At 38.6% G+C, this 71,882-nt stretch overlaps 3 protein-coding genes across 16 annotated transcripts; all 3 read left to right on the top strand.

The window, feature by feature from the left end:
* Positions 1–16,645: 16,645 nt before the first annotated feature.
* LOC137948075 (serine/arginine-rich splicing factor RS31-like) lies at positions 16,646–21,590 on the top strand. 8 transcript variants are annotated; one of them, XM_068794008.1, is made up of 6 exons: positions 16,646–16,755; positions 18,346–18,473; positions 19,712–19,824; positions 19,908–20,140; positions 20,296–21,183; positions 21,304–21,590. In XM_068794008.1, exons 2-6 carry the CDS (start codon positions 18,365–18,367, stop codon positions 21,329–21,331), a joined length of 1,371 nt encoding a protein of 456 aa, XP_068650109.1. In that variant the 5' UTR covers positions 16,646–16,755; positions 18,346–18,364; the 3' UTR covers positions 21,332–21,590. The 8 variants fall into 8 exon arrangements, with proteins under 8 accessions (XP_068650109.1, XP_068650110.1, XP_068650108.1 ...); XM_068794009.1 differs by having other exon boundaries at positions 18,322–18,473; positions 20,296–21,174; XM_068794007.1 differs by having other exon boundaries at positions 18,322–18,473.
* Positions 21,591–36,123: 14,533 nt separating this feature from the next.
* Positions 36,124–39,991, top strand: LOC137948189 (U-box domain-containing protein 2-like). Of its 5 annotated transcripts, XR_011111593.1 has the most exons (4): positions 36,124–36,255; positions 36,343–36,571; positions 38,005–39,756; positions 39,921–39,991. XR_011111593.1 is itself a non-coding variant. In XM_068794181.1 (3 exons), exon 3 carries the CDS (start codon positions 38,014–38,016, stop codon positions 39,688–39,690), a length of 1,677 nt encoding a protein of 558 aa, XP_068650282.1. In that variant the 5' UTR covers positions 36,124–36,255; positions 36,343–36,571; positions 38,005–38,013; the 3' UTR covers positions 39,691–39,798. The 5 variants fall into 5 exon arrangements, 4 of the variants coding, with proteins under 4 accessions (XP_068650282.1, XP_068650283.1, XP_068650285.1 ...); XM_068794181.1 differs by lacking the exon at positions 39,921–39,991 and having other exon boundaries at positions 38,005–39,798; XM_068794182.1 differs by lacking the exon at positions 39,921–39,991 and having other exon boundaries at positions 36,134–36,208; positions 38,005–39,798.
* A 1,955-nt stretch (positions 39,992–41,946) lies between these two features.
* LOC137948343 (peroxisomal membrane protein 11C-like) lies at positions 41,947–50,661 on the top strand. Of its 3 annotated transcripts, none has more exons than XM_068794405.1 (8): positions 41,947–42,215; positions 47,717–47,916; positions 48,019–48,093; positions 48,165–48,239; positions 48,637–48,717; positions 49,900–49,974; positions 50,055–50,228; positions 50,307–50,660. In XM_068794405.1, the coding sequence occupies exons 2-8, from the start codon at positions 47,725–47,727 to the stop codon at positions 50,343–50,345; spliced, it is 711 nt and encodes a 236-aa protein (XP_068650506.1). In that variant the 5' UTR covers positions 41,947–42,215; positions 47,717–47,724; the 3' UTR covers positions 50,346–50,660. The 3 variants fall into 3 exon arrangements, with proteins under 3 accessions (XP_068650506.1, XP_068650507.1, XP_068650509.1); XM_068794406.1 differs by lacking the exon at positions 41,947–42,215 and adding an exon at positions 42,268–42,407 and having other exon boundaries at positions 50,307–50,661; XM_068794408.1 differs by lacking the exon at positions 41,947–42,215 and adding an exon at positions 42,483–42,594 and having other exon boundaries at positions 50,307–50,661.
* Positions 50,662–71,882: the final 21,221 nt, after the last annotated feature.

The following is a 71,882-nucleotide window of genomic DNA, read 5'->3' as shown; positions in this document are numbered from 1 at the left end:
AACAGTAACCAAAACAAACAAACGCGTGCATTCAAACGATACATGGAAGATGAGTGTTGAGTAGAACCATGCATTGATGCCATTATAAGGGATAAGCATAATCCCTTCGATTATTGGATAAGATCCTATTGGATTTATTCAATGTTGTATTTATCATGTAAAACTTATTTTCTCTATTCTACATTGTATAAATACCACCCTTACTCAATTGTAAATGGGTAGTTCAATTCAACATCTAACATGGTATCAGAGGAAATCGATCTTCTGCATCTGCCATCCTCTAAAAAAAATTCTGCTTCCACTACATCTTCACCCATAATTCACTCCCTGCCATACCCTCCCAAGTTGAACCACTCAAATGATGTGTTATCTTTGATTTTGTCTGCCCCAACCGCTACCAGTGTCGCTGCTCTTCCCAGCCGCTACCAGTGTCGTTGCTTTTCCCAGCCACTACCAATGTTGATGCTCTTCCCATCCGCTACCAATGTCGATGCACTCCCAAGCCGCTGCTCCTCCACATCTCTTCATCGAACGATGCGTTCTAACCAATTCCGTTCACCCCAACTGCAATGTCACTGCTCTTACACATAGGGGTGGCTTCAAACCAAGCCGGCTCACGAGCGGCTCGAGCTTGGCTCGGTGCCGGCTCAGTTCGATTCGGTATCCCTAGATCTCGAGCCTAGTTCGAGATCCGAGATCAGCTCGTTCAAATTAATGAGCCGAGCTCGACCGAATCCAGGTTCGGCTCGACGACTCGTTAATTTAACGAGCGACGGGATTCAAGGGATTTGGGATTTCGTGAGTCTCGAGACCGTGAAGAGAGTCGCGTCGCAGGACTCTCTTCCATTCCATCTCTGGCATGGCAACACGATTTTCTTGTGGAAATCGTGGATTAGAGATCAGAATTGTTGTCCGTTAGGCAACGATTCATCGGAAAAGGGAGATTTTTGTCTTCATGTCCCTCGTTCTCCCTCTCCCTCTTCAATTCCTCACTCTCTGTCTCAAACTCTTCGATTTCTTCGTCTATGATTTCTTCGTCTGCGATTTCTTTATCTTTTATCTTCTCCCTCTTCTATTTCTTCATCCAAAGTTCTTCCTCACCGATGAGACAAAAGCGACAGTCTGACAAAATGAGGTAAGATTTTTATTTAATCTTCTGTTTTTTTCCGTCTCCGACCTAACCCTACAAAAGCTCTAACTCTTGCTTGTTTTCAGCAATCCTCCTTCATTCTTAGAAAGGCTTTTGAAAATATCCCCGAACGGCGAACATTCTTTGAGATCTGTAAGTGAAATGTTGATTTTTTTTTCATTTTTATCTTTTGTATTATCCAGTGTGGAAATATCTTCGTAGAGTCAATGTTGTGGAAATATCCCAGTACAACCCAACACATAGTGTGTTATTTCAAATTTTGAGTATGCTGATACAATACCCAATACCAATATGCACCACTCTGCTTTCTACCGATGAGAGGTAGCTTCCTTTTATGATCTCTTTGGGTACTAATCCACTGTACGGGAATGAAACTTTTCTATCTATCCTAATCTAGTTAAGGTATTTTACACCAACCTTGAGGTAGAAGAGCTCGAGAATTGAAGCACACATCCTTAATTCAGAAGACCTCCATTTCTCTAACCACCATAAAACTCAATGAGCTCCTAGGTACCTCCAAAGATGGGTTGAAACGGTACATTAAGGAAAATTGGCCAATTGATTTGGAAGAAGAGCATCCTCAATCAATCACTGACATAATTAACTTGATTGTTGAGTAGACCATGGGCAACTCATACGAGATCAAGATAAAAGATCTTAGCATGGAGCATCGATTGTTCATGGAGATAGTGAACATATCCTCAATCCAATGAAGGGCACTTTAACACGGCACACCACCTATGGCATTTCTTGGCTCTAGGCCTTTACCCATTAGATCCCTCTGGATTTTCCCCTTTCCATGTTCCTACAGATGTCTGACATAGCAAATAACATTCAAGCAGATGGCCTCCCCTTTGGCCAAGTTATCACCACGATCTTGGAACACCATAGTATTAACCTCGAGCAAAAGGAGATCTTTTTAGTCACCAAGAAGATGCCTATTTGTGAGTTGAAGGTGAGGAAATTTGGGTTTGCCAAAAACAGAGGCAAATGGGAGATCTAACAAGGAAAATCAATCGATGAATATTTTGGAGATGAGACTAGTCTAGATAGAGAAGATGCATACCAATATCATTTTGTAAAGAGGAATGTCAACTCCACTAGCTTAGATCGTCTCGTGCAGATTGATGACAATATCTTAGGCATGAAGGAAACACTCATCCATATTCTATTTGCCCAAGTGAAACTCAAAGTAGGGCAATAAGAGTTTTAAAACCTCCTTCAGTCAATGATCAACTTCATTTCTCTATCCCATCAGCCTCCACCACCACCACCGACCAAGCACTACTCCCTCTTTCCTGTCAGCATTCGTGACTAGGATTGACTTTTCTTTTGTACTACTTATATATTTTTAAGGTAGTTTTTTGCTCATACTCATACACGTATATGGAATGAAATAGCCTTGAGCCACTCTTTAGTGTGCATCTCAAAATTGCAAAAAAAATTACTTTATGATAAAAAGGGGGAGAAAAATTAACTAAACTTAAACTCAAAATTTCATGCATAAATTCTGGGGGAGTAATCCTACACACTTTTGTGATATTGTACTTTAGTTTTATGAAATTAGGTTTTGTTATCATAAAAAAGGGGGAGATTGTTGACCTAGGTTGACCTGCATCTATATTTTGATGATAACAAAACTTAACTACATACTTATTGATATTTGTAATCAATCATTTCAGATGCAACTCCTTTAAGAGATACATTGATTAAGGTTTGTTATGAAAAAATCGGATGACAACAAAGTAACAAGTAATCACGCACGACACAAAATTTATGTGGTTCGGCAAATTGCCTACGTCCATGGGAGCTGCAGAGGATTTTATTTCAAATCTTTGAGGAATCACAATACAAAATAGGAACAAGCATCAACGAGTCACACAATGTTTCTGTGTTACAGTATCGAGAGCTTCTCTACCAACGTCGAGTCCCGAAGCTCACTACTTCCTCTTCCTGGCGAGACTGAAGCTCACTGCATCGTCTTCCTGCAGCACACACAAGCATAGATACAAAATCCCAAGAGAGAGTACCCCGTTTCTCTCACGGCGCTGAGTCCCAAGCTTACCTCTTACGGCAGTGGCATCACGTTTCGCGATGGTGAGAGGCCTCCTTTCTTCCGGCTCGGCTTTGATACCAGTTGTTAGGTAAAACGATGATGACAATAAGGTAATAGGTAACCACGCACGACACAAAGATTTACATGGTTCGACAAATTGCATACGTCCACGGGAGCTACAAAAGATTTTATTACTTGAGGAATATCGATAAGGTTTATACTTACAATAGTACACAATCTCACCGTTACAACAAGTCCAAAGAGTTCTCTGTAATAGCAGTGACGGGTGCCGAGAGTCTCTCTTCTAGAACGACGCAGAATCACCTCTCCCTATTGCCTCTACCAGCAGCACTGGAATGCCTCCCTGCTGCCTCTACCAACAGCATCATCGAAACGCCTCCTTGTTGCCTCTACCAGCAACATCACCGAAACGCCTCCTTGCTACTTCCACCAGTAGCATCACCGGAAAGCCTGCTGCCACTACCAGCAGCACTGGAACGCCTCCCTACTGCCTCTACCAGTAGCACCGGAACGCCTCCCTACTGCCTTTACTAGTAGCATCGAAACGACTCTTGCTGCCTCTACCAAAAGCACTAGAATGCCTCCTTTCTGCCTCTACCAGCAACACCGGGACGCCTTTCCTGTTCCGGTGATAGCATCGAGACCCGAGTCAGTCTCTTTCGGTGACATTGTTGAAACCTAAGCCAGTCTCTTCCGGCGACAGCGCCGAAACCCGAGCCAGTCTCTTTCAGCTATAGTGCCAAGACTCGAGTGAGTCTCTTTCGGCTAGAGTGCCAAAACCCGAGTCGGTCTCTTCCGGTGACAGCACCGAGATCCGAGCCAGTCTCTTTCGATGATGCTCGTCGAGCCCTTTTCTGTATCTCACTCCCAAGATGCTCTGTTTTTGGCACTCTATCTCGTTGTTTTTGTAAGTCCCAAGACTTACCTTATTTTTCGGCTACGTCTTTGTAAGTTCTAAAGAGGGGAAATATCTACGGGAGGGAAGCTTGATATTTCCCTTGAGTGTAGCACACACTAACACAAATAAAGAAAAATAAAAATCCCCTCCATGTCCTGCTAGTGGTGTGTGGGCCAACCTCCACAATACTCAACAATTCTCCTACTTGGAGACTGGTACACCCATTGCATCGCCCTCTTCCTCAAACATGATATCCTCCACCTCTACAACTCACTGTTCATGTCTTCATGCTAGAAGACCAACTGAAGTTGCGTACAACTTCAGTTTCTCAAGTTTAACACCATTTGTCAACATATCAGCAAGGTTTTTACTTCCACAATTTTTCTCAAGTACCAACTGTACGTCATCTAACAATGATCGTATAAAGTGATACATGATCTGAATGTGCTTAGTCCTGGAATGAAATGTTGGGTTCTTGGCAATGAATATGACACTCTAACTATCGCTGTAGAGAGTACCCGTCTGATTCCTTTTGCCCAATTCCTCTAAGAAGCTCTGTAGCCAGATCATTTCCTTTGCAGCTTCTGATACTGCAATGTACTCAGCTTTTGTAGTAACAAATAAACTATTTTCTGTAGATTTGAACCCCATGAAACTGCAGTACCACCCAAAGTGTAAACAAACCCTATGCTACGTTTTTTTGCTCTCAATATCTCTACCTAGATCAACATCAACATAACCCCTCACCTCTAAGCTCTCTCCTGAGAAACACAAGCCCATTTCTGAGGGTCCTTTTAGGTACCTTAGAAATCCACTTCACTACTTCCCAATGTTGTTTTCCTGGGTTACTCATATATCTACATCTACACACAACTCCCACTGCATGGGCAATATCTGGTCTAGTGCAAACCATAGCATACATAAGTGAACCAATGGCTGAGGCATAAGGAACCTTACTCATGTAATCTTGTTCCTTCTCTGACTTGGGTAACTGATCCTTGCTGAGTCTAAAGTGACTGCCCAAGGGTGTGCCAACTGATTTGGCCTTGTCCATATTGAACCTGTTGAGTACCTTTTTCACATACTTAGCCTGCGAGAGTCTCAACATGCCTTTGACTCTGTCTCTGACAATTCTCATACAAAGGATTTGCTTCGCAACTCCCAAATCCTTCATTGCAAAGTGCTCTGACATCTGCTTCTTCAGATTATTGATCTCATCAATACTAGCCCCTGCAATAAGCATGTCATCCACATACAGTAATAGAATAATGTAAGAATTGTCAAAATACCTGACATAGCAACAGTGATCTGCCTGACATCTGATGTACCCAACACTACACATAAAACTGTAAAATTTCTTGTACCACTGTCTAGGAGCTTGCTTCAGGCCATACAAACTCTTCTTCAATCTGCAAACTGAACCTTCCTGTCCCTGTACTGTAAACCCCTCAGGTCGGCGCATATAGATGTCTTCTTCAAGGTCTCCATGAAGAAAGGTTGTCTTCACATCTAACTGCTCAAGAAATAACTCTTCAGTAGCAACCATGGACAATACTAACCTGCTGGTTGTGATCTTCACTATAGGAGAAAAAATCTCAGAGTAATCAATACCCTGCTTTTGTTGAAAGCCCTTTACAACAAGTCTAGCCTTGTACCTCTGACTGCCATCACGCTAAATTTCACTCGATACACCCCTTGTTGTTCAATGCCTTCTTCCCTTATGGAAGTTCTGTCAACTCCCATGTCTGATTCCCTAACTGGGAATCCATCTCATCCTTCATGGCCAGCTCCCACTTACTAGAATTTTTATTTTGCAAGGTTTCTTTGTAACTCTACGGTTCTCCACCATCTGTCAACAGAATATAATTCAAAGTAGGTGTGAAACGTTGTGGAGACCGAATAGTTCTAACTAACCTACAAATTGCAGTTGCAGGAGTGGACGACTCTGGATCTGACTGTGGAATAATAGAAATGGGTGCATTGGACCCATTCTCCCCGTCACTCGCATCTTTGCACTGCACGGTGGCCTCTGGTAGGTCATCCAATCTCACGTACTCGGACTCCTGAGGAGCTGCTTCAGCAACTATACCAGACTTGTCCTTGTACACAATCTTCTCAATGAAAATCACATTCCTGCTTCTTATAATCTTCCGACCCTGATCATCCCAGAAACGATAGCCAAATTCCTCGTCTCCATAGCCATTGAAATAGCCTTTCTTTGACTTAGCCTCAAGCTTACTACGAGCATCAGAATCAACAAGAACATAAGAAAGACAACCAAAAAGTTTAATGTGAGAAATTTTGATCTCTTTCCCACTCCATGCCTCCTCAGGCAATCCACAATCCAACGGAACTGATGGCCCTCTGTTTGTCAAGTATACTACAATACTGACCACATCTGCCCAGAAAGTAGGTGGTAATCCAGCGTGCAGCTTCATGCTTCTAGCACACTCATTGATGGTTCTGTTCATACATTCAACAACTCCATTTTGTTGTGGTGTCCCAAGAATGGTCTTCTCCATTCAGATACCCCGAGCTGCACAGTACTCCTTGAACCCGCCATTAATATACTCACCACCATTATTCAGATTTTTTACATTTCAGTTTCAAGTCTGTCTCTATCTCAACCATGGCCTTCCAAATTTTGAGCACATTAAATACATCAGATTTATGCTTCAAAAAATAAACCCATACCTTCCTGCTGTGATCATCAATGAACGTGACATAGTAATGAGAACCTCCAAGGGATGCCACTGGGGAAGGTCCCCACACATCAGTGTGCACAAGGTCCAGTTTTTCTTTCTTCAGTGTTCTGCCACTTTTCAAGAAACTGACCTTCTTCTTTTTTCCCATAATGCAACTCTCACACATACTGAGATCAATTGATTTCGGTTCTGGTAGTTTGCCTCTGGACAGAAGTTCTTTCATACCCTTCTGACTCATATGCCAAACCTGCAATGCCACAAATCTGTTGTGCTCTCTACAACGATAGTAGCAATAGTGTTAGTCAAAATAGTACTCAAATAGAGTGTACCAATTTTCTTACCTCGAGCCAGTCCCAATGCCCCTTTGGTGACCTTCCAGGTAATATCTGAAAACACTACTGAATGGCCACAATCATCAAGCTGCCCAACAAAAATGAGGTTATTCTTCAACTCAGGAATGTGCCTGACCTACATGAGAACAAAAAATAGGAACGAACACGACAAATTTACGGTGGTTCGGCCTAGCCTACGTCCACTGGAGCGACAGGGATGATTCTTCACTACAAGTCCTTCACCTTGTGAAGTCTCATCACTGGCTTTCTTCTTCTAATGAAAGCCTAATAGAGCACTTGTGATTTCCTCCAACTCGAGAGTTTCTTTTTCCCACATCAAAGTCGTAACCAAATTTTCATGCATAGGAGAATTAGGTAGGGAATTCAGCAACATTAACGTCTTGTCTTCGTCTTCGAACTTCACATCAACCCGCCTCAAATCTCTAATGAGCTGATGGAAAATGTTGATATGTTGGCTCAGATCCGAGCCCTCTGTCATCTTAAGACCATACAATTTTTGCTTAAGATAGAGCTTGTTCGTTAACGACTTGGACATATACCGACTTTCCAGTTTCAATCAAATTGCCGCCAGTGATTCCTCATCCATGACATGATACATCACGTCATCAGCCAGAAAAAACCTAATTGTCGCCACAGCCTTCACCTCCATTTCTTTCTAATCCATGTTATCCATTCCTGCTGGTTGTTTTCCGTACAATGCCTTCAACATGCCCTGCTGTACTAATAGGTCTTTCACCCTCCTCTGCCATAATTTGAAATTCCCTATGCCAACGAATTTTGTCATATCAAAATTGGCAGAAAAAACCCTAGTCATCATCGCCTAACTTAGGTTATTGATGATACGAATCCAACGCCTCCAAAATCACTTTAATCGGACGTCAAACAAGCTGTCACGGGCCACAAACCAGACCTATCGACCCAAACTGGGTTGAACGAACCGGGCCGGGTTGAACGGGTCAGCGTTAAGTGAAAACCCCCGTCTTCTTCCCCGCGTCCCTGTTTTGAACAGAGCGGGATGAAACCAACTTTCTGCGGCGACGGCAACGGCAACGGCGGCTGGGGGCGGCGCGAACCGGCGCCGGAAAGGGCAGAAGGAGGCGGCGCGCGGTGGCTCTCAACCGGCGACGGCAACGGAATAGAGTCAGAGAACAGAGTCGTCGTCGTCAACCTTCTGTGGCTACGGCGACAGCAGCTCGGGGCGGCGTGCGGTGGCACGGAAACGGCGACGACTTCTTCTCCTCTTCTCCGAATTTTATTTTTTTTCGTTCGTCACGCGCGACTTTCTCCCTTCTCGGATGAAATCTCACGGCGTCCTCTTCGACGGCGCGTCACCGGCAGAGACCCTTCTTGGACGATTTCTCCCACGTCGTCACCAGAAAACACAGACCTCGATGTCGACGGCTTCGTCTTCGGCAACAGGAAAACTTCTCTGCGTCGCCGACCATCATCAAGCTTAAAACTAATTTTCTAAATTTGGCATAAATCATGATCAATCTCAACCTATATGGGCTTGATTGACCGTATAGAAAGCAGTTTAATAGAAGTTATGATCGATTAATTTAACTGATTGATTTGCATGATCAATCTACCTATATGGGCTTGATCGACCGTATAGAATGCAGTTCAATAGAAGCACATAAAGCATGATCGATTAATTTAACTAATTGATCATACCATATTGAGTTTTAAAGAATTATCGATCATACTTGTTCTACAATCAATCATCTAGAACACTGCATAGCCAGCCCATCAAGCATGATCGATCAACCTGTCTGAATTGATAGATTAACCAATCATTTATGAGAAGTTGAACTCATCGTTCAACAAGCCTAAGGAACATAAAAATATAGCCATTATACATGGTTAATTGATCATAATTTCCAATGATGGATCAACTTTTTTTGTAGTTATTTGAAAATGCGTAAAAAATGACTAGTTTGATGGAGAAACTTATAAATACCCTTCCAAATACACTATGAAAAGTAATGAGAACATTTATTGACAATTTACTACATTCAACTAATGGTTTTACTTAAAATTTATTCACAAACCCATTTTTGGGAGAGGAGCTACAAACTTGCAAATTTCCTATCTCTCTCAAATTTTTTGTGCATATTAGCAATTCAAGCTACATATGTTTATCCCTTGTGCATCAAAGGTTGGAGACTTAGAAATCTTAAGGAAAATGTTGTCTCTCCAAATTTCAATAGTGTAATTTTTTCTTTTATTTTTGTATTTTTTATTTTTTCTTCACATTGTTGATCTAGAGCCAAGAAGTCTAGATAATCTTTTGAATTTTTCCTAAGTAAAGATTTTTTGACAATGATTATCAATTGGGAAACATCGGTAACAAAAATTCATCGTCTTCTATTATAGTGTGCGCTTGTTAATTTTTTTAATTATTTTAAATTCTACATATAAACACTTAGCTTTAATTGTAAAAATCTCAATTCACCCCCCTCTTGATAAACTACCTGGGTCAACAACAAAATCATTTTTCTCTTACTAAGACATTGTATATGATTCAAAGGCATTTAAACCTAATCACCTTCTCTTATCGGGTTTGTCGATTTCTAGGGCCAGCATATAAACACAAGAGATCTAAGGGAAGGAGATAAAATAAGAGCTCTAGCACGCCGTGATAAAAACAAGACGAAAATAATCAGATTACCTCTAATCACCTGAACAGTTTTTATTTAAGGAAAAGTTTGAATGAAGTATTAGGGGGGGTTAGTGCACATGACTCAGGACATGAATTTCATGCGCATTACACAGTTCATGTCCTGATGTCATTAGGGGGCGCCAAAATTCATGTCATGTACATGAATCACGAGTTCAAGTCTCAAGAGTAACGGGCGGAAAGTGCTTTCCGCCGGATTTTGAGAATCATCTACATGACTCTTGCGCGGGCTATCTCTCGGCGAGCGGGGTTGTCTCTCGGGGGGCTCTCTGCCGCACACCCTCTCTGCGGTTTCATTTCCACAACCCTCTCTCGGTGTTGCCGCAACCCTCTCTCGGTGTTGCCGCAACCCTCTTTCGTTCCGCAACCGTCTCTCGTTCCCGCAGCCCTCTCTCGGTGTTGCCGCAGCCCTCTCTCGTTCCGTCGCCGTTGCCTACTAGCCCGTCCCCGTCGCCATCGTCGTTGCCCGCCGTCGTCGCTGGCCGTCGCCATCGTCGTTGCCCTTTGGCTCGCAGCTGAGGAAGACGACGATGGTTTAATTATTTTTATTTATAAATAATTATTTTTATTTATAAATATTTATTTTTATTTATAAATATTTATTTTTATTTATAAATATTTATTTTTATTTGTAATTAATTATTTTTATTTATAATTAATTATTTTTATTTATAATTAATTATTTTTATTTATTTAATATATTTATTTTACAGTTACTATATTAAAATAGTGATTTAATAGTCATAATTAAAATATTGTTAAAATAAATATTTGATAAATTATTTTTGGCATAATTATCCGATTGCTATAGTTAATTAAACCAATAGTTTTAAATTTTGTGATAATATATTAATAATTAATAATACATAAAATATGTTATGTACAAATATATAGTGTGTTAAAGTTATGATTAGATCATTTTTTTCTCTTAAATTATTCATTTTTAGGTTAAAGTATATCATATGTTATTAATAAATTAATAACTCAACGTATTACTTTCGTTTTTGTTATTTATAATGTTATTTATTTATTATTTGTAATTAATCATGTAGTTATTTCATTGGCTCATGTAATTACCATATTAATGTACAATAAAATATCTAATTCAATTAATAAATATATTAGTATATTTAATTATACATTAAATAATTTATTTGTGTAGTAATAATGGTTGTTTTACCTAATTTGGGGTTTAAGGATTATGTTGTAATTAAGTGCACTGTAAAGGTTTAGAAATTCTTTTGTTTTTTATGTTTTTCTCATGTTGGGGCACTAACACTGGAAACTGTTTTCCAGTGCACATGAAGTTGTTAACACTAAGGGGGGGTTAGTGCACATGACTCAGGACATGATATTCAAGCGCATTACGCAGTTCATGTCCTGATGTCGTTAGTGGACGCCAAAATTCATGTCATGTACATGAATATACATGAACCAAGAGTTCATGTGTAAAGAGTAACGGGCGGAAAGTGCTTTCCGCCCGATTTTGAGAATCATCCACTTGATTCTCTCGCGCGGGCTCTCTCTGGCTCGACCGTCTCTGTTTTTTTTTTCATTTCGATCGTTTCATTCCCGCACACAGCGACTCTCGTTCCCGCAGCCTCTGTCGTCTCCGTGAAGCCCGAGCTCTCTGCTCGTTCTCTCGTCTCCGCCGTCTCTCTCCGGTCTCCCTCTCTCCGGTCTCCCTCTCTACTACCTCCGTCTCTCGCTGCGAGCGTCCTTCCGACATCCTTCCCCCTCTCTCGCTCGTTCTCCCTCTGAACCTCTCGCTCGTTTCTCCCTCTCGCTCGTTTCTCCCTCTCTCTTATCCCTCTCGGCCTCCCGCTCTGTCTCTTCTCCCTCTTTTCCCCCTTGCGGCATCTCACGCCCTTCTCCCTCTCGCTCATATCTTTTCCCCCAAAATTCCCTCCGATTTCCTGCGATTTCCCCTAATTCAGTTTTGGTTTTCTTCGATTTCTAAATTTCCACTTCGATTCAGCATCGATTTTCCCGGTTCGGCTTTGATTTCAGTCGTCGGCTTCGATTTTCCCCAAATTTCAGAAGGTATGACTAAACCCTAATTATTTTTTCTGATTAAATGAGTGTTGTATTTGATTTAATTTTAGTTCCAGTGTCTAATTTGGGGTTATTTGTACATAATTGTGGGATTTAGTGTTACGGATTAGGGTCTAAAATTTTTATTAGGGTTAGGGTTTAGTGTTTTTAGGGTTTGGTGCTTTGTATTTAGGGGTTAAGTTTTTAGGGTTAAGGATTTATGGTATTGTTAGGGTTTAGGTTCTGGAATTAGGGTTTAGGTTTTTTTTTCAATTTTTTTCAGCTAAGGTTTAATGGGTGATAGGGTTTAGGGTTTAGGGTTTGGGGCTTTTAGGGTTGTTAAGATCTAGGGTTTTTTGTTTAACTTCTGGAATTAGGGTTTGGGGTATAGGGTTTAGGAGGTTTTGGAGTTATGGGGTCTAGGGTTAGGCTTTAGTAGGTTTGGGAGGTATGGGGTCTAGGGTTAGGGTTTAGGAGGTTTTGGAGGTATGGGGTTAGGGTTTAGGAGGTTTTGGAGCTATGGGTCTAGGGTTAGGGTTTAGGAGGTTTTGGAGCTATGGGGTCTAGGGTTAGGGTTTAGGAGGTTTTGGAGCTATGGGGTCTAGGGTTAGGGTTTAGGGTCTAGGGTTTTTAAGGTTCTCAATTACGGTTTACGGTGTTTAGTCCAATTCAAACAAGGTTGAGTCGCCTACACGGGCGTCCATTAGCCAACGAAACCCGACCCCCATCACTGACGAGGTACAGTTCGTAGTGACTGTGAAGTCATATGGGGCTCTACGAGGGGTGTTCGGTGAATTTGGACTTGATGTGTGTGTGTGTGTGTTTGCATTGTTTTGCATCTCAAGTGGAAATAGTTGATTAGTTTTGGAATGTTTTAGAATGTTGTTTACAAATTTTGAAGTGCTATGGAATGTTTTTGCCATGTGGTGAGGAGATTCGGGTGTTATAAATATCCACCACATGGTATTTTCTTATTTGTGGTTTTTGTTTCGTGACGGGTAATGGTAGTCTGATAAAGTTTTTTCCATGAGGACAATCTCGGATTTAGATTGAAAATGGCTGCAAGAAAACAACCAAGTGGTCGACCATATGACTTTTGGAGCTTTGAAGAAGACAACAAAATGCTCGATCTTTTAGTCGAGCAGGTATATATGGGGAACAAGTTGCCCAATGGTGTTTGGAAGCACGAGGTATATACAGAATGTGTCAGTAAGTTCAATGAAGACGCTGTCAATAAAAAAACTATTGAGCAACTTAAGAATCGAACAAGATCATGGAAGAAAACATACCAAACGGTAACGAGCTGTCTCAACACTAGTGGGTTCGGTTGGGATGCAACTACACAACGAGTTACTGCATGTCATTCTGTATGGCAAGACTACATTAAGGTCAGTAAATCATGATATATTGTAAAACAGTTTGTATTGTTTCGCATTACTAAGAATGATGTTTTATTCTTGTAGGAGCATAAAGAGGCTGAGAAGTATAGACAACAAGGTTGCCCCCTTTACGACAAATTGGCTATTGTAGTCGGAAACACAATAGCCGTAGGGAATGGTAGTACAACTCCTATAGATCTATGTGATGAAATTATCCATGATGAGTCGGCTCCTATCTCGATGGATGAGCTCGACAATGTTGACATAGTTATGGGAACTCCACCGCAATTCAATAGTGGAAATGATTCGACAGCGGATCAATCTTGTGGAACTAAAGGGCCATCTTCACGTCGTCGTAGAAAGAGAAGCGAATTGCCCATTGAAGACAATAGACAATTAATTGATGTAGTTGGCAAGATCGCTGATGCTATGAAATCTGTTATGGAGTATAAGGAACGCGATGTCGAAGAACCTTGGGTCAATGCCCTCATGGAAATTCCGGACCTGTCAGAGGCACTGAAGTATGGCGCTCCTGAATGGATAAATACGCCAGGTAAGAGGACCCTGTTTTTAAAAATGACAGTGGCGGAGCGGGTTAGGTGGCTTAATTATTGTGCAAACAAGTAATTGTAATGCGTTTTAAGTACAATATCTTTTTTGAGAAGATTGTTATGTATTAAAGACGATGTTTGAATTATAACGTTGTTAGACTTATCAGTACGGTTAAAGTTTCTATTTTATATGTTTGTTGTCTTAATATATTATGTGGATAATATGGTGGATGAGTATTGATGTGAATATGATTATTGAGTTTGGATAAATAGGTTATGATTAAAGATTAGCTATTATTTTTGTTTATGACTATTTAGAAGTTTAAATTTGCAGATTCTCATGGATATTATGACAGAAGAAGATATGGATGTAATTATGATTGGATTGGCATGTATGATTGTCATCATAGTAAAATACTATCTATGCCCTAGTAACAGAGGTGTACCACGTTCTTATGGGATGAATGGTCCGTTGTATTTGCAAAAGGCCTTAGATAAATCTCCTGTTAAATTTCGAAAAGTTTACAGGATGAATCAAACTGTATTTCACAAATTGGCAACAATACTTAATACCAGAGGGTTTTTATCAACGACAAAGACCATCTCAGTGGAAGAACAACTTGCCTATTTCCTCCTAACTGTTGGTCAACAACAAGCCTATAGTGTCACAGCAGAGATGTTTGATAGATCGAATTGGTCCATAAGTAAATATTTCAACAAGGTGTTGGATGCTATCCTCAAACTTCACTCTGATTATATCAAACAGCCTTCAGAACGCACACACTCGAGGATTTTAAACAATTCAATGTTTTATCCATACTTCAAGGTAACATCACTTGCCCTCTATTTAGATTACTATACAAATTTAGTCAATACTAATGGCCCCGCTTATATAATTAGGATTGTATTGGGGCTATTGATGGAACACATATCAAAGCAAACATCCCGCTTGAAGAACAACCAAGGTTCTGGAACAGAAAGGGTTATCTCTTACAAAATGTGATGGCAGCATGTACATTCGACATGCAATTCACTTATGTACTAGCTGGATGGGAGGGATCAGCAGCTGATTCTCGTGTACTGAAGGACGCATTGACTCGCCGAAATAGACTATTTGTACCTAAAGGTAAATAATATATTTTGTGCAGTAATATTTTATCTATTTTATCTTTAATCATTTAATGTAGAAAATATTTGGTATTGTAGGTAAATATTATCTAGTCGATGCTGGTTATGCAAATGTACGAGGATTTTTGGCTCCATATCGAGGAACTCGATATCATTTGCAAGAATTTGGAGATAATATTCCTAAGAATGAAAAAGAATTATTCAATCGAAGACACTCGTCTTTGCGGAATACTATTGAGAGAACTTTTGGTGCTTTAAAAGCTCGATTTCAAATATTGAAAGGTGCTCCTCCATTTTCTTTTAAGGTGCAGACAAAAATTGTCGTTGCTTGTTGCATATTGCACAATTATATACGTACAGAGGATTACAATGATATATTTAATTTGGAAGATGATGATTCGGATGATGAGTTTGGTGGAGGAGGTGATGGGGTTCAATTACGTGCAACGGACGATACAGACAGCGATGATAGCGATGGTCTTGTGGAAGAGGATACCCAAGTAACAAGCTTTCGGAGGCAGCGTGCATTAGAATCCACAAGAGCCGCACAATTTCGAGATGACATAGCGACTTGCATGTGGAATGATAACTGATGAGTGTATCTTTTATTGTATTTGAACATGTGTTGTTCTTATGTACTAAACTTGTAATTTGATGATTTTAATGCTAATCACGAACTGCTTAGTAATAAAGTTGTATATTTATTTATATATTATATTTATTAAATTTTATTACTATATTAAACTAGATATTTAATCCTGATAAATAAAATATAATTACAATATGTATTTGATCAATTGATTAATTTTAATTTTTTGGAAATATATTATCAATTAATACTACGCATATTTCGTTTTTAATATAATAATTCTTTATTTACTCATTATATTTATTTTTTATTTATTGTATTATATTAGTGATTTAATAGTGGTAATATTACGTACAAATATATAGTTTATTAAAATTATGATTAAATCAATTTTTCCTCTTAAAACATTTATTTTTAGACTATATTATAATTAATCATGTACGTATTTCATTGCTTCACATAATTACTGTATTAATGCACAATAACATATCTAATTCAATTAATAAATATATTAATATATTTTAATTATACATTAAATAAGTTACTCGTGTAGTAATAATGATGGTTTTACCCAATTTAGGGTTCAAGGATTATGTTGTAATTATAAGTGTACTGTACAGGGTTAGGGATTCTCTTATTTTTTATGTTTTTCTAATTGGGCACTATTCACTGGAAACTGTTTTCCTGTACATGAGGCGTCAACACTAACACAAATTCTTACCTGATCTTCATGTACATGACATGACATGATCTTCATGTTGGACATGACTTGATCTTCAAGAATCCAGTTTGGGGCACTAACCCCCCCTCATATAACTGCCATAATTATTAAACCCCTTTATAATGGTTTCTACCAGGTTTTATTTGAAATTTAATTGTGTTTCAACTTTGGGCATATTTATAATTATCCTAACCATTCAATTATTGTTATATGGCTAATGGCCGCTAGGAACTCTTAGGACAAACTGTCAAACTGTAAAAAAGGGTCAAACTGTAAAAAAGGGGGGCTAAGTATAAACGTGGCAAAATCCGATTGGTTCTCTTTATAGTATAAAATGATGTCGTGAGCTGAAGGTTATTTTCAGTCGATTTCCTCTTCTTCAGCTTGTCCGATAGGGTTTTAGCGTTCTAGGGTTTTCTCAAGGCCCTGTATCGCTTAGCTTAGCGTTAGCTTCCTCGTCTTCAGCGCGGAGATTTCGTAGAGATCCGAGGTATGAACGCTATCTTTGCTTTTAGTCCTTGACTGATGGAGTTGAATTTGAGGAGTAACGAGATCTGAGTGTTTTCGTTGCGTTTTGGGAAGATTTTGTTTGCGTTATTTTTATTTCTTGGCCGATATCGTCGATGTGAATTGTGCTGCTTAATTGTCTCGTCGCTTCTGAAAAAGTTTGTTACTTCTGTTTTTGATTTGTTAAATTTATTTTAAAATTTTCTCAAAAAAAATTTTATTTTTAAAATTTCTAAAAAAATGTATTTTTAATTTTTTTTGTTTTGGTTACATATACTTGCGATGATCATTATTTCTGCTACTTCGAAAAATGATTATTGCAGCGGCGGTTTCTTTTAGGGTTTGGGAATTGGTCCTCATAATCCTTTGTCGGGATTTAGTTCTTCTAGAAAGTCGTTTTATTTATATCATTTTTGAAATGGTGATCAATCATTATCTTCGCCTTATAGAGCTCTTCCTTTTTCAATCTCGATTTTGCAATACCTTAGTTTGTGATACGGCCGTTAAGCACAAGGTTCTTTCATAGTAGAAGTCGTAGAATTGGGTTCTGAATGAGCTAAGTCGGGTCTCCATGCCTGACAAATGAAACAGGTCTGCGGAAAGAGATGGTTATGTGCAAGGCTATTCTGGTTATCTCGTTTCAAAATGTTCTTTTCGTACTCTAAGGGAAAAAAAAAAACTTGGTTTTGCGTGGAAAATCTCATTTAATTTTTTGGTTATGAGCCTCAGTAAAATAAAAGAAATTCAGGTTACGATGTGATCTATTTCCCTACTTTATTTCTTGAACCTTGGCATTTACCTCTTGCGCTGAAAGTTGTGGATGATAACTTTAATGATATTTGAAGATCCATAATATTATGTACATACTTGATGATAACTTTGGCAGTTTGATTGCTTTGCTTGCTGTATAAATGTTCTGAAAGAAGTTAGATCAATAGCTACACTTGCTTTTGTCTAGCCAACTTATAGTAGGCCTTCGGCTTGCTACGTGGACTAAATGCCTACTTGGTAATTTTTTTTTCTAGTTTCTTTCATTTTTGGGGAGTCCTTGACCTGAGCTTACACTTGTGCTATTGAAAAATGATACCTTTTTACTTATTGCTGTTCGAAGCTGTACCCTGTGGTTTCATACTATTTTTCCTCTGTTGCCCTATTCAATAACAAATTCTCTGTTGCAGTTGTTGTGCATTTTCTGAAAATGAGAAAAATTAATTTATGCAAAGAAAAAGAAAATTCTGAATGGTTAATTTTATCTGAGAAAATTTTGTATTGTTATTTGAGAAAAAAAATTTGAAATGTTATTTGACATATTTACTGCCATTATGTTGTATTTTCCTAAATAAAAATTGATCTCTTTGTTCAATGAAAAAGTCTTCCTTCTGGTTGAGCTCTTTTCTGTACAATGACTTTGATAAGTCCTGAGAAGGATCCGTATTCTAAAGTTTAGATGTGTTTTATGTTCTGCTTTTGATGTCAATACAGAATTACTATTTTTTTATTTTATAAATAGCAGTTTGAGACTCATGTATCATTTCTTTAACTTTGTCAGCTGAAGTTCACTAAAACTTTTCAGAGGTCTGCTGTGGTTGAAAATGATGAGGCCCATCTTTTGTGGTAATTTTGAGTATGATGCTCGCCAATCAGATCTTGAGCGACTCTTCAGTAGATATGGAAGGGTCGACAGAGTAGATATGAAGTCAGGTAAGTGCATATAATTTTCAAATATTGCTAAAGATCTCCGTTACTCATTTCCTTATTTAGCAAGTGCAAGGATTTAGCAATCTGGAATTATGACCCTCTTGTTTTATGCATCTACTTGATTTTCTTTTATTACGTTGAATTATTCCCTGGAACTGTATCTAAAGTTGGAGAGCATCAGCGAATTGTTTTGGAAGCTTCTTAAGCACAATTCTTGAATGCTTCATGAGTGCAACAGTGCAACAGTTATAGCAAATTTTATTCATCACTTGCCCAAAATAGCTGCCATCAGACAAGGTGCAACAGAGATGCTTATTGGGTTGTCAGGTAGTATACTTTGAATGGGAAGTTACAAGTTAAACGGGATGCATAACTGTCTTACTGTGATCCTTGATAGATGAAAAATTAATACGTAAACTGTCCCCAACTCTCTGACACCACATGTTGGGACATGCATCTCCGACAATGCCATTTTCATATTGAGAACATACTTGCTCCAACAAGGTGAACGAATTTAATCTGCCATGGACCTTCAGTTGCATTCTTCAGTGGCGTGAGGAGTTCTATCTACCTGAGAAAAATACAGGGCAATCGGGATAAAGTTTAAGAAAACAGTATCTTTTATGCAGTGTAAGCCCCTGTACTCAGCAATTTCTTTGCCGCAGGACTATGTCTCGGAGCATCCATTGCTCTTCTTCTGGCTGAGGGGCTCTTGTGCACTATCTTTTCTGCTCGTGCCCTGAGCTTGTTCATCATCTTCTTGTGTTTTTCAGCAGAGCTGATCTCATCCACAATGGCATCCATCATCTTACATTTTCCACAAGAGATAACAATTGCCTTTCATTCCTCATGCCTTTCGCCCCACCTCCAATATCATCCCTATACCGAGGTTGCAGCCTGGCAGAGGAGCATACCTGGAGAACGTCAATCTGTTCGATGTCCTACCATGAGACACCCACCACTTTTGGATTATTGTTCCTTGACCTCATTTAGTTCAGCAAAGGTCTGTTCTGAAATTTCAAGTCAGTTGGTTTCTAGCTTTCACAGAGATGGCTAGATATTGTGCTTATTTCATTGACAGAACTTCTGTGTAATTTCTTAGGGCTATCAATGCTTTCCAGTCCTCAAGTATGTCCTTTCACAGGAAGGATTTTAACTCACTCTTTTTTTCTCATTTTTAATTAGGATCTGGTTTCTCTTTATTTCAAGCGGTTTTGAGTACTAATTTTTTGTTTATATAGGGTTTGCATTTGTATACATGGAGGATGAGAGGGATGCAGAGGATGCTATTCGAGCACTGGATAGAACGGAATTTGGCAGGCATGGGCGCCGGCTTCGTGTTGAATGGACAAAGGTACTTTAGTTCATTTGGTTGTGTAGTTTTTCAGTAGCATGACCATCGATTTTTATGAAGGCTTTGGATTGTATCCTTGACAGCAAGAACGTGGAATCCGAAGGCCAGGTGGTACCAGATCTTCAGCAAATTTGAGACCTACTAAAACGTTGTTTGTCATAAACTTTGACTCAATCAACACTCGGGCAAGGGACCTAGAGAGGCACTTTGAACCATATGGAAAGATATTGAATGTGAGAATCCGAAGAAATTTCGCATTCATTCAGTATGAGACTCAGGAAGATGCCACTAGAGCATTGGATGCTACCAACATGAGGTTTTTTCTTTTATTTTATTTGTTATAGCTGTCTGTTACATCTTAAGTTGATTTTGTTGTTAAGTTGAAGTTCAAGGCTTTAATTAGGATAGGTAAATGCATTATATCAGCATCTCTTGCATATTAACATTTTAAAATTTTTGTTGATTATTCAGCAAGTTGATGGATCGTGTGATATCTGTCGAGTATGCTGCTCGGGATGATGATGAGAGAAGAAATGGATATAGCCCTGGTCGGAGAGGAAGGGATAGGTCCAGGTCTCCTGAGCGAAGAAGCCGTGATCATGGCCGCTCTAGAAGTCCTTATGGAAGAGTCGAGCGGTCTAGTCCCGATTATGGCCGCGGTCCCAGCCCCTACAGAAGGCCTGATTCTAGGGGAAGTCCTGATTATGGCAGGGGTGGTGAGAGGCCTAGAGGCAGCCCTGATTATGGCAAAGGAGGAAGGGCGAGGGGTAGCCCTGATTATGGCAGAGATAGAAGGTCTAAGGGTAGTCCTGACTACAGCAGAGATGACAGGCATAAAGGCAGTCCTGATAATGGCAGAGATGAGAGGCGTAAAGCTAGCTCTGAATATGGCAGAGAAGAAAGGCATAAGCGTAGCCCTGATTTTGCTAAAGAGGAAGTTCGGAAGAGAACACCTGATTATGGAAGGGATGAGAGGCACAAGGGTAGTCCAGGTTATCCTAGGGATGAAAGGCAAAAGGGCAGTCCGAAATATGGAAGAGGAAACAGCCCTAAGGGGAGTCCTGATTTTGATAGAGATGGAAGGACAAAGGCCAGTCCCAACTATGGTAGGGAGAACAGGGCAAAGAGCAGTCCCGAGTATGACATTGAGGAGAAGCAAATAGTTGATCCTGGTTATGATGGAGAAGAAAGGTCCAAGGGAAGTCCTGATTATGACAAAGCTGACAGACCTGATGCCAGCCCTGACTATAATAAAGCAGAAAAACTCAAGGGTGGCCCTACATATGACAGAGATGTAAGGTCAAAGGGCAGTCCTGATTATGCCAGAACTGAGAGTCCAGGTTATGAGAGGTATAGCAGGTTGGTTTGGCTGGCTTGTTAATGTTTATCCGTTCAAACTTTCTTTTTCTTTTCATTTTTTCACTTTTTGTTGGTTTTTGTGTTTTATAACGGAAGCATTGTTTTTTGTATCTTGTGTAGGTCACCTCCTGGACGAGAAAGATCTTGAGTAAGAGAACAAGTGGATTCCGTAAGTCTTTTTTTTTTCTTTTTCTCTTTTTAGTATAATGAGTAACGAATTGGATACCTCTTCACAAGGTTTGTATGTTTGTCACGTCTACTATTTATGTCATAATCACTTGTTACTCTTGTTTGGTAATTGTAGAAGCATTTTCTGTATTTTATTACTTTCTCAACTGTCTTGAACATATAAAGATGTAAGAACAGTCACTGGAAATGTGTCCGTGAAACCAATCATTTGTTTTTTACTGTGACTCTTTGGTTTGCTGGTGATGGCTGACACTAGGATCTACTTCTGAAAAGTCTTTTTGTCTTCAAAATTAGCGTTGTTTAAAGTGCACCTATTCCAGCTTATAGTACTATCCTACTGTTGGTTTGTCTTATCTTAGGTTTATGAATGTTGGTTATTAACTACCAGAAAGTGGTTTCAATTGATATTTGCTATCCTTGACTATTATTTGGCCGCTTGTATAATGTGACTATGGATACCTGTAATCGGCCCCAGTTGTTCTCCACTGAGCTTACAGTCAATGTCTCTTGTATGCCCAAAATAAACACAGGTTACAAAAGACTTCCTAAACACCTATCTTCAGCTGCTTTTTTTTTGTTTTTTTTTTTGTTTTGACAGAACTATTAATGGGTGCCCGAAATCTTTGAAAGTTAGAATAAAATACAAGAAAAAGATTGGGGCAGAAGACACTAAAAATACGTGGGCAACACCCCCGCCCCCCCTTCCACTTCCTTGTTTGAGTGAGGTGGGGTGTTTTTGTCCTCCCATGTATTCTGTAGAACTCAGGGAAGTGGAGGGGACCTACCACTTATGAGCCAATGGAAAGATGGAAAGGAGGGTCTATACCCCTCTCTGCGTCTAAAGCTAAAATGGTGAGGTTGCCTCCCCATCCTTATAGTGAAAAGGGGGGCAGTCATTTCTCTCTCTCTTTATGTGTGCTGTGGAGGTCATCTACCTGGTCTCCCCTTCACTATTTCTCAGTCCTGGGGATGAACATCCTTGTGTTACCTGATACTGGACTTTTATCTTCCCAATTTGGCATAGTAGGCTTATATGGACTTAGGTGTAGGAAGTATTCTTGTAACACATAGTGGGAAACCATTCCAGACAAATCTGCTAGTGTATGCTGTAATTTCAGTAGTAGAGCTCGAATCATTATATCCTGTCTTTGCTCAACAGATCAGAGTCTTTAAGAAGCCAATATCATTAAGATTCTGAATCTGTGATGGTTACTCTCCCATGTCTAGAAGAAGCCAACGCAGCTAAATTAGTTATGTCTGTGCGATAAGTCTGCTTCTATGCGAAAACATGCACCAATGGTTTGTTTTTAACTTTTACATGAATTAAAGAATCAGAAGAAAAATAGAGAAACCAGCAAGTAGATGATCAATTAGTGACATTGCTAGCCCAATCAATATCTGTGTATGCGTGAAGAATAAGTGGAGACACAATGAGGAAACAATGAAGGCTTGAAATAAGGTATCCTTCATATAGGGTTAAATGAACATAATTGCTGCAAACTACACTGATCGAGGAGTATATATGAATTGCATAGCTAATGAATGGGTGAGAAATTATGATAGCAAACCAACCACGTGTGTAAAGTGTATTTACGATAATGGCACTAGGGTTGTGACAATAATTTGGTTGATGTTGAGTTTGAAATAAATTTTTTACAAACCCTAGATATAATTCTCTAGGATCGGAGTCTAGTGTATGGTTAAAACCTGGTTGCCAAGAAATGTAAAGACTTTATTATATAAATGGGATAATGAGGTAAGATTAAGTTTCTAAGTTAGCTTTATTCCATAAGAACCAATTTTAAGATTAGTTAATGGGGTAAGATTAATTCTAGCTTTTAATTCTCATAACCTACTTGCATTTATTAACCTCCATAAATAATAAATTTTGTTCAATCTTCTCAAACTGAAGGGTTTGAATTACTTGTTTTTAGTTCGTGGTTAGAGACAAATAACTTCCAAGGTCTCAATTATGACATTTAATAGTGATAAACTTGTTTTATTTCACATGTCTTAGCACACTCTAAATCATTTATTTTTATGTTAAAAGGTAAAAATAAAATAGTTATATTAAAATTGATAATATTTATATCAGGTTGATTTGCACCTAAGTAACAAATTAGTAATTCTTGGTTAATTGATTTAACTTATATTAATTGATTTTCATCTGATTGATGAAAATGGATTCTTGCAATTGAAGATCAAATCCAACCGGTAATACCATATATAGGATTGATGATTTGTTATGCTCTTTAGATTCTCCAAAAGATAATATGCATAATTATTTCTCAATTTTGAGCTTTCATTAGAAGCTATAAGAAGGTACAGATTCTAAGTTAAAATTTTAAAACGCATGGAGTGTTCAATTAAAGTTTGGCAAACAATAAAAAAAGGCACACACCATAAAAGACTATTTTTTCTTCTTGATGTTCCCATAAAGGTGGTCATTGCTTAAGAACTTTTGCTCAATTAGCTAAAAATACAAAGAGATTTCTGGCTCTTTTTAAGCCACATATAATCCCTAATTACACAAATTGATCTCTCCCCAAGAGATTCACTACAAACTATATTCGGCCTCTAGCAAACACTCCATTTCTAGATTCCAAACTCTAGAAAGCCAATTCTTCTAGTTTTAAGGTACTAAAGAACCTCTATAAAGAAAGTTAAAAAACCTTTCTTCAAGTGAGATCCAAACCTCTAAATCTTTAACCACAAAAGATGAAATGTATAGGAGTTTGATGGAACTTTGAATGATAGAGTAAGAAGAGGGATTGGAATTGGGCAATTTTGAGGTTTTTCTCTTCTGAAGGGTATATTAGAATAGAGAAGCTCAAAAACAATCTTTTAGAGGTTTAATATGCCAATATAAGCTTATCTCTTGATTCTCTATGAGTTTGGGGGCCTATTTATAAGTTTTTCAACCAAACTAGACGTTTTTTGTCCATTAGCAAAAATGTAAAAAGTGTTGATCGATTAATGAAAAGATATGATCGACCAAACATGTATAACAACTATGTTTTTTATGTGTTTCCTGAGCCTATTGATAAATCAAAGCATCAATCATTGAGTTTTCAACCTTTCAAAAAACTAATTGATCGATCAAATCCAATTCGATTGATCGATCATGCTTTTATAGAACTGACCATGCAAAATTTTATATGATCAAATCATGCAATAGGGGATGATCGATCATGTTTTATAGCATTTCCTAGTAGTATTCTGTTTGATCAGTCATTTTTCAACCAATGAACAATTATGCTTTATAAGTTGTCTCATACCACATTCTGGATAATTAATCAAGCTCATGTAGGTTAGTCAATTATGGCATATGCTAGTGTACTATTTTGACATTTAAGCATAATATAGGTTATTTTAAGGGATTTACCATTGTAAAATATTTATATGCATTCGGTTAAAACATGGTCTTGAAAAGTTTCATGCCCTAAAGCTCCATAACAAAAATGTGTTTAATAATCAAGTTTGTTTGGCTATCTACTTGCATTTTAGAGTTCTTGAAATTTTCTATTTAACATTGATTCTAGGTCTTCAAGTATTTAAGTTTTATTTTTTATTTTTTTATTTTTTATGTGGAAGCTCTTCTTCTCGAAAATAATCTTCGACGTGTTTTTTGCTTTGGATCTTAACTTGGGAACTTGGTCAATCATTTTTTTTCTTGAGCTTTTGCCATAGACCTCGTAATATTTGTGTTTGGAAGACATGTGTCTAAAATACACCGATAACAAGATAGTAACACACTTTCAAATTACCCATTTTGTTAGCATCAAAATAATGGAAACTAACCAGATTTTACCATTGATCTAACAAATGCTCACTCAAGTAAGAATGTAGTTGTATATGGTCTTTTGGGAGAGATTTGATTTGTGTAATTGGGTATTATATTTGGCTTAAATATAGCCAAATCTCTTTGCATGTAATTTTTTTCTAATAGTGTACATTAGTGAAAATTTCTAGACCAATGGTTCTTGCTAGGGGAACTTCACAAATAGAAAATCTTAATCTCGTTGTGGTGTGTGCATTTTCACTTAAAATCTTTTAAACAACTTTTCCCATCAAACACTCAATTTAACACACCCACCACCCCAGAAAAACTACCAGGGGCAATAATTGGTATCAAAACAAGTCTAAATCCTTTGAAATCTAAAGTCTACTTGATTTCTTGACATCTCAAGACAAGACACTTCTTCCAGAAAAACAATCCACCAACCATCACCCAATGTTCAATGGAGTGAGTTAATGCTTATTTGATGGTAAGAATGAAAATTTTCCTTTAGTCCATGGATTGGGACATTTGGCCTTTTACAAAGGATAAACCACTACTAAAAATAGTTGATAGAAATTTGGTCTCTAAAGAATATGAAGAACTCACTAGGAAGATAAGGAGCAAACTTAGGACAAAGACTCTAGGATCGACTTCTTGCCCATAAAAGAACTACAAGGTTCAAAGACTCTAGGATCGGCCTATTGCCCAATACGATGAATTCAAAATGAAAATAGTTGAATCCATAGATGATATGAACTTTAGGTTCACGCATATCATCAATGAGTTGAACATCCTTGCTGAAGGAATTTCTATTTATAGATGCCATACTCCGTCCAAGCAGAATGATAAATGTGAGGAAATGTCAAATTAGAGGGAACACTTCTAAACTTGACAACAAAGTAAGTACCTCCAACATTTCGAAGAGTATAGTGAAGCCAAGTTGGGTCGATTTGGAATTTTGTAGAAGGTAAATATAGGATTTTGAAGAGTTATTCTTCCCAAACAATCTACAAATTACCTCATATATGAAGAACACAAAGATATCCATTTAGTCCATTGAGCTAAATGATCTTCTAGGCAGCACCTTCATGGGGATGACCATATATATGAAGGAAAATTGGCCTATCAACCTCCATAATGACCTCCAACAGACTATGCAAGAAGCTATTCAGTTGGTATTGGGGAAGACAATGGAGAGTTCATACGAAGTGAAGATCAGGGACCTCACTATGGCACAAAGGAAAAAAAATCGTCACCCTCATCCTCAACCAAAGTAAGGGGAGATTTTCACGATTGACTACGACTGACATCTTTTGGATGTGGGCCATTACTGAGAGGTCAACCCCACAATGGCATAATTTGGCTATGATGAGTTGAGCAAAAAGATGTCCATCTACTCATGAACTTGTGGCCATATCCATTATCCTAGTCTCCATGGAGTAACTGATGTTAAGGTTTTTTTTAGTGCACAAGGATATTGATAGGCTTTAAGTACCGAACATGAAAGATTAAGGCTAATATTTGTCTTACAATGAGAAACCACAACCAGGCCCTAGTCCTAGGAATTCTTTTGCAAAAAATGATGGTTGGGTGGCAGTTATTTACACTTCTTCAACAATATCATGCTATTGTGGATATATATCATCTACAATGTGGATGACTTGTTCTAACCATCAAAATCACAAAAGCTACATTTTCCAACAACAGAAGCAGAACCAAGAGTTTTCATCAACAATGTTGATGCTTCGATTGCATTGTTGAATACCAATGTATGTGGGCCACCAACTTCTTCGTAAGGACTAACGCTTAGTGCGGATTTCTTGAGGAAGCCTTCCTTTGTCAATGTTGAGGAGGGGATGATGACTGGGCTCGTATGCATTACTATCATCATAGGAATGAATATGAATCCAATTTTTCCAATAGATCCCTATTGTTACAGATGGAGCCTTATGGGGAATGATAGAAAATGGATCGTTCCAAAAATGGACAAGGAAGGAACCATGAAATCATTGTCCTCAGTGATTTCATATTTATGATATGTGTGCTTCTACAACTCATCGATTTCCATTGTATCGCAGGTGGAAAATTTGGTAGCTTAAGAATTAAATATGCCCATGTCTTTACTGAGTATGTGATCGGAGCAAGGGTGGGCTTATCAACATTTGGAAATGTCTGATAAATGTCTACAAGATACTTATGCCTAGTTGTGACCTGGACTTGTCCAAGTTGATCAGACTCGGGTAACTTTGTTCTTAAATTGTTATCATAATTATACCATGCTTTAATGCCCTCAAGTAGCAAGCCTAATGTACTCGTCATCATCACAATATGGTTTAATTTCCTCAAGTAATACGCCAGAGTTTCCCTGGTTTAATGTTGAGTGTTGGTTCACAGAATATGTCATATTAGAAGCCATGCAAACAAAGACAAATGTGCCAGATCAAGGGACATCCAGGTTATGGGCAATGGAGGTCTTCTTATTGCATGTTTTATATTGGTTGTAGAGGTTAGTTTGGCTTGGGGAACTCATTGATAACCCACCAACCTCCCATTGAGAGGTTAATGAGCACTTATTGGTACACCCACAAGCTTTTATTTTCAATGATTTGAAAATCTTCCTGAAGTTCTTTTGTGAGAAATAGTGAGCTAAACTCTGGAAAAATCTTTCCTCTTTTCTCAAATCCTCCATATTATATAAGCATTAGGCAAGCTCCATCATTCACATTGTGCTACAAAGCAGGAAACTTGGATTTCTCGAGGAGAAGGTGTCTCTCCATTTATAAAAGCTGTAAGTCTTATCATTTTTTTTCTAGAAAGGTTCATTTAGAACCTATTTGAAACTAGATAGAAAGGGCCAAGCTAAAGCTAAAATGTAGCCAATCCCTTGGGGAGATTATTTGTAAAGGGTTTAGGGGTTCAGGATTCAAGGTTCATTGAGTATGTCATATTACAAGCCAAGCAAACTAAGACAAATGTGCCAAGACAAATGAGTACATGGCAAATATGACCTTCTTTTCTCAATTAGTCCACAAACTTTGGCAAAGCAAAAAAGACGACTTTCTGAGAATGGCAATACAAGAAGAGCTAAACCAACTTGAAAGAAATCAAGTTTTGACTCTAGTGTCTAGACCCTAAAATCAACAAGTAATTGGGACAAAATGGGTCTTTAGAAACAAAGGCAACGAGGCAAATAGAATTGTGAAAAAAAACTAGGTTAGTTACCAAAGGATTCGACTAAGAAGAAGGAATCGATTTTGAGGAAACTTATGCACCTGTAGCAAGACTACAAGTAATTAGAATACTATTAGCCGATAATTGTCACATAAACTTCAAATTGTACCAAATGGATGTTATAAGCGCATTTTTAAATTGGTACTTACAAGAGAAAGTTTATGTAGAATAACTCGAAGGATTTTAGGATATTAGTAAACTAAACCACATATATCAATTATATAAAGAAATTATATGGTTTGAAGCAAGCTGCTAGAACTTGGTATGAGAGACCTAGTGAATTCTTAGAGAAAAGGGGCTATAAGAGAGGTAGTGTGAACAAGATATTATTTACCAAGTCATGATAAAATTTTGAGTATTATCCAAATCTATGTGGATGATATCATTTTTGGCTAAAGCAACACTTCGCTATGTGAATAATTTGGTAAAATAATGAAAAACGAATTTGAGACGAGTTTGAAAGGTGAACTCACATTTTTTTCTTGGACTTCAAATAATGAAAATTGAAAATGGGACTTTCATAAATCAATCCAAATACACAAAAGGATTGCTTAAAAGATTCAACGTAAAAAAAATTTAAAATCAAGTTGCACACCCATGAGTCCATCCTTAAAATTGAACTTGAATAACTCAACTGGACTTATAGACCAAAAATTATATTGGTCTGTGATAGGGTCATTGCTATACTTATCAGCTAGTAGACCGGACATCTTGTTTTTGGTTTGCCTATGTGCTAGGTTCTAATCCGACACTATAGAATCACACTTAGTTGTCGTAAAAATAATTTTTTGATACTTACTTGGAACTACTAACTTGGGACTTTAGAATTCAAACTCTTCTACTATAGATTTATGTTGAAAGATATGATTTAATTAGTGTGTCATTGATATAATTAGTTTATGTTTTATGTCTCTTCTTCACTCTTACTAGGGTGAAGGGTATAATTGTAATATTATACTTTTACATTTATAAATAGACCTTAAGGGGGAGGGTTTGGACCAAGTCCAAAACCCTATTCTTCTCATCTTTTCTTACTTCAATTTTTTACCGAAGATGTGATCCATGGAGTACTGAAAACCAACATAGTATCATATCATTGATTTTCAGGACTCATAGCTATGGTTTTTTAGAATTCCAAACTTACTATTGCTCAATGGATGATCAACTTACTGATGGTAGCTACTTGGGACAGCTAATCTCTCTCTGGTATTTCTCTTGAAATCGTATTGCTCTGGTATTGTTCTCATTGGTCTCATCCACCCTGGCCGTCGAGCCCATTCTTAGTTGATCTTTTGTTCTTCCCCCTGGTGATCTTGGTGAAAGCTACATGATAAAACCGAGTCAAGTTCCAAGACTGGGTCTCTTAACTTAGCTCAACTCGGCTTCAAATCATAGTTGTCTCGTTGCTTCGTTGTTGTTTCTAGAAGATGAATTTCCCTTGGTGTCATTCGTCTTTGTTTATCACTCTTCTTGATTAGTTTGTAGAAGGGCTTGAGACTAGAAAAGAGGAGACAGAGAGAATGGTCTCCTTTCCTCGGTTTTTTTTCTTGGATATGACCACCACTACCAGAATCATGAATCCCCTACAACCCCCCTTGAATCGACCCAATGATATTTGGCTACTCCAATTGGCCTTATTGTATTCTCTGGTGATCAGTTCTCCCAGTTTTCCCAGAAGGCAATAATTGCCAGTACTGATCAATACAATAAGTTGATCACTAGTTCTCCCACGACACCAGTTCTATCTGGAAGTTTGCTCTGCATGTTGGCATATCGAGAGTCTTGGTGGTATCTCTTCTCTTTGTTGGCATTGGATCAAATTGGGTCAGATTGATCTTTCTGGAACATTGTTGTCAATCTCCCTTGATCAATGTAGCTTTATGTCCCTTGATCACTGGGTGTCGGCATCATTTACGCGGTTTGGAAATGCAACTTAGTTTATATACTCTATTGGAGCTTCTTGATTAACAGATCATGATTGGCTTTGCTAACTATCTCATGTATAAATAGTACCTCTATTGCATTGCTACTTGATTTATTTCTGGAAGTCGTATTTGGAAGTGAGCTTAATTTGGCAAAATTTGGCTCGTCTCTTCATTGGCGTTGAATCGGATTGGCTCTATTTGGATTTATTGGCATCTTTGTCGTCTCCTTGGTACCAAACTGTATCTTTATTTTTTACAGAGATTCCTAGCCAATTACCAACTCTTTCCAGCGAGTCTAGTTGGTTCCAATTGATTTATTTTTGGAAGTTTATCCAGCTGGTATCTCTGTTGCCACTGGTAACTCTGGACATTAAGCGTGGAAATTTCTTAAAATTTGCATCAATGGAGGCATATGTGTTTGCTTATTTCTGGCGGAATTGTTCGTTGGATGGCTTTTTATATCTCAAAAGTCTTTCCAGTAGCAGAGACAACTTCGTCTTTGCTACGTAGTTTATTTCTCGAAGTTGCTTTTCACAATCTCCGTTGTCTCTATGTTGGACATTCCCATTCTGTTGGCATCTTCTTTCGAAAACTTTCCCGAGTTGGCGTAGATCAACAACATCGGATTGCAATTATCACCAGATTTGCCACAATCATCATCGTAATTGATCAACAGACTATGCAGGATCAGCTGTGTTGCTTACTAGTTCTCTTTGGTTGTCTCCCACTCTGTTGTCTCTTCATTTGTTTTGTTGTCATTTTGCATGGCAGCCTGTTAGTTATATTAAGTTGTTGATGTTGATTTCATTGTCATCCAACTTGGATTAACCTACTCTTATCTTGGCCATCAATCACGCTTTGATTGTAGCAGACGTTGATTCATCAACCAGAGCTAAGGACCTAAGTTATACGAGTTACCTCATAAATATCTACACAACTTATTATTGTTGTTCATTCGAGTTAATGATGATTTTTTTGTTGGGAAGATCATCTCCCAAGTTGGTATCAGATTACTAATATATATCAACTTACTGATATTTGATATATGATTAATGGTATTTTATTGTGAGAGAAGCTTGAAACCAATCCTGATTCAGACTAACTTGGGTTGACTCTATACCAACAAGTCCAAATTGTGTTGCCCATTTCGAGTTCATTACTACTTCCGATCCGGGACTCATCTAGACTTGGTATAACTCGGTTCTTTAAAACGTGATCCTAAGTTGGTATGACTCATTCTTGACTCGGCTTGACAAGGTCTACTGACTCGGCCGCTTGACATGGTCTCTTGACTTTGGCTTGATTTTTACCTTGGTTAATCCTCAACTTATTACTTGGTGCACAACTTCTTCATTCTAGGTTGGACGCTGCAGATTATTTCATATGTGTTTATTACTCTTAAAGACTTTCATTATTTACCTGTTATTCGCTACTATACAACTGTAAATTTGGTACGTATTATTTGGGCATTGGACCATTTTCACAACTGCTATTGTGTCTTTTTGATTGAGATATTATTATTGAAAAATAAATCCTCAGTTGTTTGCCTTGGGTTCATTATTTGCTTATTGATATCGACATTGATTAGTTGGTTCATATGATATAGAATTTGAATTCCTTAGGAAAATAAAACACATGATGACCCCGACTTCTTCATCTTATCTTCCTTATCATTCTCCATTACCCTTTAGGGGGGGGGTTAGTGCACATGACTCCGGACATGATCTTCATGCGCATTACGCAGTTCATGACCTGATGTCGTTAGGGAGCGCCGAAATTCATGTCATGTACATGAAGATACATGACTCAAGAGTTCGTGTCTCAAGAGTAACGGGCGGAAAGTGCTTTCCACCTGATTTTGAGAATCATCTACATGACTCTCGCGCGGGCTCTCTCTCGGTCTCTCGGGGCTGTCTCTTGGGGCTCTCTCTGTCGCACACCCTCTCTGCTATTTCATTCCCACAACCCACTCTCGTTCCACAACCCTCTCTCATTTCGGAGCCCTCTCTCGGTGTTGCCGCAACCCTCTCTCGTTCCGTCGCCGTTGCCTACTAGCCCGTCCCCGTTGCCATCGTCGTTGCCCGCCGCCGTTGCTGGCCGTCGTCATTGCCCTCTGGCTCACAGCTGAGGAAAACGACGATGGTTTAATTTTTCCTAAGTTAGGAAAAATTAAACTATCTTCATAAAAATTATTATTTTATAATTTTTATTTATAAAATAATTATTTTTATTTATTTAATATATTTATTTTACAATTACTATATTAAAATAGTGATTTAATAGTCATAATTAAAATATTTTTAAAATAAATATTTGATAAATTATTTTTGGCATAATTATCCGATTGCTATAGTTAATTAAACCATTAGTTTTAAATTTTGTGATAATATATTAATAATTAATAATACATAAAATATATTAAATACAAATATATAGTGTGTTAAAGTTATGATTAGATCAATTTTTTCTCTTAAATTATTCATTTTTAGGTTAAAGTATATCATATGTTATTAATAAATTAATAACTCAACGTATTACTTTCGTTTTTGTTATTTATAATGTTATTTATTTATTATTTTTAATTAATCATGTAGTATTTCATTGGCTCATGTAATTACCATATTAATGTACAATAAAATATCTAATTCAATTAGTAAATATATTAGTATATTTAATTATACATTAAATAACTTATTCGTGTAGTAATAATAGTCGTTTTACCTAATTTGGGGTTTAAGGATTATGTTGTAATTAAGTGTACTATAAAAGTTTAGAAATTCTCTTGTTTTTTATGTTTTTCTCATGTTGGGGCACTAACACTGGAAACTATTTTCCAGTGCACATGAAGTCGTCAACACTAACACCAAGTGCGAAGATGATCTTCATGTACATAATTGACATGATCTTCATGTTGGACATGAACTTGATCTTCAAGAATCCATTTGGGGCACTAACCCCCCCCCCCCCCCCCCCCTTATTCTTTGGTTGTCTTTCTCCTATCGTCCTTTTTTTTTACTCTCACATACCCCTTTGGCCAACCCTTTTTTGGAGTGTTACTTTGGTTGGTCATTTTTATATATGGGTGTTTTTGGCTTTCTTGGGTTTTTTATCTCCTTGTGAATGACACGCATTACCCACTTTAGGGGGGGGGGGGGGGGGGGGGGGGGGGGGTGTGAATCCCCCAAATAGATTTTTCAAGTTCAAATTCATGTCCAACATGAAGATCATGTCAGTCATGTACATGAAGATCATCTTCGCACTTGGTGTTAGTGTTGACGATTTTATGTGCACTGGAAAACAGTTTCCAGTGTTAGTGCCCCAACATGAGAAAAAGATAAAAAACAAGAGAATCTCTAAACCTTTACAGTACACTTAATTACAACATAATCCTTAAACCCCAAATTAGGTAAAACAACTATTATTACTACACGAATAAGTTATTTAATGTATAATTAAATATATTAATATATTTATTAATTGAATTAGATATTTTATTATGCATTAATATGGTAATTACATGAGCCAATGAAATACGTGCATGATTAATTACAAATAATAAATAAATAATGTTATAAATAACAAAAACGAAAGTAATATGTTGAGTTATTAATTTATTAATAACATATGATATACTTTAACCTAAAAATGAATAATTTAAGAAAAAAAATTTATCTAATCATAAATTTAATACACTATATATTTGTACGTAATATATTTTATGTATTATTAATTAATAATATATTATCACAAAATTTAAAACCATATGTTTAATTAACTATAGCAATCGGATAATTATGCCAAAATAATTTATCAAATATTTATTTTAACAATATTTTAATTATGACTATTAAATCACTATTTTAATATAGTAATTTTAAAATAAATATATTAAATAAATAAAAATAATTATTTTATAAATAAAATTTATAAATTAATAATTTTTATGAAGATAGTTTAATTTTTCGTAACTTAGGAAAAATTAAACCATTGTCATCATCCTCAGCGGTGAGCCAACGGGCAATGATGACGACGACGACGACGACGACGGGCCAGTGGGTAACGGCAACGGCGGCATGCAACGCTGACAGAGGCGGCGCTCCGACGGTACACCGAGAGGGAGAAGAGAAGGCCGAGAAGCTCCGCAACAGATGCTCGACTTCCCATGCTCTACGACGAAGGTCGAGAGGGAGAGGAGTGGGAGGATGACTGTTAAACCGAAGCCAATGGCTGAAATCAAAGCCGAATGGGGAAATCAATGCCGAATCAAAGTAGAAATTAAAAAATCAAAGCCCAAATGTCAAAATCGAGCGGGAAGTTCAGAGGGAGAGGGAGTCCGAGATGGAGAGAAAGACGCCGAAAGGACGTTCGCAGCGAGATGGACGCCGTAGCAAGGGAGACCAAAGAGGGACGGTGGAGACGAGAGAGGGAGTAGAGAACGAGAGAGGGCTGCATGAATGAAATGGCAAAGAGGGTGTGCGGCAGAGAGAGCCCTGCGATAGTGTCATGTACTTGATTCTCAAAATCAGGCGGAAAACACTTTCCGCCGTTTACTCTTGGGACATAAACTCCTGAGTCATGGATGATCATGTACATGACATGATGTTTGGCACTCCCTAACGACTTCAGGACTTTAACTGAGTGATGCACATGAAGATCATGTCCTGAGTCATATTGACTAACCCCCCCTTAGTGATTATTATCACTATATTTGTTCGAAATCATTTGAGGTTAGTTTTGACTTATGTTGTATCATCGATTTCTACCCTGTGAGAGGACGTGCCCGATTTCATCCTTATCCTTGGGCACCATGATAGAGGAATTTATTACTACATTTATGTTATATGTTTCCAGCTAGGATCATTGTCATTATCTCCCAATTTGATGGGGAATGTTGGAAGATATGATATAATTAAGGTGTCATTGATATAATTAGTTTATGTTTTCTCTCTTCTTCACTCTTACTAGGGTGAAGAGTATAACTATAATATTACATTTTTATTATTTATAAAGAAAACTTAAAGGGGAGGGTTTGGACCAAGTCCATAACCCTATTCTTCTCTCGTTTTCTTCCTTCTCTTCTCTATCGAATATGTGATCCAATAGTGACCAAATATTGATATTCACGACTCATAGTTATGATTTTTTAGAATTTCTAACTTGCTATTGCTCGGTGGATGATCGACTTACTGTTGGTATCTACTCAAGACTGCTAATCTCTTTCTAGTATTTCTCTTGAAATCATATTATTTTGGTATTACAATAAATTCGAGATAATGATATTATTGTAATTAAATTAGAAGTAAATAGTGGAGCCTTGAAGTCATAGATTGAAATGAACGAATATATTGACATTTATTAAATATGATGAAACTTTAGGTTATACAATTAAATAGTGAATTTGAGTTTGAATTGTATTTTATTAAGTCTATATGATAGGTTAAAAATATTTGAAGTTGGTCTGATGTGTCTGAACACACCTGCCGCTTCTGAGGTGGCGAGCGCGTAGATATCGCTATCGAATACGACCCTGCCAATCAAAAAGAAACATTTTTAAAACTCAAAACCGACAATTCTCCTCATTGCACGTGGCAGTATATGCCACCTCCGCTCCTCGGTAACGCCAGCTTTCCTTACCGTAATCCATTTCAAACTTCTACCTTGTCATAACGGTTCGATTTCCTGATGCCACCATATTGTCAGCCGTCCGATCTCTTAATCTGCTCGACATTTAATGAAGCCTGAAACGGATACCCAGAAAAAATAAAATACAAAATACTGGGAGGTCCTCCCTTGTCATGGAATGAAAACTGGAGAGAGAGATTGTCGGAGAGGTCTGCTTTGAAGAAGAACGAAGGGCGAAGAGCATTCGATGCGATTGTCTCTTTCGATTTGAATCTGGGTCTTGCTCCTTTTTTATATTGGTTTCATCTATTTGATGTCTTGGAGGTTTTCTCTGTTCCTCTGTTTTTGTATTTTCAAAATGGATTTGAACATGTTAATGTTCTTACACTGTCTCGGTTTGTTCGGCTGCAGTTGGAACAGAAGCGGAAGCTGAAGGCTGCCATGCTTTTCTGCTCCATTCACTTCGACGCTTCACCGATTAGGGAGTACCGTCAATTCTTCCATCATTTTTGCTCTTAAAGGGAAGAGGAAAAGTTCTCAGCTTTTCTTTTTCAGTCCGTCTTGTGCCTTGTAGAGGAGAGAAGCGAGTTGCAGTTGGAGTGGGAGTGAAGTTTGATAAAGCAGTTGTTCCTGATTTCAGGTATATTCCTAGTTTTTTTCCTCTTTTCTTTTGCTTGCTACCTTTTCTTTTCAGAAAATTTCTTCGATTTGTTTTTTTTTTTTGTACGTTTGCGGTTGGAGAAATTTCAATTCACTCCATGAGAGTTATCGAATTTCTCACTTGAGAAAGACGTCTATCTTCTCTTCAAAGCCACGTCTTTCTCTGCTGTATATTCGTAATGCAACTATTTGTCCTAAAAATCTGATTTTTAAGGTAGCAGAAGCCAGAACCTGTTAAAAAAAAAAAAAAGAGTGTCGGTAAAGAGACAAAGCGCGCTTTGGTTTACACACTATACCGACCATTTCAAAGTCTGATAATTAAGTAAAGCTAAGCTGGAGCCCTGGAAGGTTTATTTTTTCATCTCAAAGCTAGTAATATCTACTGTTGTTTTTATTATTGGAAGCTGAATGTTGTATTTGTTCATTCTTCTCGTTCGAAATCGAGTCTTTTTGAAACTGTGCGAGCAAAAAAAAAAAAAAAAACTCCTTGGATTGTAACTCTGAAAGTTTGTAATTTTGAACTCAAATTTGCGCCGAGGACAGAGGGGAACTAGCCCTGATTTATAGCCGTTGGTTCTGATCAATGCAGTGCGTCGTTTAAATTGTTTTGTCCTTTCTAAACTTTTTTTATTTTGAATGTTCTGCAGACATGCCCCTGGTTAGTAGGTGAACCATGGGGCATCCGGACATGAGTTTTCAGATGATTATCCTATTTCTGTCGGTTAGTTTGGTTCACCTTTGAGAGAGAGAGAGAGAGAGAGAGAGAGAGAGAGAACTGTTAAGAGGAAAAAATCGATTACTTTATGGATTGGCTTAGCATAAAAAGGGTCCCAGTTTGATTTAATTTTCCTGTCATCGCCGGTCACTTCTCACCCACTAAATTTACAAGTTATTTCTTTCTTACTTTGACTTCATCGTTGGATCCATATCTATGGTCGATCAAATCTTGCGATAAATGCGTCCGAAAGAGGTACGTCTTTTCAAAGGAATTTAATTGCTTCTCATATCGCTCTTGGTCTTTTCTGCTGAAGCGTAAGCGTCAAACTGTAGAGGGGTCCATAATTTGCTTGCTGCTGCGAAAATTCGGCTTAGCACCTGGTTAATAAAGCATTCTAAGCCGTAACCAGAGAATCATTTGGAAGCTGGTGATAGCCGTCGAGGTGCCTTTGTTTTTTAGCTTCCTTAGTTAATTCTTGTAGGGGAGTCAGTGGCCTTGCTTTTTGTACTTTCGATTCGGCCGGTCGTGCGTTGCAAGATTCTGGAAACCCACCCCAGATCATGGGTTCCTTTTAGGTTTTTAATTTCTTCCTTGCTGATCATTGTAACTTCTCCTTCTCTTTGAAGGCCATCAATGTTCCTCTGTTTTTTTTTCTGAACTTGGCTTCTGGGTTTTCTTGTGTACCGAATTCTCAGATTACTGCAATGGTTGAAGAAGGTGAGAAGATAGTGGATGCCCAACAGCAATCTGCTGTAGAGTGTCTGTCTCAAGCCCGAGAACTCGTTCCCAAGGCACTTGAGAGCGCGAGGGCCATAAAGAATTTTCCTGGCCGATGGAAGACCATCATCTCTAAATTAGAAAATATGCCGTCGCGTTTGTCTGATTTATCCAGCCATCCGTGCTTCTCGAAGAATGCTCTCTGCAGGGAGCAATTACAAGCCGTGACCAACAGCTTAATTGAGACTATTGAATTGGCCGATTGCTGCATGAAGAACAGATTCACGGGTAAACTTCAGATGCAGAGTGATCTGGATGCCTTGGCAGCAAAGCTGGACCTGAATTTGCGAGACTGCGGGCTTCTGATTAAGACTGGGGTACTTGGGGAGGCTACTTTACCGTTATCTGTAGCTCGTGCTACTGAACCTGATGTGGCATCATGGAACATAAGGGAGCTGCTTGCAAGGCTTCAGATCGGCCATCTCGAGGCTAAGCACCGAGCTCTTGATATACTTGTAGATGTCATGAAGGAAGATGAGAAGAATGTATTATCTGTCATGGGTAGGAGTAATATATCTGCACTCATCCAATTGCTCACAGCCACCTCTCCCAGGATTAGAGAGAAGGCTGTGACAGTTATATGTTCCCTTGCAGAATCTGGGAGTTGTGAGAACTTGCTTGTCTCTGAAGGAGTTCTACCACCTATTATTAGACTGGTTGAATCAGGAAGCTCTGTGGGTAAAGAGAAGGCAACAATTTCTCTTCAGAGGTTATCCATGTCATCTGAGACAGCTCGTTCCATTGTTGGACATGGTGGGGTGCGTCCTCTGATTGACATTTGTAGGATGGGAGAATCAGTTTCTCAGGCGGCAGCAGCAGGCGCTTTGAAGAATATTTCAGCTGTACCCGAAGTAAGACAAAATCTTGCTGAAGAAGGGATTATCAAGGTCATGGTTAATCTCTTGGATTGTGGAATCTTGTTGGGCTCCAAGGAGTATGCCGCCGAATGCTTGCAGAATCTAACAACCAGTAATGAGAATCTTAGACGAGCTGTTGTTGCAGAAGGAGGGATTCGGAGTCTCTTGTCCTATCTTGATGGCCCATTACCACAAGAGTCTGCAGTGGCTGCTTTGAGAAATCTAGTTAGTGCTGTTTCCTTGGAGAGGTTGGTTGCTCTAGGTCTTCTACCTCGTTTGCTTCATGTGCTTAAAGCAGGTTCTTTAGGAGCTCAACAAGCTGCAGCATCTGCTATATGTAGAATATGCAGTTCAGTTGAGGTTAAGAAAATGGTTGGTGAAGTTGGGTGCATTCCCTTTCTTATAAAGATGCTTGAAGCAAAAACCAACAGTGCCAGAGAGATCGCAGCTCAAGCAATTTGTTACTTATTAAATGTCCCACAGAACAGTCGGGAAGTGAAGAAGGACGAGAAGAGTGTACCAAATCTTGTCCAGTTGCTTGATCCTAGCCCACAGAACACAGCAAAGAAGTATGCAGTTTCATGTCTTGGGTCTCTTTCTTCAAGTAAAAGATGCAAGAAGTTGATGATTTCTTATGGGGCGATTGGGTATCTAAAGAAGCTCAGTGAGATGGAGATACCTGGAGCTAAGAAGCTGCTTGAGAAACTGGAGAGAGGAAAGCTCCGAAGTTTGTTCAGCAGGAAATAGAAACATGATCTTCTATGTAATATTACTGTATCAGTTTCATAATCTTCATGAAACGAAGTATGTGGGGTAAGTGAAGTGATGTGATTATTTAACTTGTATTTTATTTAATCATGTCTCAACTTGTTCTCCCCTTTCTATTGAAACTGCTAATCTCAATGGAAGATCATGTGCCCAGTTAGTAATCTTCTTCTTCTGGTGTTGGTACTTTTGTTTCATTTGGGTTTTTGCAGCAACAGCAGGGGTAGGTGAGCGGCTTCAGCTGTGTGAGAACAACTGAGACTAAACTGGTTTGGTTCCATCTTGTTTCTGTTTCTTAGTAGCACCTTCTGGTGCAACTTCTAAATTTTATTAGCTTGTTGTATTGGTTATCGGTATTATCATCATCGCCACCTTTTGAAAAGCTTCCACTGCGATAATTTGATTTCATGATCCTTCGTCTCCATCTTTATCATTAACTTCTTCTTTCTCTTCCTTTTTTAATCCCTCCCACATCTGTTTCAGAGTTGGTCCTTGAATAAGATCCTTCTCTTTCGTCCTTTCGATTTCGTTGATGATGAGAAATTCCTCACCAGTGAATCTCATTGTTGATTACGATTTCATTAGTTAAATTCTTTATTTCTTTAAATGATCTGCTGTAAAAACTGTTATCTCATTGGGCAGCCAAAATGAACTGTAAAAACTTTTCTTTATCATTCCCAATAGTTGATTCTTGTTCACTCCATCCTAGAATGAGAGCACACTCATTCTAGTTAACAATCAGACGCTCTCATGCCCGTTTTCTAACAGCCGTTTGTTAAGGTTCTTAACGAATACTCTTTCTTCTCCTCAACCTTGACTTCGACTCTCTCACGCGGCAATCCATCTCTGCCACGAGAAGGCTAAGAGATGGACGAAAATCTTCTGGACATCCTCTTCACTCACTAAATCTTCTGGACATCCTGAGGCACAAAACACCTTCTGAATCCAGCTATACATCTGTATGTGTTCATTTATTCATTAGGATTTAGTTTTCTGCAATTCCAGGTTTAATGGAGAGTTCATTATTCATTTTGTGAGTCGATGGAACAAATTATTGCTTGTTATATAGCAAAGCTTAAATATCTCAATCTCTATATCTCTCTGAGTTTTTTCATTTATTCATTAGGATTTAGTTTCTTCAATTCCAGGTTTAATGGAGAGTTCATTATTCATTTTTGAGAGACTTACATAGATGAGGACTTTTTGAGTTAAATTTTTTTATTGGGTAGGCAGATTTGTTAGATTTCTTGCCTTTTTTCTACTGTAATTTTCTTAGTGGATCTTTAAGCTCAAAATCAAAAGAACCCTCGAAGTTTCTTTGGAAGGTTTGGTGGTTCGAATCCAACAAGATCGATTTCGTTAGTACGAATATAATTTGTTTTAGTATCGATTCTTATATATGCTTAAACAAGGGTGTATTTCTCTTGTATAAGATCAATTTGCATAATGAGTACTTAAGGTGAATGTTTTTTTATTTATGCCAACTTTTTATTTTAAGAAATTTATGTTAATTGTAGTTTTTAGTGAACAAATATTAACTTTAATATGCATACAAATGTTCAAAAGGAAACATAAAAAAATTAAATTATTTATATGCTATTTTTTGTGATAATTTGTGAAATATATTGTTAAAAGTATGTGTATAAACTCGAATCGGATCCGATTCCTTGTCTGGGTAATGACTCAGTCGGGGGGATTTATTGTCTTAAAGGTGATTAAACTTGACCTAATCACTTCACCGAGTCAGTGATTTGGTTGATTTTTTTAAATTGGTGAATTTTATTTTATTTTTTTATTGATGTTTTTAAATTTAATTTTATATTATAAAAATTGATAGTAACCACTGCATAAAACGAAATAAAAAATACATACTTTGTCTTAAATATAATTAATAATTTTTTTGTCTTTATAATAATTAATTTTACATTTATCATTTTTAGATAATTTTTTTACATAAAAATTATTTTTTAATAAAATTTATTCTATGATTAGTAAAAGCATCCTTTGGGAAGTCTCAAATATAGCTTTCCAACCTCACCTCTCATGTCTGCATATTGCAAATAAATAAATAAATAATAGAACTGAATAAATAAATATCAAATAATTTGAGGACTAATTTGTATAAAAAACTTTTTCATAAACATTTAAAAATAGTCCACCCATTTAACAAAACTCCTCGAGAAAATATCAAATATATAGGAGTTGAACGGTGCAGGGTCCGAATCGTTGAGCCAGAGACCGGAGAGTTAGCATTTTTTTCTCTGTTATTACTTTGCGTGAGAAAGACGGGCGGAGCCGACAGCGCTCGTTGGTGGGTGATGTAATCTCTTTTGTTTTGAAACTCTCTTCAAAACCTGTGACACATTCAATTCAAGGCTGGGTCCGGGAGAGAGCTGCGGAAAAAAAAATTGAGGGAAAATATCAAAACCACTGAAAATCTTGGAGCTGGGTAACCTTGAAGACCCGCCAACCTTATCTTAATCTTGGAGGTTCAGGCACAGCTCCCGGTAAATATCCACCTTTTGTCACCTTTTTGTTGTTATTCTAAATCGTTTTCGCTTTTTGGTTTGAAAGAAAAGGAAGTCTCGGCTCCTTTCCTTCCCTATCACCTTTTTTTGCCATATGTTCTTCTGTTATCTATCGTCTTCTCCCTTCTGAATTTGGAAGTTCTGCTTTTGACGAGGAGTTCTTCTTTTGAGGTATTGATTGATGGGTCTTATTTTGCGAGCTCTTTGCTTCTTCTTTTATTTATTTAGCTGGTTTAGGAATAAGATATGGGAAAAACTTATTACTTCCTTTTGTGATGTTTTTCGTCTGAGAGCCTTTTGTGATGTTTGATCCTTTGCTTTCTTGATAGTTGCTTTGACTTATTCATTTTGTTGAAAGGTTAGGGGGTCTGACTTCAAATTTCAAGTTCATACGTTTGATTTGTTTTTATGTACCTTTTACCTTATGTTAGGTAAATGTACTAAAGTTTGAATGATTGTCATTATTCTGGTGGGAAGATCTCTATCTGTTGTAATCTTTACGGCTTATTTCACTGAAATTTAAACTAGGTTACTGTTGCAATCATGGTGAAAGGATCTATAATTAGCTAGCAGGACGTACATAGTTGATGCCAGAACAATTAATTACCCTGACTTCGAAAGGGTTCAAAAAGAAATTTAGAGTCCCAAATTTGATTGGTCGTTTATGTGGTTCCACCACTTTGCCCAACTTCACCTGTCGTCTTAAGTTCTAGGCATGCAAAATTTTGGTAGGATTATGATGTGGTTTGGGGGCATTATTATGGCATTTCTGAACTTTGAGTGTTTATGGAGCCATCTGAGTTCCCCAACTGCTGGTGGTTTGATTGCACCCAGGTTAAACAGAATCTGGATTTTGGGGTGTAACCAATTTGGTTCAGGGGTAATTCAAGAATGAATGCTTCCTTGGCTACATTCCATGAAGCAGTTGGGTAGAACCATTTGTCCCTTCCACCCCCCAAAACCAAAACCTAGTCCTTGTGCCTTTTTATTGCAGGTGAAGTCCAATATAAGCAAGAATGACCTTCAGGATCTCCTAAAGTTACTATTTGTTTGGTGTGCTGTCTAGGGTTGAATCCTGCTAATGGACAATATGATTTGGGGATGTACTTTCATCCAAATCTCCTCAAGCTCATATTGCACATTACAGTTAAATGCATTTTCATTGTGATGTTGACATGAAACGAAACCACACCCTAAAGACTAAATTTTCACTTCAGATCTGTAGGGAAACAGAAATCCAGTAAGTTTTTCTTCAAATTGACTTTGACCTTGACAATATTTCTGTAATTTTGTCTTATGGTTTGCCTATCCAATCTAAACTGAAAAGCAGAGAAATTGGAGAGGAAAACACTGCAACTGTCACTGAAAAACGTAACCAAAGTGTGTGAGAAGATTTAGATTAGGGTATTAAACCTAACAACCTCTTATTCTCTTAAAAAATGTCACTTTTGGCCCTTGCTTAAATACCCCTGCTGAAATTACAAAGATGGACCTTTTAATTTAATAACTAATGTACCCATCAGCTAAGAACTCAAAACAGAAATAAAGACAGAAAATACCTTGCTAACTAAAAGACAAATAACAAATAACCAAAATACTCTTTTTTTTTTCCAGGAAATTAACTCCTAGCTCATATGAGCCTAATATAGATCTGAATACTCTATTCATTAGAAGCCGCCTTATCAGCAATATGACAAGATCTTTTAGGCATTACTTTTTGAAAGTTCATCGTCTCTGATTCTTCTTCAAGTTCTTCAAATTGTTCATGTTTTACCTTTTTTCCTTTTTACATTTCATACCCCATCTCTTGTTCCTTACCTACCTTTGGGACTTCTTCACATTTTCTCTTGCATTTGAACATCTAACGCCTCTTGCACCAGTTTGCGTAAGTTGGTACCCTCCTGAGGATCTTGATGGCTTAGTAGCTCCAGATCTCTTCCCTTTCTCCTTAATGCGTGTTCCCAGTGCACCAGCCACACGATGCTAACATTTGGTTAAGGAGCAGATAGTAATGATGTGCACTTTATTCTATTTGGTTAAGGAGCAGATAGTAATGATGTGCACTTTATTCTAAAGGTAGGATTGTCAACCAGCTTCAAAGGTGAGGGAACAAACCTCCCGCTAGGAATTCTGTCATTTAGAGGATGAAACCATCAACCACTTGCTACTAAACTGCTCTGTTGCAAAGGTTTTGTGGATTCCTTTATTAGAAGATTTAGGTTGAACTGCTGCATACGTACCTCATTCTCTGAGTACCTGATCAACAGCATGCACCTGTCTATCCCCAGTATGGGTCTCCCTCTTTGGAGAATTACCCTTGCTGGTATCTCCTGGAGTCTTTGTCTGGCGACAAATGATTTCACCTCTTTAGAAAATCTTTCTCAGATGGGGTAATTGAAAAAACATTTCATCTGGTCCTCACATGGATCACCTAGATTGGGTTTGATGAGTTCCCAAATTCTCTTGTGTGAGAAAATGCAACTCTCTTGCTGGTAGCAGCCACTGCAAGTTGGAGCAAGTGGTGTTCTGGACTTTCTTTCTACTGGGCTTGTTGAATAACTTTGATGGTAGTTCGTTCCATGTCATGTTAGATTTGGGGGGTTACTCGTGATCACGAGTGGTGAATTCTTTTACCTTACTCTGGCTCGTTAAGGGAGCTGCACAACTGCAAGGGTCTGTGTCCTGTTAAATGGTCTTATCGTCTATGCTCAGCACTTTCTGGTGCCGGTGGTTGTTGAGGCCGATTCTAAGGTTATCATTTTGAGGTCAAAGGTGATCTCCGCTATCCATGGAGATATGATCAGCAATTTATGCATATCCAAGATATGCAGCTTTGCTTATTATTTCTTTGTCTCACGTGTTTGTTGCCAAGCTCTCTGCAAAATCAACTTCCTAAGGGTGGAAGTTGTAATCAACATCTTGTTGTTAACCTCTGTGCCTAGCTTTTTGGGCTCCCTGCCTAGTTGGCCTTTGGGCCCCTTTAATTTTTAAATAAATTCCTCATCCTTTTCAAGAAAGAAAAAGAATTTTTTTTCTTACACTGGATTTGCATTGCGTATAAAAAGAAAGCTCCACATTACTCTATTCTTGTGCTCAAATAATTATAATCAAGTCAATGAATTATTTCTGTTCCAGAAATTCAACACTATGACAAAGGGAAAAGTACACATTTGGTATAGGAGCTTCTCTACCAAGACATTCTGGTTTTTTATTTGGAGAAGGTGAGCCAAAATATGGATGATGGTTTGTGGGCTCCATCATTTCTAGACAAAGGGAAATTAAGCTTTGATGCACCTCCTATTTGTTACAATGTGGGGGCCCACCATGGTTGCACAAGCTGGTGGGACCCACCATGAGAACATGAGATGGCATGATGGGTCATCACATGAGCTGGCATGAGTTGGAAGATTTGAAGATCAAGTGGGACCCACAATGATAACCACGAGCTGGTATCCTTATCACAAGAGTTGGAAGATCAAGTGGGACCGACTATGATAACCACAAGCTGACATCCTTATCATAGGATCACGTGCATCATAAAAGAGTTTGAGTTTGAGTTATGTTAGTCTTCTAATGATGCTGAGTTATTTAATTATGATAGACTTATCTTTAAGAGTTATAGTTTGGGTGTAATTAGGAAAATGGTAATTTAATTGTAGTTGGACTCTACTATAAATAGAGGTGCTTGTACTCGAATTATGAATAACAAAGAAGTAGTTTTCCACTTCTCATCTTGTGAAACCTTCCTCTCTAGCTTAAACTCTTCTCGTTTTTTTTCCTCTTATCTTCTCTCTACCCGAGAGCTCTCTCTTTCTTCTTTATTCTTTCTCCCTGTCTCACCTTGCTCGAGATTTCAGTAAAGGGGTCCTAAATTCAACACAATTGGAGTCTGGGCTTCATGGAACTAGGAGGATGTATCGGGTTGCTACAATCATTGGTTCCCTTCGGATTGTTGCTGTTACTGAGACTGAGCATACTCTGCTTGTCAGATGCAGAGTTCTGATCAAACTATCACTATCTTGGTTAAGAATTGAAGATGATTCGAACTATGTAATTCTGAGGGCATGTGGTCAAAGGGACCATATTAAATACTACTACTGTAGGTATCAGTGTTGGTCAGCTTCCTCCCAATTGAATGGCTTCACATCATAGCAGTGCTAATGCCATGGCAGATGTTCTTTTGGTTGTCTAGTCATTAATTGCCAATTTGCATAGACACTCCTGTGGCTTTTTTTAAATTTTTTAGTCTTTGAGGATGCATTGCCCTTTTAGACATACCAATAATTAATGAAAGTACCTGTTTCATGAAAAAGGAGTACTATGTTTTCCTGTATTGTGTATCCTTTAACTGCTATATGTTTTTCCTGACAATTATATGGGATTCTTTTATTTTTTCTGGTACTGATTACTTTGTATTAGAAAAAGAGAGAAAACCATGTTAGAATTAGAGCTTCCTTTGAAAAAGAAGAGGACTGGGCTGCCTTTTAGATTGTCTAAAACTACATTACTATGGAAGCTATCATGACAATGATGATCCTAGTTGTATGGTCCAAACAGAAAAAATGGAGGTCCATGGCTTAATCTAATAAAATATTACTTCATATCTCCTTAGCTTGTTTGTACTATTAGGTTATGTGGTTTGCAAACTATCTGAAAAAAGTAAGAAGAAAGAAGGTTGAAGAGTGAGAATGAGAGGGAGAGAAAGTGGAGAAGAGAAAATTGAGAAAGAAACTGAGATGGGGGACCGGCTAGCTTAGGGTTGAGTATAATTTACAACATTGCCCCTACTTTAAGTGAAAACCCTAATTCTCTATATCTCCTATTCTATGTATCCCCTTTGCATGAAATTTGGTCAATAGACATAGTTTGACATGTAGAATAAGATTACATCAAGAAATATAAATAACGACAAGGTAAAATAACCAAAATGCCCCTGTTCTTGTTTTTTAATACTATCTTTATAGCATGATCTCCAGCAAGCTTATTTTGTAAGTGTTTTTAGAATTTGAGTCACTAGGTGAGAGCTGCTAGACATTCTACTTGTAGAATTTGGTTGTAGTTTTCTGTGGGGTCCATGTTTAAGCACTGGTAGTTCCTAGAGGTCTTCAACAAACTCTTGCCTCTCAGTTGATAGTAGCTATCCTGATTATGGAAGTCTCCTGCTTCTGTGTAGTGCTCTTTTTTTTTTTTTCTTTCGGGATGAGGGTGTTTGTGCATACTTTTTTTTTTTCTGCACAAACCATTTGTTTGGAAGGTGCAGTGGTATAACATTAGTTAAAGAATGCTGTTTGGCCAGAAAATCATCTCCAGCACTCATGTTTTAGATTTGGACGTCATTTTCTCAGTTTAGGGCTCTTGATTACATTTTTTAAAAGGTGGACATTGTGATTTCTATTTTGAAGGATGAGCATGTGTTTTTTTAAAGCTTGCACACGTCTTCTGTTTTGATTCTTTATCACCAATGAAGCTGGTAATTTCAGGGAGCAAGATGGCTTCATTAGATGCAGCCAGAACAGAGCTTGGACTTGTAGTTCTATACTTGAACAAGGCTGAAGCTAGGGATAAGATCTGCAGAGCAATACAGTATGGTTCAAAATTTTTGAGCAATGGGCAGCCTGGCACGGCTCAAAATGTTGATAAGTCAACCACCTTAGCACGGAAAGTTTTCCGGCTTCTTAAGGTCATAGCTGCAGCTTCGTAGGGTATTAGATGTTGTATATATGTGCATCTAGATTCTGCTAATCTTATGTTTAACAAACATTTTGTCTTTTTATTTTTACAGTTTGTTAATGACTTGCATGCTCTTATTAGTCCATCTGCTCAAGGAACTCCTCTTCCACTGGTTTTTCTTGGAAAGGTAAATATCTTTAATGAAAGTACTAGTGGGATTATTTAATTTGCCCTTTCTCACACAATTGTTTGTTGCAGTCAAAAAATGCATTATTGTCAACTTTCTTGTTTCTGGATCAAATTGTTTGGGCAGGGAGAACTGGCATCTATAAGGTAACTTGCTCCTTTAACTTTGTACGGTGTTGTCCATCTCGATTTATCTTTTCTTGTTTCAAAAAATTTCTCTGCAAGTGTTACTTGCAAAAAGGTTGGACTGAAAACGGGATTATATTTTGTTTATAACTATGTTTTTAACTTACAGAAGGAAATTTTATAACTATGTTTTTAACTTACCGAAGGAAATTTTATAACTATGTTTTTAACTTACAGAAAGAAATGACTGGTATATTAACTGTTTCTTTTGTTTCTTCTCTTCCAAATATTTTGGAAATTATGTTTTGTTTTTCTCTTAACTTTTCTTGGTCATACTGACCAAAATGACTGTGTTTGTGGCAGTAGTGGTAGTAGTGTAGTTTGTATTGCTAATATGAGCTTTAACTGTTCTTTGCAGAACAAAGAACGTACTGAACTGCTTGGTCGGATATCTCTGTTTTGCTGGATGAGTTCCTCAGCTTGCACCACCTTGATTGAGGTATGCAACTTTGGATTATGCACTTTTATAGTAATGATTCCTTTGTTATGGAAATTCATGTGTTTTAGTTGACCATTTTATTCTGCTTTGGGTGGAATGTTAAAACTTCTGTCTCATAAATCACAGGATGAATGATCATCAGGACTCTTCAGAACAGCATGTGTGTGTCAGGTCTAGCTCTATTTTATCAGGATATTTCTATATTTCTCTGGAAAATGATATGTTAGAACCCAAGAACTGCTCAGTAAACTTCTTTTTGAGTTTGTTTTGCCATATCGGGTATGTACTACATATTGGGTTATACTGTACAAAATTTCAGGAGGCCAATGTGGAGTGAAACTGACTGTGACAGGACATCATATTGACCAGTATGTTATGGAGCTTTGGACCTAAATATGGACACTAATGTGGCCATAATTACATAGGAAGACCACTTTCTTGTTGTCTAATAAACTGAATAATTCACAATGAGATGAGTTCTACACCACATTAAAAAGTGTCTTACACCAGAAATGTAAAATGTGGCAATACTTGCAATATGGCTCTTTTACCATTTTCTTTTTTTTCCTTCAATGAAAAATTGCTTTTTTTTTTTTTTTTTTTTTTGAGTAAGTGCAGTAAATACTGTTGCTTTATCGACCTCATACTCTGGAGTAGTACTGGAGACTGCTTCCTGCAGTCTTCAGATAAATTTTCCACTTCGGAAAATTCTTAACTCAAAAATTCTCTCTGAAATGACATCTCTTGTGCTCTTTTTAGCATCATCTAGGCCTTTGAAGATCCGATGGGGCTTGCACGAGGACATGGGGTCAATTAAATATAAACCAAGCTTTGACAATGGTCTATTTATAAGAATTAAGAGTTTTTTACTTTTCTTCTTGTTAGTCATGATGCATAGCATATATGTTGCTCGCTTGATGCGATGTTGTCAAAATTAGGCAACAAATCTTGGTGCACAAAAATCTTTCCAGTTGTTCATTCAGCATGTTTATTTCTCAGTTAAGGTTAAGAGTTGTACATTTTTGATCCTTATGTTGTTGTTCATGTCTGCAAAGTCCATGAGAAGCCTCCAAATGTTTGTGTTGTGGCTGTTGAACTAATCTTAATTCTGGGTTATCCTTGCATAAAAATTTGCCCTTAGATTCTTCCATGCTGTCTAAAATGTTATTTGCATTGTTGCAGCTCTCAGAGCTTGGAAGACTCTCTGCATCATTGAAGAAACTAGAGAAGGAGCTTAAGCAAAGTGACAAGAGTCAAGTATATATAACCATACAACTAAAGTTTGAGAAAACAGATTTTGTTGCATGTTCCAAAGTAACCATTAATTCTTTCTGCAGAATGAGCTATATCTAAAGAAGATCAAGCAATCAAATGATAGATCGTTGGCTCTTGTGAAAGCATCTATGGACATTGTGGTCGCGGTTGGATTACTCCAACTTGCACCGAAGAAAGTTACTCCTCGAGTAACTGGAGCTCTGGGATTTGTTAGTTCTTTGATCTCTTGTTATCAGGTGAGCTCTTACTTGTGTGGCTTTGGCTTTCTTCTAGTTCATGGGTGTAACTTCAATTTGTTAAATGCTATTCTGCAGCTGCTGCCGTCTTCACCACCAAAGGCCAAGACAGGATAAGGGGATTTCTTCATCTACAGCTCCTGCATACTGCTAATAATTATGTCTTGTTAGAGACGATAGAGACCAGCTTACTCTGGTTTTCCCACACCAAAAATCTGAATGGAGGTTCTTCTCTGGAAGAAATAATTACTGAAAGTATATGTCTTAGTTATCCTTTATCATCTAAAGCAAGGTGACAGAGTGGTGGTATCTGTAGACTTTGTAATGTATACAGTTAACTGATTAGAGTCTAACTCAACCTTTAATGTATCAAAGTATTTTAGAAATTTTATGTTATTTACAATATTATTCTTTATTTATTATATTTGTCACAATATAATAATAATTATTTTGTTAATATAAATATAAAAATTTTAAAAAATCTCAAGTGGGTGTCATCTTGATTGCTTCGTATCAAAGAATAAGAATTAAATAAAAATGATTTTTTAAGTTTTAACTTAAATTTGTTAGTAAAATAAATTTTAATTGCATATAGGGTGTATGTATTATGATCCATGTTATATATTTTTTTTTAATTTGGGAAGAGACCCCGTTAGAACTACAATGGCAAATGAAAAATTACAGTTTGAGGTTTTAGTTCGTCCTTAGAAATTTCTCCTCTAATTGGAATTTTACACGTGAATTTGATTAGTGGTATAGATTTTTCCTCGGTCGGTAACATAATGACTGGATCGTACTAGTTACTTTGACTTTTCATCTTTCACACATATTGGTAGCTTTAATATATTTTTAACTACATTGAGTAATTAGTAGTGGAAGAGTATTTTTTTAATTAGATAATAATAAATTTTATTCTTTTGATTTTTTTATAGGTTGAGATTTTGCTCATGTGAATGGGGATTTAGCATATTATTTTTTAGCACGAAGAATGAGGTGGAGTTTATAAATTTATACTGGATTAATAGTTTTTGTTTGGGTGATTATAAATTTGATATTGATATTTAATTTAGATTTTTGTGCTTGATTATTGAAATTTTTTTATGAGTGTTTATAAATAATTTTATGCAGAGTGTATGGACAATTTTAAACAGTTTATGTACAACATTTATGTACAATTTTATGCAGAGGTCCTACACAACTTTTTGTAAAATTTATACATAATTTTATGAACAGTTTTTTGATATGTGTTTTATCCAAAATTTTAAATGTAAGTTGGAGCTCCAACCCGACTCGAGCTCGAGGTCAAACTCGATTAAAATTTTAGGCTAGAAATTGGGCTCGACTTGAGCTTGAGTTCAAAGTATTTAGATTAGGCTTGGCTCGACTCAATTCCACCCCTAACTAAAATGGAAAGAAAATCTAGTAGTCCTTATATGACATATGTGAGTGTTCAAAGTTGAATGTAGTGAAGTAAATCTGGATTTCCAAGGGAACCCTAAATCTGTCTTCAAATACTAAGATGCTGGGACCCAAACAAATTTTGGGTTCCCAAAGTCACTTGATCTATGAACAATGGAATGTTTTCTCTAAGCCAAACTATATACTAAATGAAAATCATCATAATAGCTTATGGGACATGAATTGTGAAAATTCAATGTTCATGTCAATTCGGAGATTTCTTATATGTGACTTGGTTTTGAGGATTGAATTAATGTTAATTTAATTATTTAACCTCATATACCAATCCTTGACTAGTTTATGTAAACTTGGAATCCTATGAAAATCAAAATCCTATACAAACTAGCATTTTAATAACCATTGGCTTTAGGAACTTTAGATAATCATTAGTCAATTACATGTCAAGGAAAGTTTATGTTAGTTTCCAACCCAAATAACATTTGTTGTTCTTAAGGTTGTACACATTAGTAGCAATGTGATTAACCTTGATCATACTTGTTAAATTAAGTAGTTATTGGTCAAGTAATTGACTTAGGTCCACATGGACATTTTGAAATCCTATCTTAAAATACTTCTCCGTATTACTCACTATGAGGAATTTATATGAATCTACTCATGCCCAACTAGAACAATTAGCCTTAAATAAGGCCTATTCACTACGACATAGAAGAGAAACTCTTTTAGATGAGTGGCTTTCCTTGCGCATGTGTTGATGCACTCCCTACCTTCTCTTAGCTTCAAACAAGAATACATAATTGAAAAAGGATTATGCATCTTAGCTTTTGGAGTGTCTAGAGATCATAACAAATCATTATCGGATATCAGGTACCATATACATCATGGTATTAGGGGTTGAATTTGGTTCTCAGTTGCAAGCATCCACTTTCACCAACTAGATACATAATAGTTTAGAAATTCCTATAATCAATATAATTAATGTACCCTTGGACAATCCTTTATGAGTCAAATCAACTAACCGAGAATCCCTGATTTGTTACTTTGGTGCAAATCAGTCTAGTATTCTTATCTAAGAAATCTTATAATCGACACTCCAAGATAGTTATTTTATTTTCTCTAGTTAGCCTTATAATAAATCGGATTGATTTAGAGAGTGTTAAGGCATGTGAAATAAAACAAGCTTATTGCTATCCAATGATTTAGGTTAAATGTGGAATAACTGAGACCTTGGAAATTAGGTGTCTCCAACCTGAAACTAAAAGAACAAGTCAAACCTTTCTAGGTTGAGAAGCTTGAGAAAGATTTGTGATTCATTTGATTTATGAAGACTAATTAATGCAAGTTGGTTATGAGGATTAAAAATTTTAATTAATCTTACCTCATTACCAAGCTTGAATTTGGTTCTTGTGGCTAAGCTAACTTAGAAAGTTAAACATTTTACATTAACTAAATTCTATATAACCCTTGGTTTCTACTCAGTTGAGGACTAAGAGGTCTGATAAATCTAATACCTAAATCTTAGCCTTAATAGGACTAAGCTTAGTGTTACTTGTGTGAACTTTTGACCTAGAACACATTTGAGAATCAAACCCAAAGTCATAAGTTCAAACTTAGATTATAGTTATACCCACAATAAAGTGAATTTGATCAACAATATCAACATTTGGTAAATTAACTACTTTGTTGAATGAGCTTAATTAACACTCATTGACTTGCTATTATTGCAAGTCATAATGTGTAGAAATACTTGGTTAAACTATTAATTAGGTATTTCCCTAGAATTAGAATGGTTACATGTTAAGGAAAATGTAAGTTTATTAGAGAAATAAAACCCTTGCAATTATATGCATTTACACAAACTATTCAAGCCTAATAAAAATGAATTAGGACCCAATTAGAAGATAATAAGAAAATCTTTAGGTGCTACTACCCTTAGAGTCTATGTAGCCCAAATTTGGATTAGTTGAGAAATTTTATGTGTGGCTACTTTGGATGTCGTTTGCCTAGTTTATGATAGTATATTAAAACTCTCATAAATTAGAACATGAAATAATTATTAGAATCTCTTGGTATAGGCAAATTAGGCTTGTGTTTTTTAATTTCTATCAAGATCTTGAGAATCTAATCTCATGACTATGAATCAATTTTCACTTGAGAATTTGATTCTATGCATGATTTTTATATTTGATTCTTATACTTGTATAGAAACTTAAACATAAGTAACTATTGTCTTGTTAACTACAATAGTTTAAAGAGTATTTTGAATTTTTAACAATCCCCTTTCTAGAGTTGTGGAGATTTCCATGGAAAATAGTATAGATGCATGAAGATGATCTCGACAAAGCCCATAGGTATACGGGTAGATGATAAACTTTATAAACTTAGACCAAGATAAAATTGTAAATCATGTTGTCGTGTTTCGAACAGTAAAACCCTCTTTTGAGATTCAACCAATCTCATTTTTTGAATATGAAGTCATACTAGTTAATCATTTACTACTCAAAGATACATTAAGGAATCCAAACCATATGAGAAAATTGCATTAAATTTTATATGGTTTGAAGCGGGCTCTTAGAGCCAATAACATAGTCAATTCTTAGAACAAAATAGGTAGAAAAGAGCCTCTTTATCATGAGTCATGAACAAGATTTGATGATTATCTAAATCTAAGCGGATGACATCACCTTAGGCTCTACTATCACCTCCTTGTGTAAAAAAGTTGCTTAAGTCATGAAGAATGAAGTTGATGGGTGACATTCATTCTTCTTTGGACTTTAGGTAATTCAAATTGAAAATAACATTTTTTTTATGAATTAGTCCAAACATACAAAAGAATGCTTTAAAGAAAAAACAATTTGAATCCTATTAATACTACCATGAGTGCATCCTCTAAAGTTAAGAGGATGACTCTAGTAGACCCACAAAAGCCCAAATAATATAGAAAAATAACAGTCTCTACCTTTCTTGGAAACTAATGCATTATATTTATAGTTTTACCTATATGTTAGATTATGATCCAATTCTAGAGAATCACACCTAGTGATTGTAAAGAGATATTTTTTCAATATTTAAGTATTTGGTGATCAAAATTCAATCATAGGCTTATTTGGGTACTTTAATGTTGATTTTATTAATTTTAAATAGAAAAATATTTATGGTAATTGTCAAATTGTAAAAAACATTCTTTTTTTTCTTTCCAAGAAACAACATTCTATGGCTTTTCCTACCACCATGACTAAGTACATAACTATTGGAAGTTCTTGTGCACAAAACTTAAAAGAGCTTGATTCACCAATCTTGATCCAAACACATCGAACAATACTTTACTCGGGAATTGGTTCAAATTAGGCCGATCAACATTGAATTTGTTCCTACTAAAAAAAACACCATGAGTGGACATTTCTACTAGCCGTTAAGAGTTGATTGATTCTCTAAGCTAGGAGGAGAATTAGACATGAGCAACCCTAATTAGACTTGCTAGCTCAAGATTTGTTATGATCGAGGGCATCCCAATTCAAAATAAATTTAAAACTTGAAAATTCAAGAGTAAAGCCTAGGATACATTTTTTCTTTATTTTTTTTATATAGTTGTGCCTTGAGTATTATCTTTTTGATGTATGACAAAATAGGGAGAAAAAGTGTAGCATAAATTAAGTGGTAGTATACAAATACATTAGAACAATGACCCATGTATGCATAAATTAAGTGGGGTTAATTGCCAGAACATGTAAGACTTTATTTCATATGGTTGATGAGTTTTATCGTGTGTATAGAGATATGATCTTTTAGAAATATCATACCATTTCCAAAATTTTCTATATATGCCTTTTTATGTGTATAAACTTCTAGCTTGGGATTTTATCATCATAAAAAAAAGGAGAGATTAGACTAATTAAAATGGTAAAATCATGTTGGTCTCTATTATTTTGATGGTACAAAATGGGAAGTTTGAAAGTGTGCTACTAACAATGCTATCGGTGTATTTTAGATACAAGTCTTTCAACACAAATATTATGAGGTCTTATAACAAAAACTCAAGACAAAAGAATGATCAATCAAGTTGCCAAGTAGAGTCCTGAAGCAAAAACAAATTGAAGATTATTGTTGTGAAGAAGAACTTACACAAAGAAGAAAAATGAAGACTTGAAGACTAAAGTCAAAGTCAAATAGAAAATCTTGAGAACTCTAGCTATGTAAGGAGGTAGCCAACTAAACTTCAACTTTACAATCACATATATATTATGGAACTTTAGGGTATGAAATATTTCCAAACTATGTTTAGATGAATGCATATAAATGTTTTGCAATGGTAAATCCTTCAAAATAACCTATATTATTGGCTCAAGCATGATTGATCATACAAAATGCTATAAAGCATGATCAATCATCCCCTATTTCATGATCAATCATACAAAACCCTGCATAGCCAATTCTATAAAGCATGATTGATCAATTGGAATGTGTTGATCAATCTATGAGTTTTGTAAAAGTTTGAAACTTATTGATTGATGCTCTGATCGATCAATAGGCTTAGGAAACCTAAAACATATAGCTATTATACATGGTTGATTGATCATATAATTTTGTTGATCGATCAATATTTTTATAGCTTATGAAAATGGTAAAAAAATGGTTAGTTTGGCTAAAAAATATATAAATAAGCCCTCAAACTCGTAGGGGATTTAGGAGTGAACATTTATTGGCAATTCAAAGCACTTCAAAAGTCTTTTCAATTGAAATTTTTATACAAACCTATTTTGAGAAAAAAAAGCTATTTATCTTGGACAATCACATTATTCTCTCAAACACTCGGTATTCCTAGCATTCATCAAGCTCCACTACATTTCAACTTTCTTTCTTAGATATTCTCTAGTTTCTCAAATCCAAAATAATTGGCATTAACATTTAGCAGCAAATTGAGGGTCGTTGCTCAAACCAACTTTTAGCGACGAATTATTGTTCATTGTTAAAAATGAGTGTTACCAACAAACACAAGTTGGTTGCTAAAGATCCCTTGTCATTTCTAAAGACTTTTAGCAATGAATTCTTGACTGTTTATCAATGATTATGTTCATTGCTAAAGGGTCTTTTTTTTTGCCTTTCTGGTTCAGTAGCATTAATCCACTGGAAGTTCTTTCACTGTAATGGAGATGGCAACGGAGTAGAACGAGAAACTTGGAAGTAGAAATTAAACGACAATTCCTTAGAAAACACTAGTGTCCTCGGGCTGGTAGAAAGCGTTCACACTCTGTACAAAAGCTCTTTTACGACAACTAGCTCGGACTCGGCGAAGGGATCTCTCAGTGACTGCTGTCAAGAGGCACTTCAGTAGCAGTACTGAAAGAAGGAGGAATAACGATGGAAGAAGAAACCTTGAACCTTTTACTTCTGGATGTCTCGTTCTCCCGGTCTATCACCTGCGGAGTTGTGCCTATCCATCGCGTCACCTGATCGTTATCCACTAGTAAAGTACCACTGAGAAGGGTATCGGCTTCTCCGACGTCCGACCCATCGGAGTCAATCCACCAGTGAGGGCGAAATCCGATAGATTCACAAGCTTCGAAGTAGCCACACTCGGAGCCACTGGTAGTGCTCTCCCAGCTGGACTGGTCATCGATGGCGTGGGGCACTATGAAGCTTGGCTGCACCGTCTTCTCTATGTTCTTCGTGTCCATGATGGCCGCCGGGTGAGTGTATGTCCTCCGATGGAAAATACTGGCGAAGGTGAAGTGGTCGCTGACTCTGGACTTGGGAGTCTTGTTATTGGTGGACCTAGCCATGATGCTCTGCAAATTTTTGCTGAGTTTGGCTTTCAAGGAGGCAAAGTTGAGACGGCGACCGGCTTCGCGTTCCGGGGAGAGAGGTCCGAGGACGAGGTGAGAGGAGGGAGAATCGGGTAAGGGGGAGGAATTAGGCGGCTGGAGTGGGGCGAAGTTGGTGCGGGCATTGTCGCCGCGAAGAGCCCAAGCGGCCTCGTCGTAGGCGCGAGCAGCTTCCTCGGGGGAATCAAAAGTTCCAAGCCAGAGCCTCATGCGCTGGGAGGAGTCCTTGATCTCCGCAACCCACCTGCCGGAAGGCCTTTGCCGGACTCCGATGAACCGGCGCACGGCAGATTTGGTCGGTGCGTTGGGGTTGCATTTGATCGCCTCAGACCCTGCCATGAAGAGTGCTGAAAACAGACGCTTGGGAGGTTGATTATAACTTGGTTTGTCTCAGAGAGCCTCTATATATAGTCTCCATACAGATCGAGATCCTAAAATAAAATAAAAGGAATCCGATCAAGCAAGTAGAAGTATATCCGCCATCCGGTAGATTAAACAACTTCATTGATGGGGTCTGAAAAAATCATTTGAAGCCATGCACGCATAAATCATAACTAGAATTAGAGAGAATGGTGGGAGTCGGGAAGGGTGGCATAGATAGAAAGAAACGAGGGAGAAGCAGACAAAGGAGAGTCGGCCCTTGATTTGTCGAGTTGCAGAGGCAAGAACGGTGATTGTACGTCGGAAGGGAGTAATTTAAACGGAGAAATGCAAAATGGTACCCGGACAGAGGTGGATGTTTACGATTGTCGCATAGCAGTTGGAGAGCGAATGATTTGAAGGGCTCCATCTTCCTCCGTACCTCGTCGCTTCCTTTGGATTCGTCTCTCAGGTCTGTACTTTAGCGAAATCTAAGCTCATAAGAGCATACTGAACCTAAAATTCCCCGTTTGTACTTCCGCAAGAGTGTGGGCGAATTGAATCGGGGCACTTCGGCTGAAGATTCCTCTCGGCCTCCATCCCATGAATTTGGACGAAGAGGCTCGTCTTCTTCCGCCACGGCTTCTGCAATGGCGACGCATCAGGAATGACGATTTAACAATTTGTTTTCGCAATTCCACTCTACAAGACGATAAATTTGAATTCTCCACTGATAAACCAACAGTTCAAACTCCAAATTTAGATATTTTAACCGAGCTTCAGGCGCGCTCATTGGCATCGTCTTCTCTTGGTGGCCATTTCTCCATGCAAATAACCGAAGAACACAAGATTTTATTACGTCATTTGGTGCTTCTTCAGTCCTTATATCCCCTCATGCTAATACGCAACTCAAAAAATTTCCCTGGTTATTAACTTGTCTTTTTTACTTGTTCATTTACATTGATAACATCGCAGTTTTAGGCTTGGAGTGAGCAATGAGAAGGAAGTCCATATCCAATTTCCACTTGCAAATATAAAATGAAGCTATCTGGAGGTTTAAATTAGATAATAAGGGGATGCTCCTTCTCGTCCACAAGAAGGCCACTGGTAAAGGATATGTGGATACCATGCTCCAACCTTCTCATTTTAAGGCGGGTCCCCCCTTTGTCAACCTTCCCAATGGCAAGAGAAATGAACCGAAAGGAGGCATCCATGTCCTCTATCTCTCTTTCTTGCCAAAAATTAAGCAAGAGGGGGAAGGGCACCTTCCCCTTCCAAATCTTAATTAGTGGTTGCAAGAAGGGGAGACTCTCTCTCCTTAGTTTGGTTTTCTTGTGAAAACAATGAAAGGAGAAGTATTCTCCCTCATTTTTTTCCTTGTAGGCATGGATTGTGTACTCTAGTGCCAAATTTTAAATTTTTTTTAGTGAACTTTCTGTGATTCCTCTTTTGTTGTGAACTTCTATTTGCAAACTGATATAAAAGTAAATTTAGACAAGGATATCCACTCCCACAATGTTTTCACTTTGGAGTTGAGTCAACTAAAATGAAATCCAAACAACACTTAGCATTTAAAGGTCACAAAGGCCAATTAGAATTTACCTACAAAGGGGCTTTTGTAAGAGTACACTAGGCTACCCAAGCTTAACCCACTATGGGGTTTTCATCATGTAGTTAGTGACAAAATTTAAGCCACCATGAACGAATTAATGAATAAGTGAATGAAAGAATGGAAGAACTTCAAAACACTATAGACAACACCAAGAGAGGGATCCAAAGGGGATAAATTTTCAAATTCTAGAATTGAATGAATAGTGGTGACTTTCCATTGTTTATATAGTTTTTCAAAACCCTTAATTAAATAGTAAAAAGTCATGCATGGTGTCATCTATCTAGGTGTCTCGATATTTTTATAAAAATCAATACAAATCATCTTCCCCTTCAATTAATGTGTTGTTCTTTCCTTTCTTATCCCATGATTCGTGGATCCTGATTTTTTCCGCCTAAGTGATTGATTTGGCCTTGATTTTCTCCCTTTGATTGAGTGATTTGATAGAATATTTATCCTTTATTTATTTGGGTAGATTGAGCATGATTTGTTTGAGATCCTCGAGTAGCTGTGGGAGGTTGTAATGGGGCTCTTATGTAAGTGATTGTTGGAAATGAGCCTTCTAGATCCATGCATGGGGACGTCCCCCTTTACATGGGTGAAGTGGACATCACCCTTGTATGATTTTGCATGGGTGACAGGGTGTCCTTTGTCATTGCCTCTTTTGCCACCTTTGCATGAGTTTGCATAGTAAGATGTTTCTTCATTTGTATTTATGTTCCTTTGTGTAGTTTGTAATGATGTATCCTCTTGTGTGTGTCTTTGTGTATTGATGTGTCCTTGAAGAGGTTTATATTACATAATACTCCCCCTCAAACTGAACTTAGAGGTTGATCAAACATTCAACTTGGTTGTGAGTAGTTGAATTCGACTGGAAGAGAGCGGTTCAATAAAAATGTTTGCGACGTCCCATTGTTACTTTTTTACGAACAAAAATGATTTTCTATTCCAACATACTTGTTGAGAGAGTAAAAATTATGATTGTAAGTCAAGTAACACTTAAATTGTCACATAGATCAGAAGGAGGTTTTAGTTGAGTATATAGAAATCTTTAAAAAGGTATCGAATCCATGTGATTTCAGCACATGTAGAATCCATTGCTTTGTAATCGGCTTCTGTAGTGGATCGAGAGACTGTGGGTTTTATTTTGTAGACCAAGATACGAGGTTAGGTCCTAAGAAAATGGCATAACTAGTGGTATATCTCGTTGTTAGTCGACAACCACCCCAATCTGCATTCGAAGAGGCAAGAAGATCGAGTGATGAAGGTTTGGAGAAGACTAAGCCATAGTGTATGGTACATTTAAGGTATCGAAGAATTCTTTTGACTAATGTGCAGTGAAATTTAGTCAAGGAGTGCATATATTGAGCTACAAGATTTACAAAGTAAGATATATCAAGTCTTGTAAGAGTTAAATATTGAAGTGCTCTTGTAGGGTTAGAGTGTGTGTGTGTGTGGAGGGGAGGGGGGAGGTGTCTCTTAGTATCAAGTTTTGCGATGGTGGCAAGAGGAGTTGTTACTAGTTTACACGATTCCATCCCTGCTTGATATAATATATTTTTATGTTAAGTTGTGGAGCCTAATTAACATCCTATGCTGAGTTGGTCCACAATATATTGACTATTGTTTTATTACGAGTAGTTTGGGAATTTTATTATCTTAATCCGAGGAGCATCTCAAGTTGCAGATCGAGAGGTTATAGAGAAAGTAAGTGTGCGTTTTCTCTTGTAAAGTATTTTATCTTCATAGTGGATTATTGCAGCGGTGAAAGACAGGACGTAGTCTTATCTTGAGGTGAACCTGTATAAATCTTCTTGTGCTTTTTTGTGCTTGTTTTTCCCTTCTTCCCCGTTTATTATTATTGCTCTCATTAGTTTAGAATTAGAGCGTCTAGGTATTGAGTGTGATGAAGAAAAAAGTTGGTGGGGAAAACTGATGATAGCAAGACAAGTAATAAGGTACGACAGGTAATCACACGACACAAATTTTTACGTGGTTCAAAAAATTGCCTACGTCCACGGGAGTTGCAGAAGATTTCATTTCAAATCAGAAGAATCAATATACAATAGAGAGGCTTACCTGTTACAACAGCAGCATCGTCCCACTGTCTCTCATAGCAACGACTCCCTGCTGCCTCTGCCAGCAGCACCAGGCACGCCTCCCTGTTGCGTCTGTCAGCAACACCTGAGACGGCTCCCTGCTACCTCTACCAGCAACACCGGGCACGCCTCCTTGCTTGCCTCTGTCAGCAGCAACTGAGACGGATCCATACTGCCTCTGCCAGCAGCACCGGGCACGCCTCCCTGCTTGCCTCTGTCAGCAACACCTAAGACGGCTCCCTACTGCCTCTGCCAGCAGCACCTGAGACGGCTCCCTGCTGCCTCTGTCAACAGCACCGGGCACGCCTCCCTGCTTCCTCTGTCAGCAGCACCGGACACGCCTCCCTGCTTCCTCTGTCAGCAGCACCTGAGACGGTTCCCTGCTGCCTCTGCCAGCATCACCTGAGATGGCTCCCTGCTGCCTCTGTCAGTAACACCGGAGATGGCTCCTTGCTGCCTCTGCCAGCAACATCGGGCACGCCTCCCTGCTGCCTCTGTTAGCAGCACCTGAGACGGCTCCCTGCTGCCTCTGCCAGTAGCACCGGGCACGCCTCCCTGCTTGCCTCTGTTAGCAGCACCTGAGACGGCTCCTTGCTGCCTCTGTCAGCAGCACTTGGCATGCCTCCTTGCTGCCTCTGTCAGTAGTACCTGAGACGGCTCCCTGCTGCCTCTATCAGTAGCACCTGGCACGCCTCCCTACTGCCTCTGTCAGCAACACCTGAGACGGCTCCCTGCTGCCTTTGCCAGCATCACCGGGCACACCTCCCTGCTGCCTCTGTCAGCAGCACTTGAGACAGCTCCCTGCTGCCTCTGCCAGCAGCACCGGGCACGCCTCCTTGCTGCCTCCCTGTTCCGGCGATAGTGTCGAAACCCGTAACGGTGAGAAAGCTCCTCTATATCTGAGTCCCAAGCTTTCTCCCACTTGCCGCACACACCGACGCAGAGATCCGATGTCCCGAGAGCTTCTCTACAGCATCAACGTCGACGCTCTCTCTGCAGCGTTGACCGGATAGTCCCACTCTGCTGCGTTGACTAGCAAGACCTTTCTCTGCAGCGTCGACTGGCGACACCTCTCTCCAGCATCGACCGGTGAGACCTCTCTCTCTCTGGCACCGGCTACATCGAGCCTCTGTGGCTCTCCTCTCCGTGGCAACGACGACCCTCTGCGGCTCACCTCCCTATGGCAACAGCGCCGACGATGGCACCGACATCGTCTATGGGAATCAGATCCCGAGCTTACCCTCTCTTTCGGCACCGGCGATGCTCGTCCCGACGAGCTTTCTCGCTTCCTCCAGCGGCGTCGTCCCGACGGGAGTCTGAGATCGAAAAACCCTCTCGATCTCCCACTGCAGCAGCATCGTTTGACACCGCCGAGCTCTCTCTCTATAACCGGCAAGTCTTCTCTCTACAGCGTCGACCAGAGAGACGTTGCAGCGTCTCTGTTTCTTCTCAACAGAACAATGTCGTCCAGAAGTACCAGCAATGATGATGGCAATGGCGTCGTCCTTCTCGAACCCTCTCTTCTGAATCCCGAACGCCTCTCTCTTCCGGCGCTATTGCCGAATCTCAGAGCACCCTTCCGACAACAGTGTCGGGTCTCAGAGCTCCCTCTTTCGGCAACAGCGCCGAGTGGCAATGTTCAGGCGCCGAGTCCGAACTCCTCTTTCGGCAAGTCCCGAGGCTCTGTTTCTCGACGACTCTCTGTTTTTGCGCTCTCCCTATTTAAGTCCCGAAGAAGGATAAATCAACATATAGGGAACTTAATTTTCCCTATGGTCCTTCGGGTCCCTTGGGCCCACCTACTCATACGGTGTGGACCAGTCTCCACAATGCTCAACAATTCTCCCACTTGGAGACTGGTACACCCACTGTATCGCCATCTTCCTCAAACATGATCCTCCACCTCAACAACTCACTGCCCTTGTCTTCATGATAGAAGACCAACTGAAGTAGCACACAACTTCAGTTTCTCAAAGGTCACACCCTTGTGTCCAGCTCCCACTTGCTGGACTTTTCATCTTGCAAGGTTTCTTTGTAACTCTACGAACTACAACTGCAGGAGTGGACGACTCTGGATCTTACTGTGGAATAATAGGAGTGGGTGCACTGGATCCACTCTCCCTGTCACTCGCATCTCTGCACTGCACGGTGGCCTTGCACACAATCTTCTCATCTCTCTCCAACCATCGTTTTTTCCCTCAGACCCGAACCTCAGCTCTGATACCAGTTGTTAGGGAAAAACCGATGATAACAAGACAAGTAATAAGGTATGACAGGTAATCACACGACACAAATTTTTACGTGGTTCGGTAAATTGCCTACGTCCACGGGGGCTGCAGAGGATTTCATTTCAAATTAGAGGAATCACAATACAATAGAGAGGCTTATCTGTTACAGCAGCAACATTGTCCCACGGTCTCTCACAACAACGACTCCCTGCTGCCAGGCTCAGCAGCACCGGGCACGCCTCCCTGTTGTGTCTATCAACAGCACTAGATACGGCTCCCTGCTGCCAGGCTCAGCAGCACCGGGCACGCATCCCTGCTTGCCTCTGTCAGCAGCACCTGAGACGGCTCCCTACTGCCTCTGCCAACAGCACCTGAGATGGCTCCCTACTGCCTCTGTCAGCAGCATCGGGCACGCCTCCCTGCTTCCTCTGTCAGCAGCACCTGAGACGGCTCCCTGTTGCCTCTGCCAGCAGCATCGGGCACGCCTCCCTGCTGCCTCTGTCAGCAGCACCGGAGACGGCTCCCTGCTGCCTCTGCCAGCAGCATCGGGCACGCCTCCCTGTTGCCTCTGTCAACAGCACTGGAGACGGCTCCCTGCTGCCTCTGCCAGTAGCATCGGGCACGCCTCCCTGCTGCCTCTATCAGCAGCTCCTGAGACGACTCCCTGCTGCCTCTGCCAGCAGCACCGGGCTCACCTCCCTGCTTGCCTCTGTTAGCAACACCTGAGACGACTCCCTGCTGTCTCTGTCAGTAGCACCTGGCACGCCACCCTGCTGCCTCTGTTAGCAGCACCTGAGACGGCTCCCTGCTGCCTTTGCCAGCAATACCGGGCACGCCTCCCTGCTGCCTTTGTCAGCAGCACCTGAGACGGCTCCCTACTGCCTCTGCTAGCAATACCGGGCACGCCTCCCTGCTGCCTCCCTTTTTCGGCGACAGTGCCGAAACCCGCAATGGTGAGAAAGCTCATCTGTATCTAAGTCCCGAGCTTTCTCCCACTTGTCGCACACATCGACGCAGAGATCCGATGTCCCGAGAGCTTCTCTACAGCATCAGCGTCGACGCTCTCTCTGCAGCATCGACTGGAGAGTCCCACTCTGCTGCATTGACCAGCAAGACCTTTCTCTGTAGCGTCGACCGGCGACACCTCTCTCCAGCATCGACCGACGAGACCTCTCTTTGCAGGGTCCTCTCTCTGGCACCAGCGACGTCGAGCCTCTGCGGCAACAGCGTCGACGACGGCACCGGCGTCGTCTATGGGAATCAGATCCCGGGCTTACCCTCTCTTCCGACACTGGCGATGCTCGTCCCGACGAGCTTTCTCGCTTCCTCTAGCAGCGTCGTCCCGACGGGAGTCTGAGATCGAAAAACCCTCTCGATCTCCCACTGCAGCAGCACCATCTGACACCGCTGAGCTCTCTCTCTATCATCGGCAAGTCTTCTCTCTGCAGCGTCGACCAGAGAGACGTTGCAGCGTCTCTGTTTCTTCTCAACAGAACAACGTCGTCCAGAAGTACTGGCAATGATGACGGCAATGGCGTCGTCCTTCTTGAACCCTCTCTTCCGAATCCCGAACGCCTCTCTCTTCCGGTGTTGTTGCCGAATCTCAGAGCACCCTTCCAGCAACAGCGCCGGGTCTCAGAGCTCCCTCTTCCGGCAACAGCGCCGAGTGGCAGTGCTTAGGCGCCGAGTCCGAGCTCCTCTTCCGGCAAGTCCTGAGGCTCTGTTTCTCGACGACTCTCTGTTTCTGCGCTCTCCCTCTTTCAGTCCCGAAGAGGGATAAATCAACATACAGGGAACTTAATTTTCCCTATGGTCCTCAAATCTAAAGGATAATTTTTAATTTCTTCTCATAGTTCGCACTCAAACATTTAATAGTCAATCACAAATGTGAAAATCAAGCTGAATAACATACCCAAAAATAATTTACATTGATTTATAGTGGTTCACAATCCAAACTTAGGTTGCCACCACTCTCCAAGTGTCTCCACACTTTAGAGTTCAATTCACCATTTGAAATAGCCCAATGAGACTTATAAGAAAATAGCCTCAAAGGCTAGTAACATAAAATTTTCCTCAATGAGACTTATACAACCACACTCACTTAACCTAAAATCCACCAATTCATGCTACCAAGGCTATGTGAACGAGTTGAAGAGAAGTTTTAGGACTTGAATACATAAGGCCCAAGTACAAATGTAAGGAAAACTTGCTAACAATGTACACATAATAAATGTCACTTTTCATAGGCTGGTATGACAAATAATGATTAGTAAAAAATAATAAACCTAATCCTAGGTGACTATAAGAGTGATGGGGAACTCAATTAAATGCCAAAAATTAATTTGAAAAGACTAAGATCTTTTGAAAACCTTCAATATGATTTGAAAGTAAATACACGTAGGCAAGCAACTCAATGTAGAAGAAAGGATGAAATTTGAAGCCAATGAGGATTGTTGAACCCTAGTCATTTATTTTAAAATTAAAACTCATCAGTTCATCATGCAATTGCTAAGCACAAATCGAGATCTTAAAATCTAAGATAGATGAACTTAGATATTTTGGAGATGGAGCAATTTGAGCCTTTTGATCGCACTAAAAATCTCTAAGAATGATTTGAACTTGTATGGGAGCTTTGGATTGTAAGGAATCACTAGCCACATTCATTTCATGTTGTTCAAAAGGCTCAAAATCGGTTAAATAGACGAAAATCCAAACTTTTAAAGACTAGCAGTTGGCCATGAAAGAGACCTCTTTGTCCTCAAATTGATCAAGACATGAATGAGAATTCATGGTTTGAGTTTCTTAACACAATGGTAGGTCAGTTATAAAATATGATGACCTGCAGACTCTAAATGGAGGTTGGAAAGACCTTATTGGCATGTTTAGTGATGAACATGATCGATCAACTCAAATTGATTGATCAACTTACCTTATTTCAGCTGCAAAGCTTGGTCAATCAACTTGCTTCCAATAGCTTTTTGATTCTACTTGTAGGTTGATCAACACATCTTGGCCAATCAAATTGACCAATAACTTTCTAACTTGATAGCTTGATCGATCAATTGGACTTGACCATTCAATTCGACTATTGGATACAAACCTTGGTCAAACAAATTGTGTTAGACGGTTAACTATCCTTTTGTGCCTTGTTCTATGAACAAAGAAAATTATGAACTTTCTCATAGTGGGATTTTTGTAGCATATATAAGACTTAGAAAATTGACTAAAAAGTCACCATTGAATGAACCGCGTAAAAAGTAAAGACTCGATCAGTGGTCTGAATTGAAGTCCAGAGTCATTGCCGAGTGATTCGATAAGATGCTGCTTTCCGATCGGCGAGGGAGCACAGATCCTCTACAAAATGCAGAGCCATGGGCTTTTTTTACTCAACCAGCCTTGCGACGGAATGCAAAACAGAAATGGCCTCTCATCAGCTTCGTCTTCGGTGTTCTCTTCTCCTTTTGCTGCTCATAACCTTGGTTCTCACTCGTGCCCACGAGAACGGTGAAAGTCTTAGAGGTTCTACACGAACGCCACCCTCGCCCGGTGGCAATAACCACCAGCAACAGACCCCCGACAACCAGCGGCCCAAATCCAGTACTCCCACAAACAACAGAGAGGAGCTACACAGAAGTTGCGTGAAGAGTTTGGGTTGCAGAACTCCCGTTATGGAGAGTCAATCGCCGGTGGGCATAGCGCCATGATATGGCCACATGAAGAGACCACGAAGGTAGAGCCGGACATGGCTAAGGTCGTTGGTAATTAGTTAGTGGGTTAGTGGGTTAACAGTTATTTACTTTTAATGGGTTAATTAGTTCCTTGATCGTAGGAGGTTATTTCCGTTTTTATAGTGATGGGTAGTTTCTTGTATGGCTATATATAGCCGGGATGAAATGTAACAGATATATGGGATTAATCTTGAAATCTATCTTCCTTACTCTGTCTTCTCCTTCTCTGTTCATATATTCTTCCTCGTCTTAAATTCTTGTATCAGTGGTATCAGAGCTGTTACGACTCCGGGATTCCATTCCGCGAGTTTGCTTCTTCAGTCTCTACATCTCTCTGTCAACGCTCTTCAATTTCCCCTTCTCTACTCAGAAAATCAAATTCTTCCCTTCCTTCTTTCCGTGTCTCTTTGTCTCTGTCTTCTGCAAGAATCGTCTTCTTTCCTCTGCCGTCGGGAAGAAAATTCCAAAAAACCGCATCGGAAATCTCTGTTCGGGAAGAAAACAGAGCCACCGACTTCCTCAACGCTGTTGTTGCCAGAACTCGACCTCTGCCACTAAAGCCGTCCTCTGACTCTTCGTCTTTCTGCCGCCGGAAAATCCAAAAAAAAAATCTCTATTCGGAAAGGAATCAGAACCATCGCCGTTACATCCTCGCCGCTGCCGGAATCGATGAAATTTTTTGTTTCCGAAGACCGGAGCATATTTTTTTCTCTTCCTGTTTCCGCCCCGCGCCCTCACATTTTTTCCATTTTTTCTCCCTTCCGTTGTCAACTTCCCTTAATCGATTCCATTTTTTTTCTTTCTGTAGGAAATTTTTTTTTCTCTCTTTCTGTTTCCACCCCCGCGTCCCTCGCATTTATTTCATTTTTCTCCCTCCTGTCGTCAACTTCCCTTAATTTGTTCCATTTTTTTATTATTTTTTTCTCTAAAAAAATAGCCCTTTGTCTTATTTTTTCTCTTCTTTACAATTCATTATCTTTCTTTCTCCTTCTCTCATTCTAAAACGATCATATTTTCTTCCTAACCAATTCTAGTATTTTATTTATTTTATTTTTTTGTCGTTCAAAAAAAAAAGTTTACAGTCTATGGATACTCGTGGCAAAACGAACGCAGAGTTCCGCAATGAGGTCAACAAAATTTTGGCACGACACGAGTCAAGTTTCGATCAGGTGAACGCAGCCTTACAAGCCGTGTTAACCGAGTTCCAAGCTCTTTGAGCCTTCCGTAGCCAAAACATTAGTCTTTCTGAAACCAACCCATTTGCACGTGATGAATCCTCACACCCACATATTTCTCGCTCAAACACTATAAATGACCACTCTCATCACCACCTCAAGTTGTCTTTTCCAAAGTTTAACGGAGACGACCCAACTGGATGGATTTACAAGGCTGAGCAATACTTTGAATTCAAACACATTGCACCAGAACTACAAGTTCAGCTAGCCTCCTTTCATTTAGAGGGCATCGCCTTGCAATGGCATAGGTGGTTGACGAAATTTCGCAGACCATTCGCATGGGATGAGTTTACCAAGGCTATACAACTTCGATTTGGTCCAACCCACTACGAGGACCCTTCAGAAGCTTTGAATCGCCTTAAACAAACCACAACCGTAGCAGCTTCTCAAGAAGCTTTTGAAATGCTTTCCCACCGAGTGGACGGCCTACCGGAAAAATTTCTAATTGGTTGTTTTATTGCAGGACTTTGAGATAACATTCGCATCGACGTTAAAATTAAACAACCTAGAACCTTGGCAGATACAATAGGAGTGGCTCGGCTCATTGAGGAACGCAATCACCTGCAGACGCAACCAAATCACCAACTACTTTCACAACCAACTTTTGCGACACCAAAGGTCTCAGCCAAACCAATAGCTGGGGTGTTAGGACCTCCACCAACCCAACACAAACCAAAGCTCTAATACTCAACCAACAACCTTCCGCCGAATAACCAACCAAGAGGCACGAGAATGTCGAGAGAAGGGGTTATGCTATTATTGTGATGAGAAGTTCGTTCCAGGCCATCGTTGCGAACGACCACAATTATTTATGATCGAGGATTTTTTCCCTATGGGCATTGGGGATATTGAGGGCAATCAACTAGAACCAGAACCTCCATGAAGTTTACAAAGTCTCCTTACTCTGTCTTCTCCTTCTCTGTTCATATATTCTTCCTCGTCTTAAATTCTTGTATCACGCCACCTCTGCCACCATTCACTTACATGAAAAATCAGCCAATTCCTCTCGATCCTCCCTAAGAAACACCTGCTTCTTCATAGGGTTTTGCCCCAATACTCTAGTAAGACATGCCTTGTTGCTTCTGTTCAGTGCCTGTTTTTTTTTCCCCTAGTTGTTGGAGACAAAGAAAAGTGAACAACTTAGTGTTTGAAACTCATTTCTTTAACGTTGAAAGAGCGGAAATAAAAAGTAGTGCATGGCGTGCTTCCTCTCTTGATGGAAGCTTTGACTTGATTTCCAGAATGAAATTCCGATCAACAATTCCGGTTCAACACAGCGGAATCTCAAGGCTTACTTGGTTTTCTTCGCTTCTTCCTTTTGTTTCTCTCAATCCTATAGTAACCAGGAATGAGGTGATTAAAGTAGCTTAGAGAAAGACTGGAAATGCTTAGCCCTAAAACTTACAAGTATGAAAATTTTGTTTTTAAAAGTAAACGAAATGCATGCAAAAAAAGGAATGATGCCATAGTGACCCAAAACTATTCCAAAGCGTTCTTATAGTTTGAAATACTATTTGGAAGTCAATTTGGGAATTAAATGCCCAATCTATTAGGTTTATAGAAAAAGCTAAGCATGGTAAAGCTTTTATTTTCAATATATGATTTGTTTTAGCTTAGATTCGCCATTGACTTGACCTTATTGATTGCCAAGTCATTCTCTAATGTCTAACAAGTTTACTTGATTTTGAATTTCAAGTCTACGGTATAACAAAGTGATTTTTCACATGCTAATCCATATCAGGCATCAATTTTTAAATTCTTGATTGCATTAGTTTTTGTGTGTGTGTGTGTGTGTGTGTCATTGCCTTTACTTACACCCTTAAGTTTTGTGATCTCTTTAATGGTATTCTTCTATCAGTTCTATATTTCATCACTTTAGAACAATGCTTATAGACCCACCACTTGACAAAAAAAAGTTTATCTAACATCGACTTTGAGTCAAGTCGAGTTAGTTTGTTCTTCACTCTTAAAAGTGGTGATTTTTTATCTATCACTAAAAATTGTATAAACTCTTACTAATGTCCTTAAAAATTGGTTGGTATACTTTGAATTTGGCAGGCTTTTCAAATTAGGCCTATTTTTTATTGGTGTATGAATCCTTGTTGTTTGGGTAGGAGTGGTGTTTCCTCTCTCATATTAGTTCTAATTCACAATGAAAGAAACAAAAGCCACAAATTGACATTTTGAAGCCACATAGACCACAATAGTTTGAAGAACCAATTTCTTGTTGAAAGCAAATTATTGTACTATTATGGTTTAATTGAGAGGACTCTTTTAAAAAATGCTCTACCTAGAGTGAGAATTTTGGAAGATAAAGTTTTCTTTAACTTATTTTCTATGAAATTGATCACTTAGAAACTAGATTCCTAGGCTTTACAGACTATATGGAGATAGATGATTTTTATATACCATTCAAATTATGAATAGGGGAGAGGGATTTGAAAACCCTAATCTCCTCCATCTTTTTCCTTTGCCATTTTTTTTAAAAAAAATCACGTGGGAGGATCATGTGAGAAGTTGTCCAGGTGTGAGGAACCATTTGAGCACCATCAAGTGGCAAAAGTGATGCACCACTAGTAGCCATAAACTATCTCATCAAAGCCATTTCAACTGATCTATTAATTTTGTCTGTTGAGCCACAATTTCATCTGCTAAGTCTGTTATGCTAGTTGTATTTGCATGAACCTAAAACTTGAGAATTGAGAGGATAGGGTGCACCAAGACCCATCTCCCTAGATCTGGTGCCCAATAACAAGGTCACTATCTCTGCATGGTCTTTGTAAATATCAGCCACCTTAGCCTTTTGCACCCTCTCTTGCATATCTTCCTATTATTTTTGGACATGTTTAATACTAATATTTTCTATAAACTTGTTGATGAGGAAATATGGAAGAGCGTTCCATGATTCTCATGGTAAATTTATCTCACAAAGGAAGAATTGACATAGTAGAGTCTTACAAGAGTCTCATGGGAGGAAGCCACAAAAGTGTTTTAGTTCAAAGGTTTTTTGGTTTTTTTAGTTCTCTATACTTGTCGTTTACTTTGTATTTGTAAATTCTAGGGCATCAATTCATATTATTAGGTGGTTCGATGAAGAAAAACAAGAGAGAAGGAGGAAGAAGAGAATAAGATGTTAGTGGAAGAGAGTATGAGAGGT

The sequence above is a fragment of the Aristolochia californica genome, unplaced genomic scaffold (genome assembly GCF_029961685.1).
Source record: "Aristolochia californica isolate CCGP_79_NKW_82.1479 unplaced genomic scaffold, dmAriCali1.0.hap1 SCAF_13, whole genome shotgun sequence".
NCBI lineage: Eukaryota > Viridiplantae > Streptophyta > Magnoliopsida > Piperales > Aristolochiaceae > Aristolochia > Aristolochia californica.
This window is presented reverse-complemented; position numbering and strand designations above follow the sequence as displayed.

Bases quoted from the DNA above. Each gene is read 5' to 3' on its own strand.
- LOC137948343 (XM_068794406.1), top strand. From the start codon at position 47,725: ATGGCTTCATTAGATGCAGCCAGAACAGAGCTTGGACTTGTAGTTCTA. The intron at 48,094-48,164 runs GTAAATATCTTT...TGTTTGTTGCAG, and splicing joins CACTGGTTTTTCTTGGAAAG to TCAAAAAATGCATTATTGTC. The intron at 50,229-50,306 runs GTGAGCTCTTAC...GCTATTCTGCAG, and splicing joins CTTTGATCTCTTGTTATCAG to CTGCTGCCGTCTTCACCACC.
- LOC137948075 (XM_068794008.1), top strand. From the start codon at position 18,365: ATGATGAGGCCCATCTTTTGTGGTAATTTTGAGTATGATGCTCGCCAA. The intron at 20,141-20,295 runs GTTTTTTCTTTT...TTGATTATTCAG, and splicing joins TTGGATGCTACCAACATGAG to CAAGTTGATGGATCGTGTGA. The intron at 21,184-21,303 runs GTTGGTTTGGCT...TATCTTGTGTAG, and splicing joins GGTTATGAGAGGTATAGCAG to GTCACCTCCTGGACGAGAAA.
- LOC137948189 (XM_068794181.1), top strand. From the start codon at position 38,014: ATGGTTGAAGAAGGTGAGAAGATAGTGGATGCCCAACAGCAATCTGCT.